General features: G+C 38.3%; 2 long non-coding RNA genes across 2 annotated transcripts; both read right to left on the bottom strand.

The window, feature by feature from the left end:
* Nucleotides 1-7,444: 7,444 nt before the first annotated feature.
* On the bottom strand, nucleotides 7,445-9,202 carry LOC125803982 (uncharacterized). The gene is made up of 7 exons (XR_007440462.1): nucleotides 8,963-9,202; nucleotides 8,698-8,784; nucleotides 8,520-8,594; nucleotides 8,374-8,421; nucleotides 7,993-8,034; nucleotides 7,835-7,900; nucleotides 7,445-7,741 (listed from the first exon to the last, which is right to left on the bottom strand). It is a non-coding gene; the product is annotated as an uncharacterized LOC125803982 (long non-coding RNA).
* A 37,723-nt stretch (nucleotides 9,203-46,925) lies between these two features.
* On the bottom strand, nucleotides 46,926-49,372 carry LOC125804013 (uncharacterized). Its single transcript, XR_007440533.1, has 2 exons — nucleotides 49,091-49,372; nucleotides 46,926-47,262 (listed from the first exon to the last, which is right to left on the bottom strand). It is a non-coding gene; the product is annotated as an uncharacterized LOC125804013 (long non-coding RNA).
* Between the last annotated feature and the right edge of the window lie 22,717 nt (nucleotides 49,373-72,089).

Raw genomic sequence — 72,089 nt, 5'->3', positions numbered from 1 at the left:
GAATGTACCAAGTCCGAATTAGATTTATTTACAGTGCCGTACACGCAGACTAGCGTCGAAAAGTATACTTACGTCGAAATCCCTCCTCTTTCGGCTCTGACTGATGATGGACCCTTGGAGTTTTACGTGGCAGGAAATGGTGAAGACTACCTAGATCTGAACAACACTTTTTTACACCTGAGATGTAAAATCACAAATTCTGACGGTACAGACTTGGCTAACGATTCAAAGGTGGGTGTAATAAACTATCCTATAGCATCTCTTTTTTCACAAGTAGACGTCATGCTGGGAGATCGACTCATCAGCCAGTCGAGTAATACCTACCCCTACAGGGCAATAATGGAATTGCTTCTTAACTATAGCAAACATACCTTGGATACACAATTCACCGAAGGATTATTTTACAAAGACTCGTACGGCCACATGGACGCGACCGATCGTCAAGGACGTAACAACGGCTTCAAAATCAGGTCTTCTTACAGCCAAGAAAGTAGAATCTTTGACTTAATAGGTCATATCCACTCCGATATATTTTTTCAAGAAAAACTTTTACTGAACGGAGTTGACTTGAAAATTAAGATGATTCGAAGTAAGGACGAATTTTGCATGATGAAAGAAGGAGCCAGGGATTACACACTTAAAATACTAACGGCTTCTCTGTACGTAAAAAAAGTCTCCGTTTCCCCGGCTGTCAAGATGGGGCATGCGCAGGCTTTACTTAACGCTACGGCTAAATACCCGCTTGAAAGAGTGTGTATGAAGACTTTTAGCCTACCTGTGGGGAGTCGCGTATGCACCCAAGAGAATTTATTCCTCGGACCTCTCCCTAAAACGGTTATAATTGGTATGATTGATAATGACGCATTTATCGGTGCATATGATAAAAATCCTTTTAACTTTAAACATAATGATGCAGAGTTTATTGCTTTGTACGTCGACGGTGTTCAGCACCCTGCAAAACCGTTTCAACCTAATTTTCAAAGCGGTAATGCCGTCCGCGAATTTCATTCGTTGGTTTTAGCTTCGGGGAAAAATCTAAAGGATCAAGCTTTGGCTATAAACCGCCAGGATTATTCTCAAGGATACACCCTTTTAGCTTTTAACCTGAGCCCGGATGATTGCGGACAACATCTATCTTTGATAAAGTCGGGAAATATGAGGTTGGAACTCAGATTCAGAAACCCTCTACCGAGAACGGTAAATCTAATTGTATACGCCAGCTTCGACTCTATGCTGGAAATCAATAATCGACGAAACGTCCTCATCGATTATCAGTAATTATGGACACCAGAGAACTTTCCGAGCTGATGAAAAGTTATCCTCCTGCGAAAAAGATATTCTACGGTGTGTTTCCTTGCGATGAACTACCCGAGAATAAGGTGGAACGCGCTCCGGCATTTTTCATCGTAAACACTCACCCCAGCTACATGCCCGGAGAACACTGGTTGGCCATATGTCTCAACGATGACGCCTCGGGAGAATTTTTTGATTCGTACGGAAATCCGCCAAACTCTGAACTCTTTCATGATTCTATTCATTCTTTTTTTTAAAAAGAACTGTTGTGAAATAAAACACAACTCAAAACAAGTCCAAAGGAGTGACTCGACTTACTGCGGGCAACACTGCGTATTCTTTTTGTGTCACAGAGCTAGAGGCTATTCTTTTAATCAAATTATGTCTATGTATACGGATGATTTGAAAAGAAACGATGATATGGTTAAAGCTTTTGTAAAAAATATTTATCCCAGAGTGAATAAAAAACAATTTGTGAAATGTGTTCAGTGCATAAACTAGAGTGTAGTGTGAAATAACGACTCTGTAGATGTAAAACATGTTAAAGTATATACATTTAATGAAATAAAGAATAACAAATATTTACATTGTATCATCATCATCATTTATAACATTTTTAAAGACATGCACGATTAAAAACTTATCCAAGGTGTTGAGGTAAAACGAGGAGACTTGAAAACAGGCTCAAGAGTGTCAATGCTAGAGTCAGAGTCATCGCTCTTAGAAGTTGAGCTTGGTGAGTACAAAGGATCGCCTCTTTTAATGTCCGATATCTTACGTCGAACGCCGACGTTAGGTATAGTTGAAAAGGGAATATTCAATCCGGCTACAGTTTTTAACATCTCGATCCACCCCAAAGGTCTGCGATCATCCGACACTTTTTGAGGGGCCGTGAGGTTTTTAATCAAATCCAATACGTGTGAACCCCTGATCGTCCTTCCTTTGAAAATGAATTCACCTTTATCATTCCAGGAAGCTACGTCGCCAGATTTGGATATTTTTTCCATGATGAAAGAAGCATTTTTTCTGTTTCTTGCCGGAATGTTTCCGATTACTTCTTTGACAATTACGTCTTCGGACGCACCGCGATCCACATCGGCCTCCGGTATTGTTTTATTGTTAGAGTCTACGGGCAGGGACAGAGTTAATTGAGCCGTTTCCTCATCTCCTTGTTTGACGATGTTTAGGAATCTTTGCAAGACCGAGGCATAAAGTTTGGCATTTTCGTAAGGCATCAAATCAGACCTTTTCAGAATATGTCTCATGGTAGCATCCAGATCATTTTCCACCATCTGTCTAACATTAGGTTTTCCGCTCGACACAGAATGAATCTTATCAAGTTGCTGCTGAGGTACCAGATACATTTTCACAGCGTTTTCCATGCTATTTCTGACAGGCCGCTATTAAGCTGCTGATGAAGGGTACCGCGACGCTTAGCAAAGGTAGAAGAAAACCTCCGGATTGATTAATAGTATTTCTTTTAACCTTTACAGATTTTCTTTTATCGGCAAAAAGTTTAATCGCTTTTTTCTGTCTTTTCAGTCGAGCGTACTGTTGAGCCGTTAAAGGAATGCGTCCTCTCAGTAGATTTAATGCTATTTCACAAATGGCTAGTACGAGGTCTGTGGGAGCTTGACGCAGTATAAGTTTCCTTTCTCGAGGTGATGCCTGATGTAGCGATTTCAAAACCTGATAATTTCTCTTTAACCGATCGGACATTATGTGAAAACCTTTTTCTTCGGTACGTACACCGCAGGAACCTCCTGTAAAAACAAACCCGATCTGAGTCTAAGATCTTCTGGCGTTGAAGCTTTCAAGTCTACTAATAAATACCCATAGGGTCTAGAGGTAGCATCTTGAAAGCATTCTAAAAAGTACTTGCTGTTACGGGGGTACATCTGACGCGCCAACACGTTGATCTGTAGCTTATCTCTAGGATTTTTAAAAAGCACCATGTAATTGGTATTTAAATTTATAGTTCTGCTACTTCTCCCTTGAAAAAACAAATTTTGAACCAAATAGATCACGCTGAGGTTTCTATGGTGGGTATATTTTGTAAAAGCCTTTTCTACTTCCTCACTCTTGCTAGCGGACTCCATCAAATCATCAATCACCAACAAGTTTGTTTTGTGCGGAGGGAAAAGTTCATCGTCGCACAATGATTCAGGTATACCTTGAACAAAATAAATGTTTAGTTTGTCCATCAACTCGTCGTAGAGGGGTTGCCAGCAAGTGTAACACCATACAATCGGTCCGGAATTTTAGACATTGAGTCCGTACAATTTTCAAGTAACATTTTGATGAAAAAAGATTTTCCGCTATTGCTGGGTCCACAAACTATACAAGAAAAAGGAAGTTGAAGTCTAGCATCGAACGAGTTAGGTACGGCCATTATTTTTTCAGCAAAGTAAATGTTTAATATCCGTAAGGAATTGTGGCGCTATCCGGTAATGGAACGCGTTTATCGTACACTACTCGGAAACGTTTAGTTTGTGATTTGTTTTTCAAGTGAAAACCTCTTTTATCTCTGACGATTTGATTGTTGGACGTCATAATTTCGTCGGTACAGTCGGGGCTTTTCACACTTTTGTCAACCAGATCTATCAAAGAGCTCAGATTCACAATTTTGGCGTTGGTATAGTTTAACGTTATACCCTTTACCTTCATTACAGTCTTCCCATAACGAGTTCGATAACCGTAGGACTTTGGTCCAGAGCTGACAAATTCCACAATATGATCTCCGTGATCCAATTCACTCGTTAACTCGCCTAAGTAATCGCCTAGGGGGGGCATCCAATCGCCATCTTTACTTTTGAAAATGACAGAGTCTGTATCCGTATAGAGACATCTTTGTTGCAGACCATCTATCAGCTTGTACAGCTCGAGTCTAGCGTAAGCGGTAGTGAATATTCCGATAAACACGTTAGCTTTACTCGGTTTGATGAATCTGGTGTCTGCGTAACGCCACTGAACCAGCGCCATCTGACGGTTCGGAAAAGAAAAGTGACTTACGTCGTACGTGTCCGAGAACATGAACTCTAGAAATTGGTTGGGATCGCTGATTAGACAAGTATTAATCCTATCAGACCTCTGACACATCTTACCCCACAAAGAATTCAACGCCAACTTTGCCACAGATCTCTTGGCCTGGTTAACCTCTATGCGAGACGGATCGAGTTCTATGCCTTCATTTTCCTTGTACCTTTTAACGTATTCTTTTTGATCAGATTCGTCCTTTACCCAAGACGGGTAACCTGAGCTCTCCTGTTTTGTCTTGAGAAACCTGTTGATGTATCCGGAAAACAAATCATGCGTCTGTTTAGGAAAGTGCCAGATTTCGAAAACTTTCAACACTCTGTAGCCTTTTTCGAGAGCCTTCATAACCTCCACGCTACACCAACTACCCGTAAGAGCCCTCTCCTCATCAGCATGTTTACAACATTGCTGCTGTTGTAACTCGGCACACACCCTACACAGAGGGAACAAAAGCTTGTTTTTCACCCTATAAGGGAGAACGGGGGCCCAAAGACCCCTAGGGGGTAAAATTTTTATTCTGAAGAGGCCGAAATAATTTTCCAACGGTTCAAAATCGCGGAAAATGATGGTTGGGTGACCTACGGGGTAGTTTTTTGTCTTGTTTACGTAGGGGTATAACGATGTAAAATCATAATAATCGATTCTCTCTCCGGGTTGAGCTACGTAATGTAAATGTAACGCGTTTGTACGGCCGCCAAAAAGAGCTTGTCTCGGTTTCAAACGCTCGGGAAAGTCAAAACGTTTGAGAACCGCTATTACGTCCTGATCTGTCCTTTTCATTTCGTTCCACGCGTGTTCCCAGATTGTTGTAACGTGCATATTGTAGATGTTTTGCAAATTCTTAATTTTTTGCAAAGAGTGTTGTTTAACATCTTCGAAGGTTTGTCCAATTTTACTTAGAGGGTGACGCGCGTTTGCAGGGAAACATTTATCACATCCGTGAAAAAAGCATCCTAAGAACTCGAAAGCATTTTGCGTGTGGCCGTCGGTAAAATAACCGTCTAAAAAATATTGACCCATTTGAACTTCACCTTCGTTGAGAGCGTGTCGAATCGGAATTTTCCCTCTGTCTGAGAGGTACTCGAGCCATTGAATAGCAGAGTTTGAGAACGACTTCTGTCTGCTGATATAATCATCATGCGGTGGTATAGCCAAGGTATTGTCCATCAGAAAATGTGTTCTAAAGATTTTCAAACAGACGCTGGCTATGGTGATGCATTTGAAAGGATCTACACCCGTACCGCTCATTATCTGCTCCCTGAATGCTAAACACCCCTTTCTGAGAATGTGAACGTCATTCACGCAATAATCGGCCAACTCTTTTCTGAGGTCAAACACCTTGGTATTGTACCATTCAAAAAACTCTTGTCTCTCTTTATCCATCATGGTGTCTACACCGTAATATTTGGCTGCCGGGTATGGGCCGATGTAATTCTGGTTTTCAAGAGTGTTCCAGAAATGAGGAAAATAACCCTTTTTTTCATTCTTGAATCCCATAGCCTTGGGAATCGCGCTCAGCTTCATAGGGAGAAAAGAGAGACTGTCTATGAATCTCTGTCTGAACTCGACATCTTCAAAGCACAATATTTTACCACCTTGCGCTATGATGTCGGGGTTGATCCCCTCTCGGACCAAATGATTCAATAAAATGTACGAATCGTAACTTCTAGCGTTGTGCGCCAAGAACGTGTAGCCTTTGTATTTCTTTCTACGGTACCGTTTAAAAAACGCTGAAACACAATCGGGTCCTTCAGCCGTCCAAACTTTACCCTTAAAAGTACTGCAACATATAAAATTTGCGATGTGATTTCCTGACTCTTGATTGGTTTCAAAATCGTAAAAAATGTACTTTTTGTTGTCCTTTTCCTTTTCTAGAGGCGTTATAAAACATTCGTGTTCAAATTCAGGGTTTACTTTAGCACCGCATTGACGGCATAGGTTTGCGCGACAACTGTGTTTGCTGGACCCTTTTCTACCATGCTGCACGGTGTTACACTGTGCACAGTAGAATCTAGTTTCACACAAAATTTTACCAGAGTCGTCTTTGACCTTGTGCTTTTCGTAACAATACGGTGTTCTACATAACCTCAAACAGTCTTGACATTGCACCGTATTTTTAGGAAGCTTTGGACAATCGTTATCCTGACAAACGTTGCATCTGTACTCGCATTTTTGATGATTCTCATCGTTATACCCCGCGTAGCAGTGAGAACAAACATACCCGGTACCCAGCACAGCCTTAAGGTTTTTAACACCGTAGTAATGGTTTTCATGCAGGAATAGGAACAATGTTTTTTCGTGAGGTATCGTACTGTTTTGGAAAAACGAGTACCCTTTTTTGACAGCATCCCTGTACATCACTACGATTTTACAATTGAGTAACTTTTCAAACAATGAAATGTCGGCAAAGCTAACGGCGTCATTTTCAGACATCACATAGTTGTAAAATTCATCGAAAGATTCAACGTTTCCCAATGAGGAAAAGTTTAGAGGCCGCCTAATTTCTGTGGTGTTGAATCTGTCTATCCTGTTTACATGTATATCCTGCGGTATTTCACCTTCTACACCATATCCTATCTGATCCTGTACATTCTCGTTATTGTGAACTGTTACACTGAAAGCTTGATTAGACCCAGATGACAAAGTGTGTGAATGTTGATTTTCATTATCCGCTTCATTCCGAAGTCTATCTAAACTTTGGTTTAGATTGTGAAACAAATCAACCATCGGCTCTTGGGCAACAATTTGAGCCGTTGTTACAGACTGTTCCGTAACATTATTGTGATCGGGCTAAACTTTCGTTAAGCCGATTAACAGCGTCTAATAGAGAAGGATTACATTCATTCCGAAGTCTATCTAAACTTTGGTTTAGATTGTGAAACAAATCTATGTTTGACTCTTGCGTTACATTTTGAGGCGTTGTTACAGACTGTTCCGTAACATTATTGAGGTCGGGCGTTAAAGCTAAAGTTTCGTTAAGCCGATTAACAGCGTCTATTACAGAAGGATTACATTCATTCCGTAGTCTATCTAAACTTTGGTTTAACTGATGGAAATGGTCATGCTGTAAGCTGAGTGTAAGTTCTGTATCTGATACACAATCACAAGTTAAATGATCGGATGTGATGGGGACATATTCAGATTCCTGTCTGATTTTACACCTCTTGGCTTCAACATTAAAACAATTATCACACCTTTTCCTAGACATGGTGTTTATTGAGTAGGGTAGTACATTGATTCATATAAAGGCTCACACGTTTCTTACACAATGCATGAACATGCTTACTTTGAACTCTTGACCCGTGTGTTTTCACGCGCATGAGTTTCTTGAACGTCAAAGACACAGACTTGTGAAGGTGGAGTAGATCGCGTAGATCGTCCCTCAGATCATCATTGGCGTTAACATCGGAATCTAAAACACACATAGATAACAATATATTACGTTTCATCACTAATGTGTTTTCACATACACGTATGTGCAAGTTTAATTATAAGACATATTTACCGGAAAGCGTGTCATTATGGCTGTACTGATAACCTTTCGCAGGGGATTGTTGATCAGATTCACGATCTATTCATTCAAACATTGAATAAGATAATTTACAATATTATATACGCACACAATATTTAAAAAATATAATAATGAGACAAAAAGTTTCTTACTAGGGATTGTTGGGGAGTAGGATGGAGAGTTCAGGATTACATCTAAAAATAAATAATATTATTGATTAAAATACTGTGTGTGTGTGTGTGAGCAGATCATGCTTGCGAGTGAGTAGGGGAGGGGTGTGTGTGTGTGTGTATGTGTGTGTGCGAGCAGATCATGCTTGCGAGTGAGTAGGGGAGGGGTGTGTGTGTGTGTGTGTGTGCGAGCAGATCATGCTTGCGAGTGAGTAGGGGAGGGGTGTGTGTGTGTGTGTGTGCGAGCAGATCATGCTTGCGAGTGAGTAGGGGAGAAGTGTGTGTGTGTGTGTGTGTGTGTGTGTGTGTGTGTGTGTGTGTATGTGTACAATATTTAGAAAAAAATTTAAATCTTCTGCTCACTGTATGGAGATTGATTACCGTTATTGGCATACGCAGGAGAATCACACCCTGTTCAAACAAACAGAAAATACACAGGTTTAATAAATGATAGATAATAACATATATATTTTGTATTACTTAAATATTGATAAAAATGTTTCACTTACCTGGAATTGTGGAGCTGTTGGGTGGAGTATTAGTGATGTAAGTGGGACTGCTGCTTCTTGTTTCAGCAGTCAGTTCTAAAATAATTAAATCATTACATACTTAGAACAGAGAATATAGAAAATAAAATGTGTGTGTGAATGTGTGTACAATAATTAGAAAAATATATATTTTTCTCACCGTATGGAGTTGGAGGTTTTTCGATATAATTGACCCCTGGTGTTTCGTTGCATTGATAGTTGCTGAATGTTGAATTATTACATAACTCTACAAAAAAAAAAAAAAATAATAATAATAATAATAATAATAATTAAATAAAATAATTTATTAATATTAAAAAAAGCATCATTTTCAGTATTACACCAATAGTATAAATTACACCAATAGTATAAAACATAACTTATCACATTATTTCTAAAAATTCATCATGATAAAAATTACTCACATTAAAAACATTTCTGAATGTTACCTATTTTAAAAGAATAGAACGAAACATTACTATAATATAATTTGGTTTAAAAACATTGTATTATATTTGACATTCTAATTACGTTCTAGCAACATTCTAAATAACCATACTATATTAACATCAGTATGAATAATAATAAAAATAATTATAATCAATCTAGACCAAAAGGAAACTTACCAGACTCCATTATCTTCCAACGAAAGAGATTCTTGAGCTCTGAAAATGTTTGTGTCCGTATGAACAAAATCCGTGTTTATATACATTGAGAAGCGCATGCAAGTCTTGAGTAAGAAATCACTTATTGGTCACGCAGCTGTCCTGGAAGATCAGAAACACAATACAGCAGGCCGTGGTACAAATCTTGCCGCTGACACAGACTCAAACACAGAGATACACTGCACTCTAAACTATTCAGTTTTTACTGATGATAACGCATTCAGAAGCTCAGAAATTCTGTATCAGATTTAATGTTTTTCAACGATGCTCTCAATGAACATACGGTCTATTATTGCAAAGTACGTCTGCATTGCGTTGAAGTCATCATTTTGTAATTCAATTTTACATTCCTGTTCAAAAAAATTGTTTTGTTTTAATAAACTTGTAACTTCGTGAACAATTGTAAGTCTGGCATTCAGGGCCGCTGCTAAGGTTTTGGAGGCCCTAAGCATAACTGGTCAGGGAGGCCCCCGCCCCCCCCAAAAAAAAAAAAAAAAAACACACACACACAAACACAAAAGGTTTACGCAAAATTTTACTATTTATTAAAATTACACATGTAACTGTGAATATTTACAACGTTATAAGTAAGGCCAATAACAGTGAAGAACAGCACAAGAGTACTATTTATAATGTATAAATAATAAATGAAACGATGCATGTCTATTTTAAGCAGTGGACACGTCATTTACACAAGCCAGCCTTAAAGGTTATGAAATTATCGTTTATATTCGTGGTGTATTTATATCAGCCTGTCAAAATCTATAGAGCTGTCTGATCCTGCTGTCATACAGACCATTTGGATAGTGCACTGACGGCATTAGTCAATAGGTAGGCTACTCTGTTTATTAATTTTTTATTAAAGTCACTAAAAATCTTCAAACTACACTACTACTATTTGCAAACGTGCCACGTGCCTTGCAATACCCAGATTAGTTTCTAGTTAAGCGTTTAAAGCTACCAAATCAGCAAAGCCAACGTAACTAGCTCAGGCAACACCACTGAACATGAAGTAATCAAAACTATTTAAACCTTTATCATCGAAGTTACTCACCAGAAAGGGATGCATGGGCCTCATCTTTCTGCTTCTTTTTCTTCTTCTCAGCTCCAGACTCAAACCGTCGCTTCATAGTTGAATTACCATTTAGTAGCAACTTCGCGCGGTGAACTTGTCTCCTGCCAAACTCAAGTAGCGTTGCTACTTTAGTTAGGACTAAGGTTGCCAGATAAGTTACGATTTTTCATCCTATTTGTTTATTTTATTTTAAGTTTTTAACTTACACAAATATTGCACTGGACAAGTTTTTGTATAGAATGGCCACATACACTTTAAAAATGGTTAAACATGCGCAAGATTTAGCGCCTCCATGCATTTTTTGATTATTTATTTGACTGGAAAATGTCACATCTGGCAACAACCAACAGAGCAAACCGAGCCATGCCATTTCAGGCAATAGGGGTGGGGGCATTATATTATGCACAAAAATAATAACGTGCCGCTTTTAAGTAGTAGAGTAGGTGCCCCATGCAATGTTTAAAGACAAAAAAGATGAGCGTATCATAAATAATTCACATTGGGTTTTAAATTTAATAATGTCATAATTTCATAAGGGTCATGTCATAAGGTTCATGTCATAAGGGTGTCCATGTTAAATTAAATTTCTCATGGTAATCCGGTTTACAGTAACAATTTCTGTAAATGAGATAGGTGTTAAAAACTGAACAATGTCTTGAGAAGCTATGCCATTCCTCTCCATTAAGAGTTATCAAAACGGTTGCATCCTCAAATCTTACTGTTGGACCGATACACAGAGTGACGCATTTTATATCATCGTGGAAACGAAATCCAAAGAATCGACCGTCTGATAGCGGCCATACATGATTCTTTTCAGACCCTGCGATTTCCTTTCTTGGTGCGTTCGTAAGAGCATCCATGTTTTCCGATCTTTTGCTAAGGAATAAATCAAATAAAACAATAATTATTTAATGATATAGTTTTATAAAATATATAAATTGAATTAAACAATATCTTATAAACTCTTACCCGTGTAACGTTAGAAACACCACCGCCTGTTGAATGTTTGGTAGAGTACCGTAACCTCTCTGCTTTTATTGAATAAAGGGCGTGGTTACATTACGTATGTACACGTATCTACACGTAATTATTCCTTATTGGTTGCTCGGATAAATAAAATAATTTTGTGTCTGAACATGTCTCACTGTGTGTGTGTGTGTGTGTGAACTCAAGAGACTGAATGTTTGGTAAAGGGGGGCTGGCGGGTGTGTGAGCAGGACCGTGACTGTGTGTGTGTGTTTGTGTCTGTGCGCGTGTACGTGCCTGTATGTGTGTGTGTGTGTGTGTGTGTGTGTGTGAGAGAGGGGCCTCCGAGCAGGTTTGGCTGTGGGTAAAAGTATTCTCATGCAGGAAAATATTCTCTTTTACACACTATTAATCATTATTCTTGATTGATTGATTATCTGGATATGGGGGGTCTGAACAGCTGGGAGGATGGGAAACTATCAGCCATACATTTTCCAAAAGAGCGGGAAAATATTCTCTTACACATAAACAATATTAATCATTATTCTTGATTGATTGATTATCAGAATATGGGGGTCTGAACAGCTGGGAGGATGGGAAACTATCAGCCATACAATTTGAAAAAGAGCGGGAAAATACTCTCTTACACATAAACAATATTAATCATTATTCTTGATTGATTGATTATCTGAATATGGGGGGGCCTGAACAGCTGGGAGGATGGGAAACTATCAGCCATACATTTTCAAAAAGAGCGGGAAAATATTCTCTTACACATAAACAATATGAATCATTATTCTTGATTGATTGATTGAACAGGTGTTTGGGGGGGGGGGGCGGGGTCAAATAAAGGTCAACCTGTCACTTTGATGGCTTGTGTCCTATACTATATATATATATATTAGCATCCTGTGCGGAGTTTCGTTTCGGGCTGGTATCCCCGGCTTCGGCCGCAGTTGGCCCTTTTCCTCCCGAAGGCTTAAAATATTTCGAAGACGTAGACATCATTCGAGCCGTAGAGATGTGAATAGTTGAATACTTCACAGTTTAATGTTTAAAATAGGAGAAGATGAAGGATTAGTTAGGATTTAAGGCGATGGGGCTCGGGACCACTTCTACCAAGCAGCCATACTTCTCGCCGCTCCCACGTGACTCTCAATATTACTATTGATAAAGTCAGAGAAATATTTCAAATCACTAATACTAGAAAAGCTGAAGGGCCAGACCAATGTAGTCCTTTTATCTTAAAAAAACTTTGCGGCTGAGCTGGCACCAGCTTGGCAACCAGTGTTCCAACTGTCAATTGACACACACACACTTCCAACAGTATGGAAAACTTCATATATAAAACCATTGTCTAAAACTCAAAATTCAAAAGAACATAAAGATTTTAGACCCATAGCTCTAACTTCAGTAATTGTGAAGGCTCTAGAGAGACTCCTGTTAAAACATGTACAAATAACTTTGACCAATGACAAACAGGATCCATTTCAGTTCGCATATAAAACAGGCTGTGGCACAGAAGATGCTGTTGCCACATTAATTCATATTATCACTAAACATCTAGATAAACCTCATAACTATTTAAGAGCTCTCTTTCTAGATTATTCATCTGCCTTTAATACAATACAACCCAATATTTTACTCTCTTGAGAGTGAACCCCTATTTGATTCACTGGTAAGCCTCTTTCCTTACAAAAAGGAAAAAAAATCATTTCTATTTTAAATAAAGGTAATTTAATGGATCACACTGTTCTTGTGTTGAATGAAGACGTAATATTTATATATACATTAGCAGTACTTTAATCTATCTGCTTTTTAAAAATAATATAATTTAAAGACCATTTCAGTTACCATCTGAAAGACCATCTGTTGTTTTAGGATTTATTTTATTTAATAATATATTTATTGTATATACACAATAATCCCATATATAATCCAATAACCCCCCCCCCCCCCCCCAACACACACACACACAAAATAAATAAATAAAAAAAGAACTTGTGGTATAAATTAATAGAGCTTTGTGCAGGATATATAGGAATATTACTGCTGTCCACACAAAAACATAGCGACATTTTTCCCCTGCAGTGATAATTTTTTCCCACTGCTTCTGTTTATATTATATACATATTTCTTTATGGTTAGACAAATACCAATCTATGTTAATTGTGTAAAATATGACACAATTTGACTACATTTTGTTTCACATTGTGATTGTATTTCCTTTTTTTCTGTAAACTAACTATTTTGGAGACATGTGGTTTTGTTTGGACAGTAGCAAAATTAAATACATAAACACATTAGATATGATTAAACATAAAATAGTGTACATAAAAACAGATGTATTGTTAGCATGCCAGCTTAAATATTGTAGTAGAGTTGGGAGTTCTCATAGAGTAATAGTCCAATAGTCCAAGTGCAAAGGATGCATCCATGAGGAAATTAAAATGAAGTAAGTGGAACACTTGTCCATGCATAGGTCGATGTAGTGTGAGTTAGCCTTTGCGAATACAGTTCATTTTGGGTATAATGAGTCACAGGAGAGCACCTGTTCCAGTTTAGACATCTGTTGTTGATTGTGGCATCAGCCTGGCTTAGTTGTCTAATTCACAGACTGGCTTAGTTGTCTCTGTGAAAGAGAAAGAACAAGAAGAAATGTGTGAGAAATAATAAATGTAGTGAGAAAAGATTATCTATGCAGAGAATTGTCTGTGTATTTTAAGTTACCTTATATGAGGAATGCTGCATGAATGATATCTTGGTGTGAGAGACTTAGGGGAATACAGCACACTCTGGGTATGATGAGTCCTCACCCAGACTACTGCAGTATTTCCAGTTTAAGCATCTTCTGTTGACTGGAGTCTCAACTTGGCTTAGCTGTCTAATTCACACACTGGCAATGTTGTCTCTGAGAATGAGAAGGGACAAGAAGACATGTGTGAGCAATATTAAATGTCATGAAACAATTTCTATGCAGAAAATTGGCTATGTATTTCACTTACCTTATATGGAGAATGCTGCAACTGCATAGTTGATATCTTGGTGTGAGATACTGAAGCTTTTGGGAATACAGCACACTCTGGGTATGATAAATTGTCATGCAAACTACTGCACCACTTCCAGTTTAAGCATCTTCTGTTGACTGGAGCCTCTACCTGGCTTAGTTGTCTCATTTTCAGACTGGCAAAGTTGTCTCTAAGAAAGAGAAAGAACAAGAAGAAATGTGTGAGAAATAATAAATGTCATGAGAAAAGATTATCTATACAGATAATTGTCCATATATTTGACTTACCTTATATGTAGAATGCTGCAACTGCATGGATAATATCTTGGTGTGAGATACTGAAACTTTGGTAACGCTTTATAATACAGCCCGCGTTTTAGAGGGTAAGTACCCATTACTTACGGTGTAAGTTCTCTGTATGTACCCTTTACTTATGGTGTAAGTTCTCTGTATGAACCAGGGTACATTCAACATACTTACCGGGTCCTACAGGTACTTAACTGTAAGTATAAATAAAGAACACAGAAAGAACCAGGAACAAGAGAGTAACAACTGGGTAACTTTCTGACACTTACCGTGTACTTTACCAAAACATATGGTATAACGTTTCTGTATTTATCAGTTTATTTAAAATACTTATGGGGTTCTCCTAGTACTTAAATGTAGGTACAAATTAATTACCAGGAACAACAGTATAAAAAACTGGATATGTCATTGCCTGCACTTTCCCTAAATTTCTGGTGCAATATTAATGTATGTATATATATGTGTGTCTTATTTAAACATTTTGTTCATGATAGTTATAAAGGTTTCATTCCAGTCATACCCAAGGGACTTATCATTCTAATATATTTTATTAGTTTGAATAAAAAGATAATGCTGAGATTTCAAAGGGAATTTATTTTTTAATACACAGAAAACACAAGGTTTTATTTTAATGGATAATGGTGGATAGGTTTCCATCTTCAGTCCTTTTCTGCTCGACTCTTCTCACCGTTGTTGCCTTTGTCTTGCTCCTGGAGTCCTGGTGCACACCTTGTCCTGTAAAGCTGCTTTTTATAACCCCTGTTCTAAAAAGAACTTTAAACCCACACTTCACCGAGTTCTACTGTTCTTACTCTGAAAGTATGCAGTACTTACTCTGTAAGTACTCAGAAACAACAGAGAGCGGGCTGTATTATGTAGTGTGCAGTGTTCTGCAGTTCTTACTCTGTAAGTACCCAGTAAGTACTCAGAAACAACAGAGAGCGGGCTGTATTATGTAGTGTGCAGTGTTCTGCAGTTCTTACTCTGTAAGTACCCAGTAAGTACTCAGAAACAACAGAGAGCGGGCTGTATTATGTAGTGTGCAGTGTTCTGCAGTTCTTACTCTGTAAGTACCCAGTAAGTACTCAGAAACAACAGAGAGCGGGCTGTATTATGTAGTGTGCAGTGTTCTACAGTTCTTACTCTGTAAGTACCCAGTAAGTACTCAGAAACAACAGAGAGCGGGCTGTATTATGTAGTGTGCAGTGTTCTGCAGTTCTTACTCTGTAAGTACCCAGTAAGTACTCAGAAACAACAGAGAGCAGGCTGTATTATGTAGTGTGCAGTGTTCTGCAGTTCTTACTCTGTAAGTACATACCACTGAGACCAATTTTTTGTTAAATCTTAATAAAAGCAAAAACAATCTGTACAACAATACATAACATTAAACTTATTTATTTATTTATTTACAATCATCATTGATTATATGTTTCTTTTAGGTAAAATGTTATATTTTTTGTTCTTCTTGATCTTCTTCTTCTTGTGCTTTTCCTTTTTTTCGTCTATCAGAAAGCAGGATGCGGAATCTTCTGCCCCTCTCCATCCTGCTTTTGTCCATAAGAAAAAAAAAATGAATAAGTTTACTTTTTAGATGCAATTATATGTATCATTAATTTCAAAGCATGTCACACAAGTTTTTAGCCTTTAGCAAATACTCATTGTGCATTTATAAAGATAATAAAGATGTGTAAAATAAAGAGCAGTGCATTTATAAAAAAGAGAAGCTCAAAAATGGTAATTTGTGTAATTTGATATTATGTTAAAAATCCATCAGGTCTAGTGCATTTCATATACTGTAATGTTACAAAACAATCCAAATAAGCCAATATTTAAAATAATAAACTGAATGAAGGAAAGGTTGAAATTAAATAATCCCTGATTATCTACACATAAATGAATTGCAAACCAAATTAACCAGCTGAGGATCTAACAATCATGGCTGGGTTTAAGATCATTAAGTCTGATGTTCTTAATGTTAAGATGCTTTTGGAAAACAGATCATTATAAGTTCTATATACCATAACTGTAAATATTAAAAAGAAAATCCTGCATAAACATGACCTAGACGTATTGTTAAACTATCAATTAATATGTAATTATTAAGTATTAATGAGTAGAGCAGACCATCATGGATCAATATTAATAATAATAATAATAATAATAATAATAATAATAATAATAATAATAATAATAATAATATTACTCTACTAACATTACTAACTATGAAACTTTTTAATGGATTCAAAGGGTGCATTTTCCGATCCTATGGCCGTCACAAAAAAAATAGCTTTATATTTTGCTTCTTGTTTGAGCAGACCGCTCTATTGGACATTCTCAGTACCACCTTAAATTGCGCAACATACTTTCTATTCCTGCAGCAATATTTAAGGTGGAATGGGGGAAAATGATGCGCCACTTAAGGTGTAACAGGGTATTTGAACAAAAAAAAAAAACTCACGACAGCCTTGTTATTTTCTTTGAAGTAATTTTGTTATGAACCCTATAGCTTCAGTTAACCTAGCTATCACTACAAATCCATGCTGTCGGGAGCAGAGCAAAAAACGTTGCTGAGGAGCTGTGTGTTGACCAGCTAGAGGATTTATAATTTAAACTAGTTAAGCTAAGATTGGTAACATCTATGTATGTTGACTTAAAATCAATAAACCCTATTATGCATATCAATATTAATGTATCATATCATATTCCACCTTACCTCGCTCCATGCTTAACAGCCAGTGTTGTAGTACAAACAGTTAACCAAGTGAACTAAGTTTAAATTCTCAGTACTCCACCTACTGGAAGGGAGGTTTAGCAATACTGCTAGCTTGTAATGCTTTCAAATTTTTTTGTCGCAAACCAATTCCAAGGTACCTATAACTAGTCTACAAAGTAAATAAAATAACAGTAAAACAGAAAAAAACATTTTCTAAATAAATAATTAGTAAAATAAATACAAAAAATGTTGACCCATCTTGACAATATCACTTAATTAAGTATTGGGTTTGATCATTTGAACAAGGCATAAAATGAAATTATATTAATAATAATATTATTACAGTAATCATAATAAAAACGTATTATTATTATTATTATTATTATTTTATATTTAACTATATATATATATATATTATTATATATTCAAATTTTGTTTTATTTAAAAGGGTATAAGTGCTTTGATATGCTATATTATTGTTATGTTTGTCACATTTAATCGTCTTAAAATTACAATAATATTGTTTTTCGTAATAATGTATTTGACAAAACATCGTCCACAAAAATGTTATTATGAAACACATATGCATGTATTACTTTTTGTTTGACAGCAACAAATTAAAAGAAAATATATTATGGCCAATTAGACATTTACGAGAGTAAATGTGAATGCAGCAGGAAATGACGTCAGGACCGCAGGAGTTGTTTGGAAAACTGAGTGGCACAAAGCGAGGGAGCCAGCAGCCGTGAAAAAAGGAGACACGAAAGGAAAAAGGTAAAATCAGTTTAGGTTAACTATCTATCATTGACATGAGTAAAGCGTTACTTACTGGAATTATATCGCGGTCACGCCATCTGCACTTAGAAAACGCTCGGTCGCGCTATCTACACCGAGAACTGGAGTGCGCGTCTAAGCCGTGTATTACGGTAGCCGCGTGCACAGCGCACCCGGAGGAGCAGAGACTGGCGCTTCTCGTGCAGAGACTTAAAATGGAACAGAGACTAGTTTTACACCCAAATAAACATGATTTAATGAGGGATAATCCACAAATATACACCAGAAAGACCACTGCTTATCTGTAGAGCAGTGTAACGTTTTGGAAAAAGAGCTATTAAATAAGCAAATCAAATTAATATCATATCACAGCACTAAATTCTTAGTGATCTTTTTCTCATATATCCCAGATAAATGTTTGAAGTGATATTACCGTATCATTTTGGAGTAATTTGATACCAAAAATGTCCATTCGTTTTTTTTTTAAAGATATTTCGGGGCTATAAAACCAAAAAAAAATCTAATTGTTATCATATTAGACAATGAAATCCGTGAAGAAGACATTCCATACTGTTAATGTTATTCATGTCAAGTGATATTACTGTAAAATTTTAGAGTAAAATATATTTAGAGAAAAATATCTAATCTAATCAAATTGTTATCCAATGCTACCAAGACAGCCTTAAAGAACACATTCCATACTAATAATGACATGAATAACAAAGAATATTACTGTATCATTTTGGAGTAATTGGATACCAAACTTAAGAAAAAATGTCCAATCGCTTTAGCATAAACCACATTTCAAAGTCCTATAAAACCAGCAAATCAAATGGTTATCCAATGCTACCAAGACAGCCTTAAAGAAAACATTCCATACTAATAATAGATTGAGTAACAAAGAATATTACTGTATCATTTTGGAGTAATTGGATACCCAACTTAGGAAAAATGTCTATTCGGTTGTACTTAAACCACATTTCGGAGTCCTATAAAACCAGCAAATCAAATGGTTATCCAATGACACTCAGACAGTCTTGAAGAACACATTCCATACATTCCATTAATGGCATGAGTAACAAAGAATATTACTGTATCATTTTGGAGTAATTGGATACCAAACTTAAGAAAAAATGTCCAATCGCTTTAGCATAAACCACATTTCAAAGTCCTATAAAACCAGCAAATCAAATGGTTATCCAATGCTACCAAGACAGCCTTAAAGAAAACATTCCATACTAATAATAGATTGAGTAACAAAGAATATTACTGTATCATTTTGGAGTAATTGAATACCAAACTTAGGAAAAATGTCTGTTCGCTTTTGCATAAACCACATTTCAAAGTCCTATAATACCAGCAAATCAAATTGTTATTCAAGGCACCAGAACAGTCTTGAAGAACACATTCCATGGAATGTGTTCTTTAAGACTGTCTTGGTGGTATTGGATAACATTTTGATTTTTTGGTTTTATAGGACTCCGAAATCCTTCCACTTCTGGATGATGCTCCCGACAGCAAAGACATAAAGGCCCAACTCATTGAAAGGGTTTTATAGCCCTTGCCAGCCTTGTGACCCTCCAGGGTTTTATCTGTGACAAGTGTTTTCCATGCTTACCATGTATGAGTGCTGTTCTTTTGTTTAGGGAGGGGCTTTTGTAGTCAGAAAAAAAATTAATCCAAGCATGTGAAGCTCATTTTTTGTAATAGCTCAAATACATTTTAAAACTTGAGGGAACCACACAGAATTCTGGTGGTTTGAATTGTTGGATAATAATTGACCATTTTTAACTTTTCAAAATGTTTCAAAATGAATTTAACAGAGAATATTTTTTTTGCTACAGTGTATTTAACATGTCCAGGGCCACGTATAGGCCATATTTCACGATTATATGTTAATTGTGACTGTTTAACTTGCAAAATCTGTAGGGGGTTGAATAGTACTCGGAGGTAGGGCCTTGCAATTTGATCAAACATTTCTATCCTGATGTAGGGCTGTCCTATTATCCCATTTCTATCCTATTAGCCTTGGTGCATCACCCAGGCAACAAAAAAATAAGTTGTATTTTGCAACGATATAGATGATAGACCTTAATACTAAACAATAGACATTTTTTATTGTCATAATGAAACATATCATCTTGTTGCACTGCCCTATTTGAGGCACTGTATATATTTTTGCCCCATCATCCAGGCATTTTACAAACAGTGATCCCCCCTCCCCCTTAAATGTGACTAACTGCATCTGTATAATTTATATGTAATTATAAATGAAACCATTTATTAAACTAAAGCAAACTTGATACATACATTAGGGGTGTGACTCTTTTATTAATCCATTAGCCTAAAACATTTTCTCAAGCAGCACAAGGTTTTACACTCTTAACATGTTGTACTTTCTTTTGTTTTTGTTTTTAGTTGAGGTGGCAAAGCTAAAGGTGGAAATCAAATTCCTACATGATGAATGCACAGTTTTGAAGGAACATGTGGACAAATTAACATCTGTTCCTGACATGGCTGCAGGTCCTTCAGGTGTGTGTGTGTCTCCGTGTGCATGTGTAAATTATTGTTTAAATCGTTTAAATTCTCTCTCACTTTCAGTTGCAGAAATACACAGATCAAGCATAACATTATCAACACCTTCCTAATCACAAGTCCTCTTTAGGTGCCCTGTGGTCTGGAGCAGTTTGTTTGTGGTCAGATTAATCTGATATATTAGCCAGATAATTACTACAGCTGTTAACTAATGCATCTTTGCTGCTGCTCCATGCTAAGCTGTTTCGCACTGAATGTGTATGTGCAGTGTTCACTGCTCACAAAAGGTGTGACGAGATACTCATCTCACAATATTGGGTTCAAGAGACAAGACGTAGTATATACATATATAAATTTATACCTCTGAGACGTGTCAACACATTGCCTTTGCGTGTGTCTGTGTGGTTGTAGTTTTGATCATTCTTGGCTGAAGTAGTAGATGTCGCTAAATTTGTTGGTTTCCTTGCACAGATACAACTTTTAAGCACAATACACGTTTCCTGTATGTTTGAGGCCAGAGTGTTAAAAAGTTGCCTTGCTTATTCCAGCAGTGTAGCTGATAGTTTTAGGTTCAGCCGCAGAATTCTGAGCTTTCCTACTCTCTTCATTTTCCCTTTACCTTTTTTAATGTATCTATTGCCAAAAAAAACTGCCAAAAAGCATGATGCTATTATAACTTTCCTATTGGCCAGTTGATTAATTAAATTATTTCTGATCCAGTGACAAAACTATCTTGCATAATTTTTGTGATCACTCATGTGTAAATCTGTATTTGCAAACATTTCCATGACATTTGTGTCCATGAGTGTATGTAAACTTCCAACTGTATGTTTATATATATATATATATATATATATATATATATATATATATATATATATATATATATATATATATATATATATATACAGTGAGTCCAAGAAGTATTTGATCCCTTGCTGATTTTCTTCGTTGGCCCACTAATAAAGACATGATCATTCTATACTTTTAATGGTAGATGTATTCTTACATGGAGAGACAGAATATTAAAAAGAAAATCCAGAAAAGAAATCTAAGGAATATATATTAATTGATTTGTATTTCATGGAGTGAAATAAGTATTTGATCCCTTAGTATTCATTAGCAGTTCTGGCTTTTACAGACCAGTTAGACACTCCCAATCAACTTGTTACCTGACCTGAAGCCACCTGTTCTCCCTAATCACTTGTGTGAAAAACACCTGTCCACAGAATCAGACAGATCACACAGATTTCAAGTCTCCAACATGGGTAAAACCAAAGAGCTGTCACAGGACCTCAGAGTCAGAATTGTTGACCTTCACAAAGCTGGAAAGGGCTACAAAAAGATTAGTAAGGTGTTGGATGTGAAAGTAACAACTATTGGTGCAATTATCAGAAAGTTTAAAGAGTATAACATGACAATCAACAGACCTCGGCCCGGTGCTCCAAAGAAGATTTCGCCTCGTGGGGTGGCAATGATGCTGAGAACGGTCGGGAATTGTCCTGCAACCACTCGGCAGGAGTTAGCAAATGACCTGAAGGCAGCTGGGACCACAGTTTGCAAGGAAACAATTGGCAACACTTTGCGCAACAATGGATTCACATCCTGCAGTGCCCGAAAGGTACCCCTGCTGAAGAGAGCACATGTGGAGGCGCGCCTCAAGTATGCCAATGATCATTTGAAAGATGAACCAAGTTATTTGGAGAAGGTTTTGTGGTCAGACGAGACCAAAATTGAACTTTTTGGCCTCAACTCCACCCGCCATGTGTGGAGGAAGAAAAATGCTGCCTATGACCCCAAGAACACTGTGCCCACCGTCAAGCATGGAGGTGGAAGCATAATGTTTTGGGGGTGTTTCTCTGCCAAGGGTACAGGGCTACTTCACCGCATCACTGGGAAGATGGATGGAGCCATGTACCGCACAATCCTGAGGGACAACCTCCTCCCCTCTGCCAGGGATCTGAAAATGGGCCGTGGTTGGGTCTTCCAACATGATAACGACCCTAAACATACAGCAAAGGCAACAAAGGATTGGCTCAAGAAAAATCACATTAAGGTCATGGAGTGGCCCAGCCAGTCGCCAGACCTCAATCCGATCGAAAATCTATGGAGGGAGCTGAAGGTCAGAGTTGCCAAGCGACAGCCCACCAACCTTCATGATTTAGAGAGGATCTGCAAAGAAGAGTGGGACAAAATTCCCCCTGGTGTGTGTGCTAAACTTGTGGTTAACTACAACAAACGTCTCACCGCTGTGCTTGCAAACAAAGGCTTTGCCACTAAGTATTGAGTGTGTTTGGCAAGAGGGATCAAATACTTATTTTCCTCATTGAAATACAAATTAATTAAAATATATTCTTTAAAATTATATTCTGGATTTTTGTCTTGATATTCTGTCTCTCCATGTTAGAATATATCTACTATTAAAAGTGCAGAAGGATAGTGTCTTTATTAGTGGGCCAACGAAGAAAATCAGCAAGGGATCAAATACTTCTTGGACTCACTGTATATATATATATATATATATATACTTTATAAATGCACAATGAGTATTTGCTAAAGGCTAAAAACTTGTGTGACATGCTTTGAAATTAATGATACATATAATTGCATCTAAAAAGTAAACTTATTCTTTTTTTTTTTCTTATGGACAAAAGCAGGATGGAGAGGGGCAGAAGATTCCGCATCCTGCTTTCTGATAGACGAAAAAAAGGAAAAGCACAAGAAGAAGAAGATCAAGAAGAACAAAAAATATAACATTTTACCTAAAAGAAACATATAATCAATGATGATTGTAAATAAATAAATAAATAAGTTTAATGTTATGTATTGTTGTACAGATTGTTTTTGCTTTTATTAAGATTTAACAAAAAATTGGTCTCAGTGGTATGTACTTACAGAGTAAGAACTGCAGAACACTGCACACTACATAATACAGCCTGCTCTCTGTTGTTTCTGAGTACTTACTGGGTACTTACAGAGTAAGAACTGCAGAACACTGCACACTACATAATACAGCCCGCTCTCTGTTGTTTCTGAGTACTTACTGGGTACTTACAGAGTAAGAACTGCAGAACACTGCACACTACATAATACAGCCCGCTCTCTGTTGTTTCTGAGTACTTACTGGGTACTTACAGAGTAAGAACTGCAGAACACTGCACACTACATAATACAGCCCGCTCTCTGTTGTTTCTGAGTACTTACTGGGTACTTACAGAGTAAGAACTGCAGAACACTGCACACTACATAATACAGCCCGCTCTCTGTTGTTTCTGAGTACTTACTGGGTACTTACAGAGTAAGAACTGCAGAACACTGCACACTACATAATACAGCCCGCTCTCTGTTGTTTCTGAGTACTTACTGGGTACTTACAGAGTAAGAACTGCAGAACACTGCACACTACATAATACAGCCCGCTCTCTGTTGTTTCTGAGTACTTACTGGGTACTTACAGAGTAAGAACAGCAGAACACTGCACACTACATAATACAGCCCGCTCTCTGTTGTTTCTGAGTACTTACAGAGTAAGTACTGCATACTTTCAGAGTAAGAACAGTAGAACTCGGTGAAGTGTGGGTTTAAAGTTCTTTTTAGAACAGGGGTTATAAAAAGCAGCTTTACAGGACAAGGTGTGCACCAGGACTCCAGGAGCAAGACAAAGGCAACAACGGTGAGAAGAGTCGAGCAGAAAAGGACTGAAGATGGAAACCTATCCACCATTATCCATTAAAATAAAACCTTGTGTTTTCTGTGTATTAAAAAATAAATTCCCTTTGAAATCTCAGCATTATCTTTTTATTCAAACTAATAAAATATATTAGAATGATAAGTCCCTTGGGTATGACTGGAATGAAACCTTTATAACTATCATGAACAAAATGTTTAAATAAGACACACATATATATACATACATTAATATTGCACCAGAAATTTAGGGAAAGTGCAGGCAATGACATATCCAGTTTTTTTATACTGTTGTTCCTGGTAATTAATTTGTACCTACATTTAAGTACTAGGAGAACCACATAAGTATTTTAAATAAACTGATAAATACAGAAACGTTATACCATATGTTTTGGTAAAGTACACGGTAAGTGTCAGAAAGTTACCCAGTTGTTACTCTCTTGTTCCTGGTTCTTTCTGTGTTCTTTATTTATACTTACAGTTAAGTACCTGTAGGACCCGGTAAGTATGTTGAATGTACCCTGGTTCATACAGAGAACTTACACCGTAAGTAAAGGGTACATACAGAGAACTTACACCGTAAGTAAAGGGTACATACAGAGAACTTACACCGTAAGTAATGGATACTTACCCTCTAAAACGCGGGCTGTATTATAAAGCGTTACCGAAACTTTGGTGAATACTGCACACTCTGGGTATGATGAATCATTGTCCAGACTACTGCACCACTTTCGGTTTGAGCCCCAACTTGGATTATGTGTCTCATTTTCAGACTGGCGACGCTGTCTCTGAGAATGGGAAGGGACAAGAAAACATGTGTGAGAACTATTAAATGTCATTAGAAAAGACTTTCTATGCAGAGAGTTGGCTATGTTACCTCATATGAAGAATGCTGCAACTGCATAGGTGCTTGGAGTCAGTGGACAGCTTTGTGATTGTTGCTGTAATGTTGGAGGTCTTGGATGATTTTTAACAAGTGCATATATATTACATAACATACATTTACATATTATAAACAAATACAATTTTAAGACATGCATAATTTGTAATATTAAATATATCTTGCACAAAGCTCTGTCTCAAAAAAAAAAAAGAAATAAAAACAAAATAGAGCTGAGGTGCCCTATAGTGATTGCCAGCAAATGATTTTTAGAAATCGACGCAGTACATACAATAACAATATACACATTCATAAGTTCAAGTAACCCTCTGCAAGTTTTAGGGCAAACTACATAATTAAAGTAATATTAAGTACCATATTTTTCGCACTATAAGGCGCACTTAAAATCCGGTGCTGCTTATGTATGAATTTTACCATTCAAGTATTAAGAAGCAGTGAAGCCATTCTGCTGAATACAGCATTATACAGGAGTTTCAGTTTAGTTATCCAGCAGTATTAGCATTAGGTGCTAACTGCGCTAAACTTTAGCTTTTTGGCCATTCAAAGGCGAGTATATTGGCCTGTAGCCAGAGCCTTTACAATGTTAAAACAAGCTACATGAGATGAACCGGTAGGTAATATCGCCCTGATCAAATGGAACAGGGTTTCTGAGGAAAGTCTGGAAATCTAAGTTTACTGTAAAAAAACAGAAGTGATTTACTCACCCAAATAAACAGTTTTCAGGGGAGAAATGTGTGTAGATTACACTTGTTTAACTTGTCTGAAAGTTTTGTTTGGTTAGCTTAGCTGCTCTGAATTAGAAGGAAAACATGGCGACACCCCTGTTTCTTACTAGTGTCACGTAATGCACTTTATAATCCGGTACACCTTAAGTTTGAAAATAGAACATTTGTTGAAAGTGCGCCTTATAGTGCGAAAAATATGGTATGCTGTAAACCAGTTAATAGGGCACCTCAGCTCTAGCCTATACCCACTTCCCACAGGGGCCGTCAGGCATTTTGTGTTACCCCTGCCCCCTCCCTCCCTCCCAACACCCCAGACAACTCCCCAATCACCCCCCCCCACCCCCCCCCCACCCCGGGTGGTGGACACATCTTATGGGACTGCTCTTCCTATAGCTGTGATCATACACCTTTAATACAAGCAATTTAATACAACACATTCATGATAGCTGAAAAAAGTAGGCATTACAGAAACACATATACTCTCAATTGCAATGTCTTTAATGTAGAGATGATCAATTAAAGTGCCATTTTCAGTGGTTGCATCTTTACAATTTGAGTGTAACCATCATGCTGCATCATTTCACTCACTGTATTGGACACAAAAAGGTTTTCATTGAAGTCACCCATAATAATTTTTCCTCCTGCAAACATGTCAATGACACTGATTACATTTGACAGCTTGTTAACAAATGCTTTTAAACTGTATGAAGGTGGTCTATACACAATTGCAGCTGTTGAGTTCAGGTGGGGAATAGCACTCTATGTTCATACAGGGTAAATCAACAAAACTACAGTTGATCTGTGTTTTGTAATGCACACCAACACCAACATGTTCTTTTTCTTTCAACTTAGCAAAGAGTTCCTCACTTTTGTCATATGAAACAGACCTTGGGCTGTTGCAGAATGAAAATCCAATTATTTGTAGATCATTTTCACTATGACTTGACTGTATCCATGTTTCTGTCATGCAAATAATATCAGCTTCCATATACCTTTTGTCTTGTTTTATGTCTTCCAGGTGACATGACAACCCTTGAACATTGTGCAGAAGTACTCAACAAATTAACATGATAATGATGACAGATGTGTTTCTCTAAGTGGCTCAACAAATGTGGGCATGGTTTGCATGAAACTGTCTATATCAGGTTTTGCATAAATAGCTGTTTCATTGAAATATTCTATAATGAGACCTTCCAGAGAAGTCACACGACTTAATGCCACATATGCTTGTCCAGGTGCAAATATCTTTTTAAGTGACACAACAGCTTTATCCACAGTTAGACCTTGTACTTTGTGAATAGTGCAAGCCCAAGATAATTTCAGGGGAAACTGTCGTCGTATGCCACCACTTCTTGTGACTCTCTCTTCTTCTGGTTCAATTGGTGTAGCCTTTTCCAGTCCTGGTTTTAAGGCTGGCCGTTTTGCTCGTAAGGCTCTACCAGCTCTTTCATTGTCAAATGTCACATATACTTTTGTTGGGAAATCTTCTCCAGGATTAAAAGGATTAAAAAAACATTGATGTTTCAGATGGACTTGTGAAGGGTGCTTTTGGTACAGTTAGTGATATATCACTTTTACTTTTTGAAAGTGTCCAGTTTTCGGGTCTCTCTCATAATCTTGTGTTCGAACAACTATAGTATCTTTGCATGTCTTGAGAAGCATTTCTCTATTATGGTCATCAACTTCATTATTTGTTGCATAAATATGCAAATTGGTAGTCATGTGTTCTTTACCAGTTTCACACTGTTTCAGAATACTTATATCTTTTTCCAACAATGGATGAGACTTCTGTCGTTTCCTTAATCGATTGAGCAACTGTGCGAATTCCACATCTTTCTGTCTCATTATCTGAATTAACTCAGCCAAAGCAAAATGGTCTTGCCATAGATTAATTCCCACATGATCAGCATATAAAGCTTTACCCTTAACTGGATTGGGCTGATAAAAGTCTCCAACTGTGATGATAGAAACCTTTCCAAAAGGTGAATAATCTCCAGTTTGTTTGATCTGCCTCAGTCTGCCATGAACATATGCAAGAAGTTTGTGATCAACCATTGAAATTTCATCAATAATTAATATATCGAGGTTTCCCAACTTTGATATAAACACATGAAAGGGTTCTGGAGTGTCACCACGTGCCTTTTTTAAACACCAGTGTCCGATTTTATAAAATATCTGGGACTGTGTCTCATTCATTGAACGTAGTAAAGCCATAGCTTCTTCCCTGGGCATGTTATGAGGATTATCCTGTAATGAATAGATTTCCTTGGGAAAAAGGTCAGGTATAATGTCACTGTTTTCAGTTATTTCTGGAATTTCCTTCTCTTTCTGCTCAATGCATTCTAAACGTTCACGTTCAGTCTCTGGACAAAGTTGTGCCCATGAATCTTCCATTGGACCATGTGCATCTAGGTCTTCCTGAGCTTTGTCTATGGAGTCACTCTCTTTTTCAAACATGGCCATGTTCATGTCCACTGTGACTTTAACTGAGACAAGTTTGTTATCAGAATATTTCACAAACCCAGTTTCATAAAAGTCCTGATATGTCTGGAAAATTGATGGTTTTAGTTGTGATTTTAGGTAGTGAGGCAAAAACAATTCTAAAATGCTTTCATAATATTTCTCTGGATTTTTTGTTGGTGAGAAACGAGGGATATCGAATCACAGCAGCTTCTGTTCGTGACCTTTTCTTAGCAAATCCTGATCCTTTCAAAAGTTTGATGCTGTCACTGGATGAATGCTCCGATTTTGACAATATTTTATATTCTGATGTAATCTTTGCCAGACACATTTCTTCAAATTCCTTGCCCTTTGGACAGTAATTCACAGATAATGCGTTCCGAAATGGTGATTCTTGTATGTTTAAAATGGAAACAAAGACAACACAATAAATTACAAAGAAATACAGTTCAGTCCACACCCCCTCTCTTTCGCCATGTGGCCATGCCGTGAACCGCAACGTGAGGAATTAAGGTGAAATTAAGTGTACAAGTGGGTTGTGAGCGAAGCCATGAAGCACCACTTGCTACAAAAAGAAAAAAAGAAGGAAGAGGCTAAACTAAAAACAGATGCTCTTCCAAAACTGATAAGCTTTTTTTAATCAATTAAATACTAAAAATATTTAAAATGAATAAAAAAGTAATTAATATAAAATAAAAACTCATTTAAAACACAATCAAAAGCTATCTAATAGTGCACAGAATAATATCAGTTTCAGTTAGTTTCAGTTTCAAATAATTGAAACAGCTCCCCAAAACCTCTACCTATCCTTTATATTTGACAATATTTGATGACTTTACAGGTCCTCACCCATCTTAATTTTAGTTGGTATATTATTTTTAGCCTCACGCTGAATTTAGCTCCGTGCTGCGGGAGGGAGGGAGGGAGGGGGAGAGAGAGAGCGCAGCGCAGCACATTTTGCCTGATTTCTCTTGATTAAATATCAATAAACATGTGAATTTTATACCTTTTAATAGCATATATTTTAATTCACTTGATAGGACCTTATTTATTAAAATGTTTTTTTTATCGCAATGCCGCGCGCGCTTTCCTTTTGACTGACGTGCACGTTCCTTATGACTGACCCTAAACTGTTTGATCCAGTTGTTATATTATATTATATTAATACCATTTTAATGTTTTTTGTTTCTATGTTTTGAAATTCGTTAGATTATATTTTGGGTTTATTTTCGTTTGTTATTTTTCTAATAAAAATAGAATTTACATCATTTATTTTCAAAGTACCGTGCCCAACACTGGCTGACAATGAGCAAGTTTCCTGGCACAACCAGCATGAATGACATGAAATGTTTAAAATAAATACAGACATGTAGAAAAACGAAGATGAAGACAAGCTGTAACCTAGATATAAATAATAATAGGATAATAATAATAGAATAATAATAGAATAATAATAAATAATAGAATAATATGCCAATTAGGCATATTTGTAGCAGTAGGGTATTTTAATTTTCATCCCTGACTCTAATTCATTGAAGTTATATACCTGATTTGATCTTTTTCTGTACAATCCCTGCTAAAGTTTTAGGTGAAGGAGACCCAAAGAAGGTCAGTGCATGCTGGAAAAAACAAAACAGTGGGTGTGGCATCGCGATGGTTACCATCCATTGCGATGTTGGGTCATAAATGAGGATGGATGATGATATCATCCATCGGCACAACCCTATTTCTCGCATATTAATGTTGATGGGCCCCCTAGCTAAATTCGCCTTGAGCCCCCAAATTGCTAAGTCCGCCACTGGTCACCAGTTGGAACAAATTGCACTTTGCGAGATGCCTGTTTTAATTTCACATTCGTAAGACGATACACACTTTCTTGAGCTGAAACTTCACGATTATGCAAGAAAACACTGCCAAGTTTGCGCATAGTTTGTTTAGCATCAAGATTACCTTGCTCTGATGCTTCTTTTTGTGCATGTGACAACAACAGCCCCATTTCTCTCTCTGCTTTTGATATGTATGAGATGATATAAACAATACAGGAATATGCATCAACTACAAACTGTATGTCCATATTTGCATTCCATGCTTTTAGAAGATCTCTGTTATACTGATTTACCCAAACATCACATGGTTTCCTCTTCAACACGACACTGGTTTTCTTGGACATTGTTTGATATGCTGCTTCAAAGATTTCTTGATTTATATCAAGTGAAGCAAATAAAGAGTCAACAGAGTCAAATGTGGCCTCAGTATTTAATAAAGCATTCCTGACTCCTTTTAATATTGTACTTGCTAATTCTACTTCCATCGTCTTTGTGGATTTGCTAGCTTTTTCATTTTCATCATTATTGTCATTTTTATGTTCCTCAGTCTTACATCGTGTAATAAATGTTCTGTTACTTGGAGGACGTGGAAAGTTAAATCTGCATGTAGTTCCCTTTTTCTTGCATGTTTTTGAGTGTCTCTTGCTGTGCATCTGAACTTGTGACACTATGTCATGCATTTCTTTGTCCTCATCTGAAGGCATTTCACATGTGACATATTGATTAATAAACTGACAAACACGAAGGTCATCATCTTTGTCTATCTGTGGAGCATCTTTTACCCAGAAAAGACAATGAGTGTGAGGCGATCCACGATTTTGGAACTCAACTCTCATGAAAAAATCTGTTATTTGTCCAATTGGTTTGGCTTCAGACATGATGACATCTTTTAGGAAACAGTGAAATCGATGGTCAAACATTCTAGCAGCAGTCACAGGGTTACTTTTCAGCAGGTGACATCTCTCTGACCAATCAAGCTCATCAGCTGATACATGTTTTCCTTCTTGTTTCAGAATTGTTTGCATGAGTTCTGGCCACCGGAGGTCAGCAGAGGAAAATGAAGCAAACCACGTTGGAATTCCTAGTTGTCTTACCATTGCAAACAAATCTTTCTGCAGGCTTTGCCAGAACACTAGAGTGCCTCTGATGGGTTTCAAGAATTTATAGCCTTTGTTTGTCAACATTTCCGAAGTAACTTCAGATTTCTGTGTGGAATGTCCTTTCCTCAATGCTATGGATACATTTGATACAACCTGATTTAGTTAAATACTGACCATAAAAGATAAAGTCAAATTTTTTTGCAAATCTTCCATATGCATTGAGTATTCTTGAATTCAAATATTGACATAATGTCAGCCTTTCTGGTCTTGTCTCATGAAAAGTACTTGTGCCTTTAGGAAACAGAACTGGGAAGCATTTGGCCTCATTTGACTCATCAGTTAATAGCCTGACTGGATTATTTCCTTCTGCAGGTGCTACAGACATGACCCCATCAAAATGCTGATCCAGAACCTCTTGTGCTACATCAACAGGTTGTAAACAAGTATCCATAAACATGCCATGTTGTTGTCGGTCAAGAAGAGTTTCATCCATGTTCTCATCCTCATTGGTATTGTCAGTGTCTTCCTCATTACCAGCTTGTTCACTTTGGTCATCACAGTCATCTGCTCCTGCAGTGTTGCTCATTGTATTAATCCAACCATTGTTGAATTTAACATCACTGTAGAATTTGTCATGCATCAGTGCATTTTTAATTTTCTCTGGGTGGACAAATTCATACTTATAATGTCCCTTGTATGTCAACTTTCTTTTCAATTTCACACGGATCATGAGATCAGCATTTTCTGATCTTGGTAAAAGCTCAGCTGCATCAGCTACATTTGATGGCACACAGGTTATTGGGCCTACGACAGAGCTCTGTGATCCTTTTGGAAGTGGCACAATCTTCATGAATGAAATGAAGCAGCAGCTTGAATTTCAACCTCTGTGGCCTATGTTCCAGTATATTTTATTCTGCTGCTACTGATATAATCAGAAAGAGAGCTGTACCCTTCCCTGAGATGATTAACATACTGAGCCTCATTTTTTTCCATGTGTCTCACAACAGCACGTCTGATTTGTAAGTGCTCGGTTTCACTCCCAGTGATTGAAAACGGCAGACATCGGAAGAAGCAGTTCCCATCACCTGTTATCCTCTGCGTTTCACAAGGTTCTCCTACTGAAACCAGTTCACTCAGTTGTTTCTGTGTGGATTCACTGTACACAACATTGAGCTTCAGACACATGCTCTTTTGTTTCTGTTATTGTTATTGGACTGAACTGAAACTTTTCACTTTGAGTCAAGCTCATAAACATGACATCAGAGTCACTTGTGACAACCTGATTGGCTAGTCACATGTTTAGCTTTTCTTTTGGCCGTAACTTGCGGTCTAGTATTTAAGTTCAAACTCTGTTGAATTGTGCAAACATCAAGTTTAGCTTTTACAGCTTTACTATGTAGCAGGCTGTTGCTTACAGTGCTGCTTGAAAATTCACCTTTCACTGTGTTCATTTTATCTGAAGTACCTTTCAGCTTGTTCCTCACATTTACACCCTCAGTTACCTGCATGTGTGATTCAGAAGTCTGCTGCCCCATGTCATTTGGAACAACTACAACACCAGTTACTTCAAACGGCTGACCTTCTGCTTGCAATGACAAACCCAGGATTGTGATGTGGTCGAGAACTGACTCCAAGTTAGCATGACAGGCTAGTAAACTTGAACCTGTACCATCCAGTGCACCGTGAGTGTTTCGTGCATGCGAGTCAATAATGGCATACCAAGAATCTTGTTTGATGATAGCACATGTATTCACTTTTATCGTAAATAGACAAGCATCAAACTGAGATAGCACTCTTAAAATAGCTTCATCATGTGACATGTAGACATTCTCCATTTCCCCATAATCAGTAACGCCAAACAGTAGAACAAACATGTCATCACTGCAATTCAATGCAAACCTGTGACCATTAAGTGTGTACTCCGTGGGCAAATCTCTAATAAACAGGTAACCTGAAGCATCATGAATCCTGCCTGCATCTCTTATGCTGTTATACAGTTTGTCACCATTCAGGAGGACATTATCCACATCTGTTGCAGTCCACGTTCTTCAGCTTGGACATCAGTATGGCTGTAACACTATTAGCACATTGCTTGTTACTGTTCCTACCAAACTGTGGATGCTGCTGGTTGAAGGAGCTACTCACGGTCAGTCTCTGGGAACTCTGAACACACACAGTTGAATTCATAGGCTTCTTACAAAAAGGTGTCTGGATTATGCCAATATTTTCATGACATTTTGAGCCAGAGGCAGGTTCATTAGGTTTGATGTGCAGAGCAAGCTTGTAAGACTTTGTGCCAGAGGCGGTTTGATTAGGGCATTGGTAGGACATCGGTAGGCATTGTTAGGAGGATTGTAATGCATTTGGTGCAGCTTCTTAATGGGAGAAGGCAAGTCAATGACCTTTTTTTCATGGGCAAAAGGCATAAACCCGTCAGTCAGAGCCTTTTGGGTTTGGGGATGAGGCATAACCCCGTCAGTCACTGATGAGTCACTTTTAACAGTGGCCTCAGAAACTGGTGTGCTGTGGTTCACAGGAACAGAGTCAGTCAGGACCTTTTGGTCAAGGGGCAAAGGCATAACCCCGTCAGTCGGGACCACAGCCATGCCAGCAGCTCGACCACGCGGGACCGCCATCCTCTCCTTCGCCGCTGACGACCGCCGTGAAGCCTTGGTACGGGGCATCTAGGGGAGAAAAACATTGTATTTTACTGATGTGTTAATAGCAATATGCAAAAATAGTTACTTTAATTTGTTTTTAACTTTTCCAATATCTTTTTTAAACACCTTAATATATTAAAGACTGTTTCAAACAACAGCAAAATCAACCTAATAAATAAAACATCACACAATGACAATTCATGCAAAAATAGTTACTTTTATTTGTTTTTAACTTTTCCAATATCTTTTTTAAACACCTTAATATATTAAAGACTGTTTCAAACAACAGCAAAATCAACCTAATAAATAAAACATCACACAATGACAATTCAGCAGTGTAGTCACTTCAGCAATGTGGAACTCTATATACATATGCAGAGATGAGTGTTTTAATAGCTGATTAAACTTTCACACTTCTGAAAACCAATTACAATGTCAAGTTGGTCCCGTCACACAGTATGCAGATTAAATATCAAAATTACTATCACATAAGAAGACACCCAGTAAACAAAATATTTTGGTAATAAATAAACCCTGCATATATCAGCTAAATAGTTCTACTCATCAGCTTCACTATTTGACAGTGTGTGTCTTCTGGGTTGTGTATGGAGCCTCCACAGTCTTCTTGCTACATGCATGGCAGAACAGCAGTTCAAAACGATGAGCGTTTGACCAACTATCACATGTTAAATTGTGATATGAGCTACTGGGTACTGTCAGCATCAGTTTTACACATAATTCCTGCTGAAACCCTACTTTTTGTCTTTTTTACGTCTTTTTAATTCTTGCTTAAACACTATACTACACTACACAGTTCAAACAATGAGCATTGTGAAAAATAATTTAACCTACAAACATTTCGTCCAAAAACATAATGCACAAAAATTAAAGCTTTGTCAATGTCTGCAAGATCATTCTGTATATTGCATGCTATAAAGGCAACATATAAAAAATCCTACACACAGCTACATAGTTAGTGTTAATTTATAACAGCTAACTAAAAACTAAAATACTTTACATAAAACATACCTTAAACAACTGGGGAAGTAATAGAAGTGCCCATCCACAGAAAACAAACACACAAAGAGAGGGGACAAAATGTTAATTCTATTCAGTTTATTTATAAATATATTTTCAAATAAGCAAGCACTGATCGTCATCTAGCTTTGCATTTCAAGTTTGAATAGACTTAATATTAAGCCAGATACCTGGCTTTCAGAAAACAAACATTTACATGCAAACCACCTTATGTTTATCTTAAAAAAACTGTATTTAGTTCAAGCTATAATTTGTATAAAATAAATTTGTAAAAAAAAATGAAGATTTAAATACTGTAGCATATTCACAGCTTGTGAATATGCTACAGTATTTCACACATTCCATGTCCATCAAACATGTACCTATTCATAGTTTACAAAATACTAAATAATTCGAAGTTATACAGAGTCCACAATACGTAACAACAGTTGACGTGTTGTCAGCAAACCCAGTAGCCACATGGGGCATATAATCAGTAGTCATTACCTAGTAGTCTTACCATAATAATTTCTCACTTAGCAATTTAACTTGTTAAGGCAATGCACTACTTACGTTCACTTCACTGTCTATAAAAATATGCTTGCAGTTTTCTAGTAGCCACATAATTTGTGTTTATAATCACATCAACCTTCACTACAAATTCTGATAAAAATAAGGCTAACCAGTGTTTATCACAACAGACTAACACACATTCAACAGGCCGTTCCCAGAAAACACACACACAAGACAGTTGTCAGCAGAGGGAAGCATGAAGTGCTGTAAGATTTTCTGGTAGAGTCTGCACTCATTTTGGACTTGACTCACTTTGGATAACACAGTGGACCAACACCAGCAGAAGACATGGATCTCCAAACCATCACTGACCATCAGTAAATGTTACATTTCATTTGTAAACCAAGGAAGCAGAGTCTGGAGGAAGTGGGAGAGACACACAGTCCAAACTGCTCAAGGTCTAGTGTGAAGTTTCCACCAATCAGTGATGGTTTGGAGAGACATGTCTTCTGCTGGTGGAAGTTAAAATAGATCACTCTTTGTGTAATAAAAATATAATATATAATATATGAGTATCATATTGTACTGAATTACTGAAATAAAGTTACTTTTCAATGGTATTCTATTTTTGGAGTATATGTGCAACTGAACAAGCAGTCATAGTCATGCAGCTTTGCATCTTACATTTGATTACATTCTAATTATACACATTTATAAATTCACAGTGAATATCTACTACCAAAAATAATCAGTATGTATACTTTTACAGAAGGAGAGTTACAAGAGTATGCTTTTTAAACTACTCCACCAGGAAAACCATCTATTAAATCTGGCTGCATTATAATTTTTGTCAAAATATATATACACTTACTACATACTGTCTCTGTATACAGTTTATTTAATATGTTTACAGTTGTGTATCCAGAACCAATGTTATGGAGGATCCTTTAAAATAAGTCAATCTGCAAAAAGTGTATCGCCTTTAAATCTTAAACCCCCCTTAAATCTAGCTGTATGTATTTAGTACATACTGAAGTTAGGGAATGGTTGTGTTGTGATCTCTCTAGACTCTACACCAAAATTAATGTAATTATTTACAAACTGATTACAATTACTTACAAAAATGATTAAACGCACTAAACGCATTAAAATCACTTCTTTTTCTAACACAGTAAAAACATTGTAAACTACTTTTTAATTGTTAATTTACAAAAACATCGCAATATCAAAACCATTCTATGCAGGAACAAACAGAACGTCTTACCTCTAATGAGTCAAAATGGAAAAGGAAATGGCAGACATTAGGCGGCGGAAACAAGGCCAGACAAAAAAAAAAAGTTAAAAAAAAGTTTGCTCTGCCAGGTCCTCAGACCATAAAACATTCTGCACTACTAGAAGAACAGAATATTGTTGTAATCAACCCAACTATTAAAATATTACAGTGTGTGATTCTCACAAGTCTTTTTTTTACTTAAATGTCAACTATTTATAAATATTAATTTTACTCTAAAAATTGTAGGTTTTACAATCTAAAACACGTAAAATCATCAAATAATGTTCTTATTACTTGAATAATACGTTTTCCCACACTCCCTCTCAACACTGAATCTTTTAATAACTTGGTGACAATTAAAAAGAGTAAATTAAGAGATTAAAAAAATTCAAGAGATCAAAAAATTTAAGAATAATTAACATAAAATAAATACATACATAAAAATAAATATCTTAATATATTAAACTGTGGATAAACTCAAATGTTAATTTCTTTATTAACATTGTATGATTTTTCTTTATTTCCATATTTCCATAACTATTTATTTCTGCATTCATTTTTTTCCTTATTTATTTTTTTCTGCTTTTCCTTGTCCTTATATGATAATGAAGGAGCTGTCCAGCAATGATGTAAAATGCCTAGCACTGTTAGCATCACCATCTGTGACGGTTGTATTCCTGAAGCTGAATTCAGCTACCATTAGGTAGCTGAGTGCTGCAGGTCGTGACTGAACCGAGATCACGTGAAATATACGCTTGGTCCACGATATGACTCATTTGGGTTTGGATCCAGGCTGGAGTTTGAGCACCCCTGTGCTAGCATAATGCTAATTTAGGTTCTATTTTACATGTATTTGCCTAGCGCTCGAGAAGAGTCCAAGAGCTGAAATGTCATGGTGAAGGTCGGTATCGGACCTGGTCAGAGAGGCAGCTGCTCGCCGCGATGAAATGGATCAGAGTTTTTATTACAACCTAAGTAATCTTTATATATCTCATTCAGTAAACAGCCACGTTCAGACCAAGTTCTCCAGCGCTAGGCAAACCTAACACCAGCTGAATTCAGCTTCAGGACTACGACCGTCACAGGTGATGATGCTAACAGTGCTAGGCCCAAACAAGCCTGTCCAATAGGAACGCTGCTAAGACACTGTGACACCATTGCTGGACAGCCCCTTCATTATCATATAAGGAAAAGGAAAAGCAGAAAAAAATAATGCAGAAATAAATAAATTGGGAAATAAATTCAGAAACAAATGAATGCAGAAAAAAATAGTTATGGAAATAAATAAACAAATGAATCAAAAGAAAAATCAAACAATGTTAAGAAATTAACATTTCAGTTTATCCACTGTTTTATATATTAAGATTTTTATTTTTATGTATATGCATTTATTTCAATATTAATTATCATTATTCTTTAAAATTTTAATCGCCATATTACTTTTATTGAGTCATTTACTTACGTTTTTATTTATGTATTTATTTATTTATTTTTAATTTTGGCAGTTTTGGTCCTCCATAGTGCAGCATACTTTTGTTCAGTGTTGAATTGTTGTTTGTACTGGAACTGTGCTTCCTGTAGTGCAATGAGTTATCATTTTAATATACAGAACTAGGCAAAATATTTGTTTAAGTAGATTATCAAAAAAATGTGCATTAAACAAGCGAACAGTAGAGAAATCAAGTGACAAACCTGCATACAGCATGTAAGAAACAATATAGCAGAAATTACATATATAGCCAAATATTTGTTGTAAGTATTTTTAAAAATTTTATTTGCTGAGGTAGAGGTATTAGTGCATTAGTCTGACCAAGTTTCTGCAAATACACAGCCCTACTGACTAACCAGTGATAAATCAATGGCACTTTGAAAAAAGGTGCAGTCTGGCACAACAACTAAATGTTCAATTATTGTATGTCCAACTACTCTGCAATGCTTTGTGGATCTTCTAAGAAATTAGTGAACTGGTGGAAACTTAAGAACATATGGATGTTATAGGTGAGTCCAAGGGTGCATGGGTCAATTTAGTGTTATACTTGGAAGCCAAGGTGTTGGAATGACTTACAGAGGCTGACTCTTATACTTGATAGCAACATATTGGAACAAACAGCTGATTATGTATAAACTGGGTGGTCATGGTGTTGGCAGACTGGTTCTAATGTGCACAGGCAACTTCTACCCTTTAACAATTGTATTTTGTTTCCTCAATATTTTAGGTATCACAGCATATGGAACATTTTTTTCTCCAGAACATAAATCATTTGTTTCTTAAATTGTGTTCATAATTTGATCAAGATCTGATCAAATTAAACCATTACTTCAAGTTAACAATATTGATTATGTTGTGGGAATGATGTAGATGCGTTTCCCTAAAACATAGTATGTTTGGAACTTTCATAGTCTGAAGAATAAAGTTGAATTAACAGAATATATCTGAAATATAGGCAACAGATATCAGATATATGTTTTTGCTAAGTCAATATTTTATTTAATAGCAAATCATTAAAAACATGTAAATTTAAAAAGTATGCTATATGTAAAAATTAATAAATATAAATACAATAAATGTAAAAATATATTTAAAAAGGTATGTGTAACTTTTTTGATGTCTAAAAAGAAAAGTTGGTACTGATTACAAACAAATATCAAAAGACAAATCAGTATTTTATTGAACATATTTTTATTCCTTGAGAGCTTATCAAAAGATAAGAACTGACAGAAAGGAGGCTGAACACTATGCTGTACACGAGACTGCTCATGTCTATACATCTAACCTAACGGGTTTATCCCACTGAGCCACAAAAGGACACTAACTCTAAGTATCAGCACTGGTATTCCTTATGGTGTTTAATTTATTTACTTTTATTTTTTAATATTTTATAAATAGTGACTATAAATGCATTAGAATTGCTTATATTTCTTTTTTTAATGAAAGCATTGGTGTCACGTCTGGTGCTGTTAGCTCCTCGGTCCCTTCCACACCCAGCTTTAACGGAGGCTCTTAGGTCAACAACTACACTACCCAGAATGCACCACCCGCTGACATCACGCACACACCTGATCACGTGACACCTCACCTGCTTCCTCCAGGAAGTCCCGAATACTGATTACTGGCACTATTTAAGAGCACACCACACACACACTCACGCCGCGTATTGTAGGTTCTCCTCTTTACAAAGCGTTTCTATATCTCTTGTCTCTGTTATTCTCGTGTATGACCTTGCCTTTGTTTTCTCGACGCCGATTATTGCCTCTGATATTGGATTTTCTGTGTATTACCTGGACTGTGTATCACTACTGCCTCTTGGATTACCTCTGCTACTGGATATCTCGTGTATGAACTCTGGACTGTTTCTCGGTTATGGTATGTTTTTTTCCTACGTTGCTCTTGTTTATGGTGATTGCCTGTTTTTCTGCATCGACCACGATTTACCTCTGTTTATTTTATAATAAACACTGTTTTATCAGTATCTGTACGTGTCTGCATTCTGTACAAACCATGACCGAATACGCGGTCGTTCAAAATCAGATAACAGATACTGAGGCTATTAGATCTGGTTTAGCCAACCAGGGTAGGCTACTCGGTCAGCACCAGCAAATGCTCGCGGGTGTGACCCAAGCTGTTTCTGAGCTAGCCCGCCAACAAGCTACACAGCAGCAACAGCTTTCTGAGCTGCTAGCTCACCTCAGAGGCTTAACTGAGCCTAGCCCTACCCCGTTAGCTGCCCCCAGTATGCCCAACGAAAAATCCTCTTTGTCTGTTTTTTTGTATCTAAACCGGAGTATTTTGATGGGGATCCGGAAAAATACAGCGGTTTCCTTTTGCAATGCTTTGTGTTTTTTAGTAATTCACCGCCCACAACCGATAATGCTAAGATCGGTTTTATTATCTCCCGACTTTCTGGTAAGGCACTAGAATGGGCTACAGCTATTTGGGAGGAAGTGTCTAGGGCTAGTTACGCTGATTTTTTGACCCTGTTTTCGATCATTCTCGCTATGGACAGTCAAATGGAGAACTTTTGCTGGCTCTCAATCAAGGTCAGAAGCCGGTGGCTTCCTACGCTTTGGAGTTCCGGACTCTTGCAGCTGGTAGTGGATGGAATAACGCAGCTCTGCTTAACGTATTCAGATAAGATAAGATAAGATAAGATAATCCTTTATTAATCCCACAATGGGGAAATTTACCATGTTACAGCAGTGCAGAGTAAAGGTAAACAGGTCAGGAAAAGGTAAATACAAATAATGATAAATCTATATATACAGAAAACCTATTGTAGGAAAATATATAAAGAGTTTAAAAAATTATATATAGTAAAAGAAAAAAATATATATACATCTAGTGCATAGAGATATGATTATGGTAGGGTGGACCAGTATTATTGCACAAGAGTAACAGTGAATAAATATCAAATAAATAATAGATAAAAACAAAAGTGAGAAAAAAAAATATTGCACATTAAATAAATTGCACAAATGATGATCACAGTACCCGTAGTGAGATGGATATTGCACACGGTAAGCATTACAGCTACACTGAGTAGTATGTAGGTTTGTATGAAGTCCTGAGATAGTAAACTAGTGTTTACTGGGAGCGCGGTGTGTTGTAAAGTCTGATGGCGTGTGGAACGAAGGACCTGCGGTATCTCTCCTTCACACAGCGTGGGTGCAGCAGCCGGGTACTGAAGGAGCTGCTCAGTGCTGTCAGAGAGTGATGCATGGGATGGGACAGGTTCTTCAGCATGTTGTTAAGCTTAGTCCTCATCCTCCTGTTTCCCACCACCTCCACTGGGTCCAGAGGACACCCCAGGACAGAGCTGGACTTCCTGATGATTCTGTCCAGTCTCTTCCTGTCAGCGGTGGAGATGCTGCTGCCCCAGCAGACCACTCCATAAAAGATGGCTGATGCCACCACGGCATCAAAGAAGGTCCTCAGTAGTGTCCCCCGCACGCCAAAGGACCGGAGTCTCCTCAGGAGATGCAGTCTGCTCTGACCTTTCCTGTAGAGAGCAGCCGTGTTGTCAGTCCAGTCCAGCTTGTTGTTAAGGTGGACACCTAGGTACTTGTAGGACCTCACTATCTCAATATCCGAGCCCTGGATGTTCACAGGCACCGGAGGAGAGTGTTTTGGTTTTTCCTGCGTTGATCTGCAGGCAGTTCCTCTGGCACCATTTCACAAAGTCCTGCGTCAGTTCTCTGTACTCCTTGTCATCTCCATCACTGATGAGTCCGACGATAGCAGAGTCGTCTGAGAACTTTTGCAGGTGGCAGCTGGCAGAGCTGTACTTGAAGTCTGCAGTGTAGAGGGTGAACAAGAAAGGAGCAAGAACTGTTCCCTGTGGAGCCCCCGTGCTGCAGATGACCATGTCAGACTGACAGCCCTGCGTCCTCACATACTGCAGTCTGTTAGTAAGATAGTCCAGAATCCAGGTGGTGAGGTGATGGTCCAATCCTGTGACCTCCAGCTTGTCCTTCAGGAGCATGGGTTGGATGGTATTGAAAGCACTGGAGAAATCAAAGAACATGATTCTCACAGTACTCCCAGCATTCTCCAGGTGGGACAGAGATCTGTGTAGCAGGTGGATGATGGCATCTTCCACTCCAATGCCAGGTTGATAGGCAAACTGAAGTGGGTCCATTGATGAATTCACCAGGGGGAGAAGGTGGATGAGGAGCAGTCTCTCCAGGGTCTTCATCAGGTGAGATGTAAGTGCCACTGGCCTGTAGCTGTTGAGGTCTTTTGGATGCGGGGTCTTTGGAATTGGTACCACACAGGATGTTTTCCACAGCTGTGGAACCCTCCCTAGCCTCAAGCTCAGGTTAAAAATGTACTGGGTCACAGTGCACAACTCGTTGGTCTTCAGAACGTTGGCACTTGGTCTTCAGAACTCTTGAGCTGATGCCATCTGGACCTGCAGCCTTTCTGACCTTGATCTTCTTGAGTGCACATCTCACCTGGGATGTTGTGAGTGTGAGGCTGGATTGTGGGGGCTGAGTGCTGGAGCTTGTGTCAGCAGAGGATCTGTCTGGTGGTGACTTTGGGTTGAGAGAGGGAGGGGTGGGTGTAGGGCAGCATGCTGGTAGTGCCAGATGGGGAGATTTCTGCAGTGATGTTTGTGCAGTGGGGGGAGTAGGTGCATGATCAAACCTGTTGAAAAACAGATTGAGTTCGTTTACCCATTTTTGATCCCCCACTGCCTGAGAGTCAGGTTTCCTGTGGCCTGAAATAGTTTTGAGGCTATTCCAGACTCTGCTGACATTATTGTGCTGCAGTTGGTCCTCCATCTTCCTCCTGTAACTGGCTTTACCATCCCAGATCTTTCGTCTTAACTCCCTCTGTGCAGATTTCATTCTGTCCTTGTCACCTGATTTAAAAGCCCTCTTTTTCTCCTTCAGGAGAGCTTTAATATCAGGGTTGATCCATGGTTTGTTGTTGGAGAAACACCGCACAGTTTTGGTGGGTACAGTGTTCTCCACACAAAAGTTGACTCAACTCAATGCGGACTCAACCCTGATATACAGAGGGAGTTAGCCTGCAGAGACGATTCACTTACCTTGGATCAACTAATTTCTCTCTCTATTCGGTTGGACCAACTTTTTTCACGCCGCCCCAAGACCAGCTCACTCACTCCACAAGCTCCTGTGACTTTGCCCCGCACTCCCACACCAGAGAAAGCTGCGCTGTCTGCCCCAGAGCCCATGGTCAGAAAACCCAGCTAACTCCAGAGGAGCGGCAGCGCCGGATCCGGCTTTATTTGTGCCTTTAATGCGGGGAGCCTGGTCATTTCAAGGCTGAGTGTGGTCTCCTGACCCGACCTGTGAAAGCTCCAGCCCTGGGACAGCGTGTGGAGTGCTCTCCACGCACTAACGTGGTACGTAAGCAAAACTCAATTCTTCGTTCTAAATGTTTCTCATTACAAGTAAATGTTATGTTACCTGATGGTATGCTCTCTGTCCCAGCGCTTGTAGATTCCGGGTCGGAAGGGAACTTCATCAGTCTGGACCTGGTTAAGGAGCATGGCGTACCCACCCGAGAACTTCTGCGTCCCCTATCCATTCATGCTGTGGACGGGAAGACGGTTCGCTCCAAGCCAGTTACTCTGCAGACGCTACCCATCACCCTACAAGCCAGCGCTCTTAATTTTGAGGAACTGCCACTATTCGTGCTTCCCAGCACCGAGCATCCAGTTATCCTGGGCATGCCATGGCTCAAGCCCACAATCCCACTGTCTCCTGGCGCGATGGGGATATCACAGTTTGGTCTTCACACTGTCATAAGAACTGTTTAGTTTTGGATAGCCTTATCATTCAGTCCACTTCTGTGGAAAGTCCCGAAGTTTCTGACCCCCCTGTTATTCCCACTGAATATTCAGGTTTTTTTTAAGTGTTTAGTAAAGATAACGCTACTAAATTACCTCCTCATCGCTCCTGTGACTGTGCTATCGACCTAGTGGAGGGTGCCACTTTACCCAAAGCTAGAGTTTACCCCCTCACTCTCGATGAGGAAAAGGCTATGACTGATTACGTCACCGAAGCTTTAGCTCAGGGTTTCATTCGCCCGCCGAAGTCTCCTGTCGGTTCGGGTTTCTTCTTTGTGAAGAAAAAGGACGGGGGACTGAGACCCTGTATAGATTACAGAGGTTTAAACGCTATTACTAAGAAGTTTGCGTACCCATTGCCCCTCATTCCATGCGCTCTTGAGCAGTTGCGTAACGCCACCTATGTACCTATGTATCTCATTCAGCAAAGTTTAGTTCAAACACCACCTCCGGAGGGCTGTCCTCCTCACAAGACTTATGTACCCGTACAGTTTTGCGACCGACTCATTGGCTGGGCACATTCTGCCCTTACTTCTGGTCACCCTGGGGTTACACGTACGCTACAGCTGATTTTAGCTCGCTATTGGTGGGAAACCATGCGAGCTGACTTACAATCATTCATCGTTTCATGTTCCGTTTGTGCACAATGCAAAACACCCAAAACCCTTCCAGCTGGTAAACTATGTCCTCTGCCTGTTCCTGAAAGACCATGGTCACACATTGCTGTAGATTTTGTTACAGATCTACCTGAATCAGATGGTTACACTACCATTCTCCCAGTCGTAGACAGATTTTCTAGGGGAGTTAAATTTATCCCTTTTCCTGCACTACCTAATGCTCTTCAGACAGCTCAAGCCATTTATACACACATTTTCAGACATTTTGGTGTCCCAGAGGACATTCTTTCTGATAGAGCCCACAATTTACCTCCAGAGTTTGGAAATCCTTCTTTGAACACTTAGGTGTCCACGTCAGTCTCACTTCTGGGTTTCATCCCACCAGTAATGGGCAATGTGAAAGGGTTAATCAGGAACTAGGCAAATTTCTGAGGCTGTATTGTTTTAAATATCCTACTGATTGGTCACAGCACCTCAGTTGGGCTGAGATAGCTCAGAACTCTCTCATCAACTCCACATCTGGTCTCACTCCTTTTCAGTGCATTCTGGGGTACCAGCCTCCGTTGGCTCCGTGGACAGCGTCGTCTACTGAGGTACCTGCTGTTGACGACTGGATGAAGCGGAGTGAGCAGGTGTGGGAGGAGACGCATCAACAAATTTCAGAGGTCTTACGCAAGTATAAGGAGCAGTCTGACAGACACCGAGGTACCACCCCCCAATACCAGCCCGGAGACAGGGTGTGGTTGTCGACCCGGGACTTGAGGTTTGAAGGGTCCTGTAAGCAACTTCTGCCTAGATATATTGGCCCATTTAAATTTTTGTCTTAAGTTAACGATGTAACTTATGAAATTGAGTTGCCTGCTCAGTACAGAGTGCATAACTCGTTCCATGTTTCTCTGCTCAAGCCCCTTGTCCCAGGTCCGCTTGCTGAGGGTGTTCCACATGACGTGCCGCCCGCGGCAGTGGAGGGGGAGGATTCGTCTACCTATGCGGTTCGAGAGGTGCTGGATTCACGCAGGCGTGGCGGTGTGCTCCAGTACCTTATAGCCTGGGAGGGTTACGGCCCTGAGGAGCGTTGCTGGGTTGCCGCCGGTGATGTGCTGGATCCTGCTCTTTTGGACGAATTTCATGCCCGTCACCCTGGTAAACCTGCTCCTAGACCCTGTGGGTGTCCCAAGCGCTCACTCTCTTCTTCAGTTTCGGTGCGTCGGGGTTCTCAGTCTCGCAACCCCCGCCTGTCCGGCACCTCTGTGGCAACTCCTGTTTCTCCCGCCGGTTCTCCCTGCCCGTCGGGTGGACGTCGTCGTGGTCGTCCCCGTTCCGTCTCCGTTCCGACTCCCTCGGGGGGAGGTACTGTCACGTCTGGTGCTGTTAGCTCCTCTGTCCCTTCCACACCCAGCTCTAACGGAGGCTCTCAGGTCATAAACTACACTACCCAGAATGCACCACCCGCTGACATCACGCACACAGCTGATCACGTGACACCTCACCTGCTTCCTCCAGGAAGTCCCGAATACTGATTACTGGCACTATTTAAGAGCACACCACACACACACTCACGCCGCGTATTGTAGGTTCTCCTCTTTACAAAGCGTTTCTATATCTCTTGTCTCTGTTTATCTCGTGTATGACCTTGCCTTTGTTTTCTCGACGCCGATTATTGCCTTTGCCTCTGATATTGGATTTTCTGTGTATTACCTGGACTGTGTATCACTACTGCCTCTTGGATTACCTCTGCTACTGGATATCTCGTGTATGAACTCTGGACTGTTTCTCGGTTATGGTATGTTTTTTTCCTACGTTGCTCTTGTTTATGGTGATTACCTTAGTTTCTGCATCGACCACGATTTACCTCTGTTTATTTTATAATAAAGATTGTTTTATCAGTATCTGTACGTGTCTGCATTCTGTACAAACCATGACAATTGGCTACGATTATTATTTTTTTATTGTGTTAATTTGTTAACGTTATTAAGGCTACTGTTGATGCGGAAACAGCCTAAATAATACATTAATTGTATCATTTCAGTTTTTTACATTATTATTAAATAAAATGTTGCAACAATATATATATGTTACATGCATATATTTCAGATAGCATATATGCAGATATCTGCATATATTTCAGATAGCAAAATCATTGCATTTTAAATAATGGAAGAACATTAACACATTTTTGTTGCTTTTTTAGGGTTCAAGCACCGAAGGTGCGTAGAACCCTATTGTTTTTGCTAAGATTTTTCTTCTTCTTCTTCTTATTATTAGGGTTCAAGCACCGAAGGTGCGTAGAACCCTATTGTTTTTGCTAAGATTTTTCTTCTTCTTCTTCTTATTATTATTATTATTATTCTTTTTCTCCTGTAAAAACAGTTGTGCAGCCTAAACCGTAAGTCATAGAGAAATGAAACTTGGTAGGTAGATGTAGGATCAGTGCATCTCGGTGGACAACAAAAATGGCACCGATTGGTCAAGTGGTGGCGCTATAAACAAGGAAATTCATTTTTCACAATTTTCTCAATAACTCAAAAACCATAAGACCTACATTCAAAATTCTTTTTTTGATGGATTCCTTGGGTCAATACCAACAACCTTCCAATTTGGACCATGCACTTCCGTCTATATAGATTTTGTGCTAATTTGCATAATATGCAAAACCTACTTTTGCAAACTAGTCCTAGGAATTTTGACCAATCCTGGCATGTTTGGTATCAAAACACTCGTGAGAGCATGCGCTTCAATATTCATTAAGAAAAAGTTGAAATATGTAAACAATATGGCCGCCATATGCAAATTAGTCCTTCCGGATATATGCCCCATTCACTTCAAGAGGTAAATTTGGAGCACTGTTTCTCAGCAACCGTGCAACCTAGCAAGTTGAAACTTTGCATGCAGAATCTATCATACAGCCTCTAAAGGATGTTCAAAGCGCAACTTAATCAATCAACATGGCTGAACACCATCAGCCAATCAGCATTCAGCAGACATTTTGGCAGGCTGAATGTTGCCCAATCTGGATGATATTTGGCAGTTATGTTCAGGTGGAGACACTGTAGTGACCTGCAAAGTGCTGAAACAATCCGCCCACTGGGGGGCGCTGTTCCAAAAAAACGAGTATATGTCAATCATGCTGTACTATTTTGACATCTAATTGTTTTTGCCATATTTAGTACAGTGGCTCTGACAAATTTCTCAATACAACTATGTTTAAAAAGTGCTTTGTTCATTCATAATTGCTAATTGTTTGAAAATAGCTATATTGAAACTACTCTCTGGATATTTGGCCTATCACCTCCATTTCAGTCTTGCTGCACACTGTAGAGTCTCTAGGTAAATGTTCATTAAAAACATTTGTGAAAATTTCACATACAATACTCTCCAGGCATCAAGCAATCTGTGCGTCCTTGGAATTTCTAACCTAAATTGCTGTAACTCTGCAGTATTTGCTGTAATCTCACAATGTTAAAGACCTCTGTACAATATCACTCTGATGAAGCGCCATTTAATACAGAACTAGATTAAGAATAACTTGACATTACATGTCATATCAGAACATTCACTCCTTTGTGCCTCTTCTCAACATTAATAACAGGTGAAAGACTTTTGATCATTTTAAATGTGACAGAATGTCTCCAATTGTGTTAGACCTTCTTACACATCACCATCCTATGCTCTAGTAGGCACCATTGTGCTAGTTGGTGCTTGATGAAGCGCCATTTAATTCAGAACTAGATTTATAATAACTTCGTAATTACATGTCATATCAGAACATTCACTCCTTTGTGTTAATTTAAACTTGTTTGGTCAAACATTTCAGCTTGTTCTGCAAAGGTTCAAAGGTCAATCTGAATACCACTTTGTGAACATTCTGGTTGAAGCCACCTGATCAATACCAATAACATGTAGACACCTTTTGACTAGTTCTAACTCACTTAATGAATATCCTACAAAGTTCACTAGATTTACATGTGAATTTAAGCACTGATCAGGTTGAAAGGCCTCTGCTCAACATTAATAACAGGTGAAAAACTTGATAATTTCTAAATGTGACAGGGCATCTCCAATCATATTAGACCTTCTTACACATCACCATTCAATGCTCCAGTAGGCACCATTGTGCAAGTTGGTGCTTGAACCCGATGATTGCCGCTTGCGGCTATATTTATTATTATTATTATTCTTTTTCTCCTGTAAAAACAGTTGTGCAGCCTAAACCGTAAGTCATAGAGAAATGAAACTTGGTAGGTAGATGTAGGATCAGTGCATCTCGGTGGATAACAAAAATGGCACCGATTGGTCAAGTGGTGGCGCTATAAACAAGGAAATTCATTTTTCACAATTTTCTCAATAACTCAAAAACCATAAGACCTACATTCAAAATTCTTTTTTTTGATGGATTCCTTGGGTTAATACCAACAACTTTCCAATTTGGACCATGCACTTCCGTCTATATAGATTTTGTGCTAATTTGCATAATATGCAAAACCTACTTTTGCAAACTAGTCCTAGGAATTTTGACCAATCCTGGCATGTTTGGTATCAAAACACTCGTGAGAGCATGCGCTTCAATATTCATTAAGAAAAAGTTGAAATATGTAAACAATATGGCCGCCATATGCAAATTAGTCCTTCCGGATATATGCCCCATTCACTTCAAGAGGTAAATTTGGAGCACTGTTTCTCAGCAACCGTGCAACCTAGCAAGTTGAAACTTTGCATGCAGAATCTATCATACAGCCTCTAAAGGATGTTCAAAGGGCAACTTAATCTATCAACATGGCTGAACACCATCAGCCAATCAGCATTCAGCAGACATTTTGGCAGGCTGAATGTTGCCCAATCTGGATGATATTTGGCAGTTATGTTCAGGTGGAGACACTGTAGTGACCTGCAAAGTGCTGAAACAATCCGCCCACTGGGGGGCGCTGTTCCAAAAAAACGAGTATATGTCAATCACGCTGTACTATTTTGACATCTAATTGTTTTTGCCATATTTAGTACAGTGGCTCTGACAAATTTCTCAATACAACTATGTTTAAAAAGTGCTTTGTTCATTCATAATTGCTAATTGTTTGAAAATAGCTATATTGAAACTACTCTCTGGATATTTGGCCTATCACCTCCATTTCAGTCTTGCTGCACACTGTAGAGTCTCTAGGTAAATGTTCATTAAAAACATTTGTGAAAATTTCACATACAATACTCTCCAGGCATCAAGCAATCTGTGCGTCCTTGGAATTTCTAACCTAAATTGCTGTAACTCTGCAGTATTTGCTGTTATCTCACAATGTTAAAGACCTCTGTACAATATCACTCTGATGAAGCGCCATTTAATACAGAACTAGATTAAGAATAACTTGACATTACATGTCATATCAGAACATTCACTCCTTTGTGCCTCTTCTCAACATTAATAACAGGTGAAAGACTTTTGATCATTTTAAATGTGACAGAATGTCTCCAATTGTGTTAGACCTTCTTACACATCACCATCCTATGCTCTAGTAGGCACCATTGTGCTAGTTGGTGCTTGATGAAGCGCCATTTAATTCAGAACTAGATTTATAATAACTTCGTAATTACATGTCATATCAGAACATTCACTCCTTTGTGTTAATTTAAACTTGTTTGGTCAAACATTTCAGCTTGTTCTGCAAAGGTTCAAAGGTCAATCTGAATACCACTTTGTGAACATTCTGGTTGAAGCCACCTGATCAATACCAATAACATGTAGTCACCTTTTGACTAGTTCTAACTCACTTAATGAATATCCTACAAAGTTCACTAGATTTACATGTGAATTTAAGCACTGATCAGGTTGAAAGGCCTCTGCTCAACATTAATAACAGGTGAAAAACTTGATAATTTCTAAATGTGACAGGGCATCTCCAATCATATTAGACCTTCTTACACATCACCATTCAATGCTCCAGTAGGCACCATTGTGCAAGTTGGTGCTTGAACCCGATGATTGCCGCTTGCGGCTATATTTATTATTATTATTATTCTTTTTCTCCTGTAAAAACAGTTGTGCAGCCTAAACCGTAAGTCATAGAGAAATGAAACTTGGTAGGTAGATGTAGGATCAGTGCATCTCGGTGGATAACAAAAATGGCACCGATTGGTCAAGTGGTGGCGCTATAAACAAGGAAATTCATTTTTCACAATTTTCTCAATAACTCAAAAACCATAAGACCTACATTCAAAATTCTTTTTTTTTGATGGATTCCTTGGGTTAATACCAACAACTTTCCAATTTGGACCATGCACTTCCGTCTATATAGATTTTGTGCTAATTTGCATAATATGCAAAACCTACTTTTGCAAACTAGTCCTAGGAATTTTGACCAATCCTGGCATGTTTGGTATCAAAACACTCGTGAGAGCATGCGCTTCAATATTCATTAAGAAAAAGTTGAAATATGTAAACAATATGGCCGCCATATGCAAATTAGTCCTTCCGGATATATGCCCCATTCACTTCAAGAGGTAAATTTGGAGCACTGTTTCTCAGCAACCGTGCAACCTAGCAAGTTGAAACTTTGCATGCAGAATCTATCATACAGCCTCTAAAGGATGTTCAAAGGGCAACTTAATCAATCAACATGGCTGAACACCATCAGCCAATCAGCATTCAGCAGACATTTTGGCAGGCTGAATGTTGCCCAATCTGGATGATATTTGGCAGTTATGTTCAGGTGGAGACACTGTAGTGACCTGCAAAGTGCTGAAACAATCCGCCCACTGGGGGGCGCTGTTCCAAAAAAACGAGTATATGTCAATCACGCTGTACTATTTTGACATCTAATTGTTTTTGCCATATTTAGTACAGTGGCTCTGACAAATTTCTCAATACAACTATGTTTAAAAAGTGCTTTGTTCATTCATAATTGCTAATTGTTTGAAAATAGCTATATTGAAACTACTCTCTGGATATTTGGCCTATCACCTCCATTTCAGTCTTGCTGCACACTGTAGAGTCTCTAGGTAAATGTTCATTAAAAACATTTGTGAAAATTTCACATACAATACTCTCCAGGCATCAAGCAATCTGTGCGTCCTTGGAATTTCTAACCTAAATTGCTGTAACTCTGCAGTATTTACTGTAATCTCACAATGTTAAAGACCTCTGTACAATATCACTCTGATGAAGCGCCATTTAATACAGAACTAGATTAAGAATAACTTGACATTACATGTCATATCAGAAAATTCACTCCTTTGTGCCTCTTCTCAACATTAATAACAGGTGAAAGACTTTTGATCATTTTAAATGTGACAGAATGTCTCCAATTGTGTTAGACCTTCTTACACATCACCATCCTATGCTCTAGTAGGCACCATTGTGCTAGTTGGTGCTTGATGAAGCGCCATTTAATTCAGAACTAGATTTATAATAACTTCGTAATTACATGTCATATCAGAACATTCACTCCTTTGTGTTAATTTAAACTTGTTTGGTCAAACATTTCAGCTTGTTCTGCAAAGGTTCAAAGGTCAATCTGAATACCACTTTGTGAACATTCTGGTTGAAGCCACCTGATCAATACCAATAACATGTAGACACCTTTTGACTAGTTCTAACTCACTTAATGAATATCCTACAAAGTTCACTAGATTTACATGTGAATTTAAGCACTGATCAGGTTGAAAGGCCTCTGCTCAACATTAATAACAGGTGAAAAACTTGATAATTTCTAAATGTGACAGGGCATCTCCAATCATATTAGACCTTCTTACACATCACCATTCAATGCTCCAGTAGGCACCATTGTGCAAGTTGGTGCTTGAACCCGATGATTGCCGCTTGCGGCTATATTTATTAGGGGTTCGAGCACGTAGTGCTAGAAACCCTATTGTAATTAGGGGTTCGAGCACGTAGTGCTAGAAACCCTATTGTAATTGTTCCGATTATTATTCTTATTCTTTTTCTGCCATAGAAGTGATCGGGCAGAAGAAACCGTAAGGCCTACAGGGCTGAGACTTGGTCATATGGTAGTACTTCTCACCGCTACTCAGATTCAAAAGATGAGCCCGATCGGCCTCAAGGGGGCGCTATGGCGAAGGTCAACGCGTTTGGCCCGGTAACTCCTACGACCTAATAGCTAGAGCAAAAATTCTTGCATTATATGATTCCTTGGTTAATGGCAAATCAAAAAGGTCAATAGAACCACTAAGCTCCGCCCACTTAGATTTTTTGCTATTTAGCATAATATGCAAAACCTACTTTTGAGAACTTGTCCTAGGGTCATTGACCAATCCTGTCATATTTGGTGTCAAACAACTCAGCAGAGTCCCAACCTCAATAATTATCGAAAAAATTGAGAACTTTTTAAACAGTATGGCCGCCATATGCAAATTAATCTTACCGTGGCACACCCAAATTTACTCTAACAGCTGTAACTTTTGAATGCTTAAACCTACACTAATGCCACTCTACATCTTTGATGCCAACATAATTCTGAGGTAGCCCGTCAATCTGTGTAGACATACGCCCCCAGGGGGCGGAGCCAAAGCTAAAAATCTGTTTCTCAGGAACCGTACAAGCTATGAAGCTCTCCTTTGGCATGTATCATCTATGGCCTATGTTCTAATGTTTTACAGAAGGAAAATTTGATATGCAAATTTTTGCGATCGTTATTAGCCAATCAGATTCCAGCAAGCTTTTGACAGGCTAAACAATGACCAATCAGGACGATACTTATACCCTACATGTATCTCAGGGCCTTCTATCATCCATTAAAATATGGCGTTGATTGGCCTCAAGGGGGCGCTATAGCAGAAAATCAGTTATATCTAAAGGTACAAGTGGCCTAGGCTTGTTATTCTTTTTAGTTGTATACTTTGCTATAGCCTTTACAACTTTGTAATTACATATGTTTACCAAAAATGCAAAGATTTTCATCAGTGGCCAAAAGAGTAAAACTTGCTCTTTTCGAACTTGTCTTTAAGTCCTTAATCAATCAAAACAAGTTTGGTCTTGATGCAATCTTGAGACCCTGTAGGTAAATAATTATCAAAAAAATCTTGACATTTTAACTATTTGAGGCCCATAAACCTTGATCAAACATGTACGTGAAAGCCTTTTCAGAGTTATTTGGCCAAAACTCTGTCAAAGTTTAAAACATGCCAAAACTGTTGAAGCTACTAATTAACAATGACATTTGAAGTACATGTGCCAAGTATGAGCCAAATAAGTCTTCAGTAGGCTCTACAGTGAAAAAATAACTATTTTCAATTTATTCTATTTATCGCTATTTTCCAACCTAAATGGACAGAAGACAGGAACCTTTCACCCTATCAACACACAAATTTATACACATATATAGACTGATAATCTGATCTTGATTCCAAATTTTCAGCCAAATCGGACATGTTTTGCCTCTACAACGGCTGGAAAACTACATCGATTTTGTAGGCCTCAAGCCTGTATTATCGCTTTTTTCAAATCTAAATGGACAGAAGTCAGGAACCTTTGACCCTGTTGACACAGAAATTGACATACATATATAGACTGATATTGTGATCCTGATTGCAAATTTTGAGCCAAATCAGATATTTTTTGCCTCTAATATGGCCAAAGAGCAACAGCCATTTTGTAGGCCATAAGCCTGTATTATCACTTTTTTCAAACCTAAATGGTCAGAAGTCAGGAACCTTTGACCCTATCAACACACAAATTTACATACATGTATATACAGACCACTTGATCATGAGTACCAATTTGGAGCCCAATCGGACTTTTCTTCTCTTTTTAATAAATAGAAACACACTGATAGGGAATGTTCTGTCTTTCTGATAGAGTGATAGATTTCCAGCAGGTTATATGTGGTCTCTTGCTGCGCTCTGGTGGTCATTTGGTGAAACAGCTACAGGTGAATTATTCTAAATTAAAGCTCTGCTGAACTTATTCAATCTTGCTTGTCTTGCTTAATTGAACATATTTATCCTTCTTGTTCATGCTGGTCAGCCGCCTGTGTCATTCTTGTTTATGCTCCACCCACTTAATTTTTTTTTAAATTTGCATAATATGCAAAACCTACTTTTGAGATCTTGTCCTTGGATCCTTGACCAATCATGACATGTTTGGTGTCAAACAGTTCAGCAGAGCTTACTCCTCAATAATTATTAAAAAAATCTTTACATTTATAAACAATATGGCCGCCATATGCAAATGAGTTCTACCATGGTGCAGTACAATGTCTTTAACACTTATAACTTTTGAATGCTTAACCTGACACTAATACCACTTCAGTCCTTTGATCATTACATGATTCTCAGATACCCTGTCAGTTTAAGTAGACATACACCCCCCCAGGGGGCGGGGCCAATGCTCGATAGCTGTTTCTCTAGAACCATACAAGCTATCAAGGTCATCCTAGCCAATTATCATCTATGGCCCATGCACTAATGGTACACCAAATGAAAATTTGATATGGACACTTTTGTGGTCACTATTAGCCAATCACATTCCAGCAAGCTTTTAACAGGCGGAATGTTAATCAGGTCAAAACTTATATACTATATACGGGTTATTTATATGCCCTTTTTATGCCTTGTGTTTTTTCAATTTAAGAACTGAATTTGTTTCACCAAATGCGCACTAGAGTGCAGTAAGACACCACATAAAACCTGATGAACACTACAGCTCAATTTATCAATGCTTTTCAACTAGTTTACTCACACCACTCATCTAGCATTGCCATTATGGTCTTTATGGTCACGCTGGTCACCCAGCTTGGTTATGCTGGCCATCCAGCTTGGTCATGCTGGCCATTCACATTGGTCATTATGGTCCTGCTGGTCATTCAGCTTTGTCCTCGTAGTAATGGTGGTCTTCCAGCTTGGTCATACTGGCCAACCACCTTTGCCATGCTGGTCATCCAGTTTGGTCATTATGGTCTTCCAGCTTGGTCAATATGGTCAACAAGTTTGTCATCCAGATTAGTCATGCTGGTAATCTAGCTTGGTCTTCACGGTCATGCTGGTCATCCTCATCCAGTTTGGCGATGCCGATCAACCGGCAACATGTTTTAAGCCTAACTGGCCTCCAGGGGTCTCTTTGCCTGTAACGCTCGAACCCCGTAAATCGCCGCTTGCGGCTATATTTGTTCTGATTATTATTATAGTTCTTATTCTTTTTCTGCCATAGAAGTGATTGCGCAGAAGAAACCATAAGGCCTACAGAGCTGAGACTTAATCATATGGTAGTACTTCTCACCGCTACTCAGATTCAAAAGATGAGCCCGATCGGCCTAAAGGGGGCGCTATGGCGAAGGTCAACGCGTTTGGCCTCGTAACTCCCACGCCCTGATAGCTAGAGCAAAAATTCTTGCATTATATGATTCCTTGGTTAATGGCAAATCAAAAAGGTCAATAGAACCACTAAGCTCCGCCCACTTAGATTTTTTGCTATTTAGCATAATATGCAAAACCTACTTTTGAGAACTTGTCCTAGGGTCATTGACCAATCCTGTCATATTTGGTGTCAAACAACTCAGCAGAGTCCCAACCTCAATAATTATCAAAAAAATTGTGAAATTTGTAAAGAATATGGCCGCCATATGCAAATTAATCTTACCGTGGCACACCCAAATTTACTCTAACAGCTGTAACTTTTGAATGCTTAAACCTACACTAATGCCACTTTAGACCTTTGATGGGAACATGATTCTGAGGTAGCCCGTCAATCTGTGTAGACATACGCCCCCAGGGGGCGGAGCCAAAGCTAAAAATCTGTTTCTCAGGAACCGTACAAGCTATGAAGCTCTCCTTTGGCATGTATCATCTATGGCATATGTCCTAATGTTTTACAGAAGGAAAATTTGATATGCAAATTTTTGCGATCGTTATTAGCCAATCAGATTCCAGCAAGCTTTTGACATGCTAAACAATGACCAATCAGGACGATACTTATACCCTACATGTATCTCAGGGCCTTCTATCATCCATTAAAATATGGCGTTGATTGGCCTCAAGGGGGCGCTGTAGCAGAAAATCAGTTATATCTAAAGGTACAAGTGGCCTAGGCTTGTTATTCTTTTTTAGTTGTATACTTTTCTGTAGTCTATACAACTTTGTAATTACATGTATTTACCAAAAATGCAAAGATTTTCATCAGTGGCCAATAGAGTAAAAATTGCTCTTTTCGAACTTGTCTTTAAGTCCTTAATCAATCAAAACAAATTTGGTCTTGATGCAATCTTGAGACTCTGTAGGTAAATAATTATCAAAAAAATCTTGACATTTTAACTATTTGAGGCCCATAAACCTTGATCAAACATGTACGTGAAAGCCTTTTCAGAGTTATTTGGCCAAAACTCTGTCAAAGTTTAAAACATGCCAAAACTGTTGAAGCTACTAATTAACAATGACATTTGAAGCACATTTGCCAAGTATGAGCCAAATAAGTCTTCAGTAGGCTCTACAGTGAAAAAATAACTATTTTCAGTTTATTCTATTTATCGCTATTTTCCAACCTAAATGGACAGAAGACAGGAACCTTTCACCGTATCAACACACAAATTTATACACATATATAGACTGATAATCTGATCTTGATTGCAAATTTTCAGCCAAATCGGACATGTTTTCCCTCTACAACGGCTGGAAAACTACAGCGATTTTGTAGGCCTCAAGCCTGTATTATCGCTTTTTTCAAATCTAAATGGACAGAAGTCAGGAACCTTTGACCCTATCGACACAGAAATTGACATACATATATAGACTGATATTGTGATCTTGATTGCAAATCTTGAGCCAAATCAGATATTTTTTGCCTCTAATATGGCCAAAGAGCAACAGCCATTTTTTAGGCCATAAGCCTGTATTATCACTTTTTTCAAACCTAAATGGTCAGAAGTCAGGAACCTTTGACCCTATCAACACACAAATTTACATACATGTGTATACAGACCACTTGATCATGAGTACCAATTTGGAGCCCAATCGGACTTTTCTTCTCTTTTTAATAAATAGAAACACACTGATAGGGAATGTTCTGTCTTTCTGATAGAGTGATAGATTTCCAGCAGGTTATATGTGGTCTCTTGCTGCGCTCTGGTGGTCATTTGGTGAAACAGCTACAGGTGAATTATTCTAAATTAAAGCTCTGCTGAACTTATTCAATCTTGCTTGTCTTGCTTAATTGAACATATTTATCCTTCTTGGTCATGTTGCTCAGCCACCTGGGTCATTCTTGTTTATGCTCCACACACTTAATTTTTTTTTAAATTTGCATAATATGCAAAACCTACTTTTGAGATCTTGTCCTTGGATCCTTGACCAATCATGACATGTTTGGTGTCAAACAGTTCAGCAGAGCTTACTCCTCAATAATTATTAAAAAAGTCTTTACATTTATAAACAATATGGCCGCCATATGCAAATGAGTTCTACCACGGTGCAGTAAAATGTCTTTAACACTTATAACTTTTGAATGCTTAACCTGACACTAATACCACTTCAGTCCTTTGATCATTACATGATTCTCAGATACCCTGTCAGTTTAAGTAGACATACACCCCCCCAGGGGGCGGGGCCAATGCTCGATAGCTGTTTCTCTAGAACCATACAAGCTATCAAGGTCATCCTAGCCAATTATCATCTATGGCCCATGCACTAATGGTACACCAAATGAAAATTTGATATGGACACTTTTGTGGTCACTATTAGCCAATCACATTCCAGCAAGCTTTTAACAGGCTGAATGTTAATCAGGTCAAAACTTATGTACTATTATTGATATTATTGGTTATTAATATGTGCCCTTGTCATGCCTCACTGCTAGGCTCTCCGAAGGCCCACTAGAGTGCAGCAAGAGACCACATAAAACCTGCTGAACACTACAGCTCAATTTATCAATGCATTTCAACTAGTTTACTCACACCACTCATCTAGCATTGTCATTATGGTCTTTATGGTCACGCTGGTCACCTAGCTTGGTTATGCTGCCCATCCAGCTAGGTCATTCTGGTCATTCACATTGGTCATTATGGTCCTGCTGGTCATTCAGCTATGTCATCATAGCAATGCTTGTCATCCAGCTTGGTCATACTGGCCAAACACCTTTGCCATGCTGGTCATCCAGTTTGGTGATGCCGGTCAACCGGCAACATGTTTTAAGCCTAACTGGCCTCCAGGGGCCTCTTTGTCTGTAACGCTCGAACCCCGTAAATCGCCGCTTGCGGCTATATTTAGGGGTTCGAGCACGTAGTGCTAGAAACCCTATTGTAATTGTTCTGATTATTAGGGGTTCGAGCACGTAGTGCTAGAAACCCTATTGTAATTGTTCTGATTATTATTATTAGGGGTTCGAGCACGTAGTGCTAGAAACCCTATTGTAATTGTTCTGATTATTAGGGGTTCGAGCACGTAGTGCTAGAAACCCTATTGTAATTGTTCTGATTATTAGGGGTTCGAGCACGTAGTGCTAGAAACCCTATTGTAATTGTTCTGATTATTATTATTATTATTATTATTATTATTATTATTATAGTTCTTATTCTTTTTCTGCCATAGAAGTGATTGGGCAGAAGAAACCGTAAGGCCTACAGGGCTGAGACTTGGTCATATGGTAGTACTTCTCACCGCTACTCAGATTCAAAAGATGAGCCCGATCGGCCTCAAGGGGGCGCTATGGCGAAGGTCAACGCGTTTGGCCTCGTAACTCCTACGCCCTGATAGCTAGAGCAAAAATTCTTGCATTATATGATTCCTTGGTTAATGACAAATCAAAAAGGTCAATAGAACCACTAAGCTCCGCCCACTTAGATTTTTTGCTATTTAGCATAATATGCAAAACCTACTTTTGAGAACTTGTCCTAGGGTCATTGACCAATCCTGTCATATTTGGTGTCAAACAACTCAGCAGAGTCCCAACCTCAATAATTATCAAAAAAATTGAGAAATTTTTAAACAATATGGCCGCCATATGCAAATTAATCTTACCGTGGCACACCCAAATTTACTCTAACAGCTGTAACTTTTGAATGCTTAAACCTACACTAATGCCACTTTACAACTTTGATGCCAACATGATTCTGAGGTAGCCCGTCAATCTGTGTAGACATACGCCCCCAGGGGGCGGAGCCAAAGCTAAAAATCTGTTTCTCAGGAACCGTACAAGCTATGAAGCTCTCCTTTGGCATGTATCATCTATGGCCTATGGCCTAATGTTTAACAGAAGGAAAATTTGATATGCAAATTTTTGCGATCGTTATTAGCCAATCAGTTTCCAGCAAGCTTTTGACAGGCTAAACAATGACCAATCAGGACGATACTTATACCCTACATGTATCTCAGGGCCTTCTATCATCCTTTAAAATATGGCGTTGATTGGCCTCAAGGGGGCGCTATAGCAGAAAATCAGTTATATCTAAAGGTACAAGTGGCCTAGGCTTGTTATTCTTTTTTAGTTGTATACTTTGCTGTAGCCTTTACAACTTTGTAATTACATGTGTTTACCAAAAATGCAAAGATTTTCATCAGTGGCCAAAAGAGTAAAAATTGCTCTTTTCGAACTTGTCTTTAAGTCCTTAATCAATCAAAACAAATTTGGTCTTGATGCAATCTTGAAACCCTGTAGGTAAATAATTATCAAAAAAATCTTGACATTTTAACTATTTGAGGCCCATAAACCTTGATCAAACATGTACGTGAAAGCCTTTTCAGACTTATTTGGCCAAAACTCTGTCAAAGTTTAAAACATGCCAAAACTGTTGAAGCTACTAATTAACAATGACATTTGAAGTACATGTGCAAAGTATGAGCCAAATAAGTCTTCAGTAGGCTCTACAGTGAAAAAATAACTATTTTCAATTTATTCTATTTATCGCTATTTTCCAACCTAAATGGACAGAAGACAGGAACCTTTCACCCTATCAACACACAAATTTATACACATATATAGACTGATAATCTGATCTTGATTGCAAATTTTCAGCCAAATCGGACATGTTTTGCCTCTACAACGGCTGGAAAACTAAAGCGATTTTGTGGGCCTCAAGCCTGTATTATCGCTTTTTTCAAATCTAAATGGACAGAAGTCAGGAACCTTTGACCCTATTGACACAGAAATTGACAAACATATATAGACTGATATTGTGATCCTGATTGCAAATTTTGACCCAAATCAGATATTTTTTGCCTCTAATATGGCCAAAGAGCAACAGCCATTTTGTAGGCCATAAGCCTGTATTATCACTTTTTTCAAACCTAAATGGTCAGAAGTCAGGAACCTTTGACCCTATCAACACACAAATTTACATACATGTATATACAGACCACTTGATCATGAGTACCAATTTGGAGCCCAATCGGACTTTTCTTCTCTTTTTAATAAATAGAAACACACTGATAGGGAATGTTCTGTCTTTCTGATAGAGTGATAGATTTCCAGCAGGTTATATGTGGTCTCTTGCTGCGCTCTGGTGGTCATTTGGTGAAACAGCTACAGGTGAATTATTCTCAATTAAAGCTCTGCTGAACTTATTTAATCTTCCTTGTCTTGCTTAATTAAACATATTTATCCTTCTTGGTCATGCTGCTCAGCCACCTGGGTAATTCTTGTTTATGCTCCACCCAATTAATTTTTTTTTATTTGCATAATATGCAAAACCTACTTTTGAGATCTTGTCTTTGCCTCCTTGACCAATCATGACATGTTTGGTGTCAAACAGTTCAGCAGAGCTTACTCCTCAATAATTATTAAAAAAATCTTTACATTTATAAAAAATATGGCCGCCATATGCAAATGAGTTCTACAATGGTGCAGTAAAATGTCTTTAACACTTATAACTTTTGAATGCTTAACCTGACACTAATACCACTTCAGTCCTTTGATCATTACATGATTCTCAGATACCCTGTCAGTTTAAGTAGACATACACCCCCCAAGGGGCGGGGCCAATGCTCGATAGCTGTTTCTCTAGAACCATACAAGCTATCAAGGTCATCCTAGCCAATTATCATCTCTGGCCCATGCACTAATGGTACACCAAATGAAAATTTGATATGGACACTTTTGTGGTCACTATTAGCCAATCACATTCCAGCAAGCTTTTAACAGGCGGAATGTTAATCAGGTCAAAACTTATATACTATATACGGGTTATTTATATGCCCTTTTTATGCCTTGTGTTTTTTCAATTTAAGAACTGAATTTGTTTCACCAAATGCGCACTAGAGTGCAGTAAGACACCACATAAAACCTGATGAACACTACAGCTCAATTTATCAATGCTTTTCAACTAGTTTACTCACACCACTCATCTAGCATTGCCATTATGGTCTTTATGGTCACGCTGGTCACCCAGCTTGGTTATGCTGGCCATCCAGCTTGGTCATGCTGGCCATTCACATTGGTCATTATGGTCCTGCTGGTCATTCAGCTTTGTCCTCATAGTAATGGTGGTCTTCCAGCTTGGTCATACTGGCCAACCACCTTTGCCATGCTGGTCATCCAGTTTGGTCATTATGGTCTTCCAGCTTGGTCAATATGGTCAACAAGTTTGTCATCCAGATTAGTCATGCTGGTAATCTAGCTTGGTCTTCACGGTCATGCTGGTCATCCTCATCCAGTTTGGCGATGCCGGTCAACCGGCAACATGTTTTAAGCCTAACTGGCCTCCAGGGGTCTCTTTGCCTGTAACGCTCGAACCCCGTAAATCGCCGCTTGCGGCTATATTTATTATTAGGGTTCAAGCACCGAAGGTGCGTAGAACCCTATTGTTTTTGCTAAGATTTTTCTTATTATTATTATTATTATTATTATTCTTTTTCTCCTGTAAAAACAGTTGTGCAGCATAAACCGTAAGTCATAGAGAAATGAAACTTGGTAGGTAGATGTAGGATCAGTGCATCTCGGTGGACAACAAAAATGGCCCCGATTGGTCAAGTGGTGGCGCTATAAACAAGGAAATTCATTTTTCACAATTTTCTCAATAACTCAAAAACCATAAGACCTACATTCAAAATTCTTTGTTTGATGGATTCCTTGGGTCAATACCTACAACTTTCCAATTTGGACCATGCACTTCCGTCTATATAGATTTTTTGCTAATTTGCATAATATGCAAAACATACTTTTGCGAACTAGTCCTAGGAATTTTGATCAATCCTGGCATGTTTGGTATCAAAACACTCGTGAGAGCATGGCCTTCAATATTCATTAAGAAAAAGTTGAAATTTGTAAACAATATGGCCACCATATGCAAATTAGTCCTTCCGGATATATGCCCCATTCACTTCAATTGTTAAATTTGGAACACTGTTTCTCAGCAACCGTGCAACCTAGCAAGCTGAAACTTTGCATGCAGAATCTGTCATACAGCCTCTAAAGGATGTTCAAAGGGCAACTTAATCAATCAACATGGCTGAACACCATCAGCCAATCAGCATTCAGCAGACATTTTGGCAGGCTGAATGTTGCCCAATCTGGATGATATTTGGCAGTTATGTTCAGGTGGAGACGCTGTAGTGACCTGCAAATTGCTGAAACAATCCGACCACTGGGGGGCGCTGTTCCAACAAATCGAATACATGTCAATCATACTATACTATTTTGACATCTAAATGTTTGTGCCATATTTAGTACAGTGGCTCTGACAAATTTGTCAATACAACTATGTTTAAAAAGTGCTTTGTTTATTCAGAACTGCTAATTGTTTGAAAATAGCAATATTGATACTAGTCTCTGGATATTTGGCCTATCACCGCCATTTCAGACTTGTTGCACACTGTAGAGTCTCTAGGTTAAGATTCAATAAAAACATTTGTGAAAATTTCACATACAATAGTGTCCAGGCATCAAGCAGTCTGAGCGTCCTTGAAATTTTCAACCTAAATTGCTGTAACTCTGCAGTATTTGCTGTAATCTCACAATGTCAAAGACCTCTGTACAATATCACTCTGATGAAGCGCCATTTAATACAGAACTAGATTTAGAATATATTTGTAATTACATGTCATATCAGAACATGCACTCCTTTGTGCCTCTTCTCAACATTAATAACAGGTGAAAGACTTTTGATAATTTCTCAATGTGACAGAGTGTCTCCAATTGTGTTACACCTTCTTACACATCACCATCCTATGCTCTAGTAGGCACCATTGTGCCAGTTGCTGTTTGATGAAGCGCCATTTAATTCAGAACTAGATTTAGAATAACTTTGTAATTACATGTCATGTCAGACAATGAACTCATTTGTGTTAATGTAAACTTGTTTGGTAAAACATTTCAGCTTGTTTTGCAAAGGTCAAAAGGTCAATCTGAACACCACTTTGTAAACATTCTGGTTGAAACCACCTGATCAATACCAATAACATGTAGACACATTTTGACTAGATCTAACTCACTTGATGAATATCCTACAAACTTCACTAGATTGACATTACAATTACAATTTACAATTTAAGCACTGATCACGTTGAAAGGCTTCTGCTCAACATTAATAACAGGTGAAAAATTTTTAATAATCTCTAAATGTGACAGGGCATCTCCAATCATATTAGCCCTTTTTACACATCACCATTCAGTTCTCTAGTATGCACCATTGTGCCAGTTGGTGCTTGAACCCGATGATTGCCGCTTGCGGCTATATTTATTATTATTCTTATTCTTTTTCTGCCATAGAAGTGATCGGGCAGAAGAAACCGTAAGGCCTACAGGGCTGAGACTTGGTCATATGGTAGTACTTCTCACCGCTACTCAGATTCAAAAGATGAGCCAAATCGGCCTCAAGGGGGCGCTATGGCGAAGGTCAACGCGTTTGGCCTCGTAACTGCTACGCCCTGATAGCTAGAGCAAAAATTCTTGCATTATATGATTCCTTGGTTAATGGCAAATCAAAAAGGTCAATAGAACCACTAAGCTCCGCCCACTTAGATTTTTTGCTATTTAGCATAATATGCAAAACTTACTTTTGAGAACTTGTCCTAGGGTCATTGACCAATCCTGTCATGTTTGGTGTCAAACAACTCAGCAGAGTCCCAACCTCAATAATTATCAAAAAAATTGTGAAATTTGTAAACAATATGGCCGCCATATGCAAATTAATCTTACCGTGGCACACCCAAATTTACTCTAACAGCTGTAACTTTTGAATGCTTAAACCGACACTAATGCCACTTTAGAACTTTGATACCAACATGATTCTGAGGTAGCCCGTCAATCTGTGTAGACATACGCCTCCAGGGGGCGGAGCCAAAGCTAAAAATCTGTTTCTCAGGAACCGTACAAGCTATGAAGCTCTCCTTTGGCATGTATCATCTATGGCCTATGTCCTAATGTTTAACAGAAGGAAAATTTGATATGCAAATTTTTGCGATCGTTATTAGCCAATCAGATTCCAGCAAGCTTTTGACATGCTAAACAATGACCAATCAGGACGATACTTATAACCTACATGTATCTCAGGGCCTTCTATCATCCTTAAAAATATGGCGTTGATTGGCCTCAAGGGGGCGCTATAGCAGAAAATCAGTTATATCTAAAGGTACAAGTGGCCTAGGCTTGTTATTCTTTTTTGGTTGTATACTTTGCTGTAGCCTTTACAACTTTGTAATTACATATGTTTACCAAAAATGCAAAGATTTTCATCAGTGGCCAAAAGAGTAAAAATTGCTCTTTTCGAACTTTTCTTTAAGTCCTTAATCAATCAAAACAAATTTGGTCTTTATGCAATCTTGAGACCCTTTAGGTAAATAATTATCAAAAAAATCTTGACATTTTAACTATTTGAGGCCCATAAACCTTGATCAAACATGTACGTGAAAGCCTTTTCAGAGTTATTTGGCCAAAACTCTGTCAAAGTTTAAAACATGCCAAAACTGTTGAAGTTACTAATTAACAATGACATTTGAAGCACATGTGCCAAGTATGAGCCAAATAAGTCTTCAGTAGGCTCTACAGTGAAAAAATAACTATTTTCAATTTATTCTATTTATCGCTATTTTCCAACCTAAATGGACAGAAGACAGGAACCTTTCACCCTATCAACACACAAATTTATACACATATATAGACTGATAATCTGATCTTGATTGCAAATTTTCAGCCAAATCGGACATGTTTTGCCTCTACAACGGCTGGAAAACTACAGCGATTTTGTAGGCCTCAAGCCTGTATTATCGCTTTTTTCAAATCTAAATGGACAGAAGTCAGGAACCTTTGACCGTATTGACACAGAAATTGACATACATATATAGACTGATATTGTGATCTTGATTGCAAATTTTGAGCCAAATCAGATATTTTTTGCCTCTAATATGGCCAAAGAGCAACAGCCATTTTGTAGGCCATAAGCCTGTATTATCGCTTTTTTCAAGCCTAAATGGACAGAAGTCAGGAACCTTTGACCCTATCAACACACAAATTTACAAACATATATATACAGACCACTTGATCATGAGTACCAATTTGGAGCCCAATCGGACTTTTCTTCTCTTTTTAATAAATAGAAACACACTGATAGGGAATGTTCTGTCTTACTTATAGAGTGGTAGATTTCCAGCAGGTTATATGTGGTCTCTTGCTGCGCTCTGGTGGTCATTTGGTGAAACAGTTACATTTGAATTATTCTAAATTAAAGCTCTGCTGAACTTATTCAATCTTGCTTGTCTTGCTTAATTGAACATATTTATCCTTCTTGTTCATGCTGGTCAGCCGCCTGGGTCATTCTTGTTTATGCTCCACCCACTTAATTTTTTTTTAAATTTGCATAATATGCAAAACCTACTTTTGAGATCTTGTCCTTGGATCCTTGACCAATCATGACATGTTTGGTGTCAAACAGTTCAGCAGAGCTTACTCCTCAATAATTATTTAAAAAATCTTTACATTTATAAACAATATGGCCGCCATATGCAAATGAGTTCTACCATGGTGCAGTAAAATGTCTTTAACACTTATAACTTTTGAATGCTTAACCTGACACTAATACCACTTCAGCCCTTTGATTATTACATGATTCTCAAATACCCTGTCAGTTTAAGTAGACATACACCCCCAGGGGGCGGGGCCAATGCTCAATAGCTGTTTCTCTAGAACCATACAAGCTATCAAGGTCATCCTAGCCAAGGTCACTATTAGCCAATCACATTCCAGCAAGCTTTTAACAGGCGGAATGTTAATCAGGTCAAAACTTATATACTATGTACGGGTTATTTATATGCCCTTTTTATGCCTTGTGTTTTTTCAATTTAAGAACTGAATTTGTTTCACCAAATGCCCACTAGAGTGCAGTAAGACACCACATAAAACCTGATGAACACTACAGCTCAATTTATCAATGCTTTTCAACTAGTTTACTCACACCACTCATCTAGCATTGCCATTATGGTCTTTATGGTCACGCTGGTCACCCAGCTTGGTTATGCTGGCCATCCAGCTTGGTCATGCTGGCCATTCTCATTGGTCATTATGGTCCTCCCGGTCATTCAGCTTTGTCCTCATAGTAATGGTGGTCTTCCAGCTTGGTCATACTGGCCAACCACCTTTGCCATGCTGGTCATCCAGTTTGGTCACTATGGTCTTCCAGCTTGGTCAATATGGTCAACAAGTTTGTCATCCAGATTAGTCATGCTGGTAATCTAGCTTGGTCTTCACGGTCATGCTGGTCATCCTCATCCAGTTTGGCGATGCCGGTCAACCGGCAACATGTTTTAAGCCTAACTGGCCTCCAGGGGTCTCTTTGCCTGTAACGCTCGAACCCCGTAAATCGCCGCTTGCGGCTATATTTAGGGGTTCGAGCATGTAGTGCTAGAAACCCTATTGTAATTGTTCTGATTATTATTATTATTAGGGGTTCGAGCACGTAGTGCTAGAAACCCTATTGTAATTGTTCTGATTATTATTATTAGGGGTTCGAGCACGTAGTGCTAGAAACCCTATTGTAATTGTTCTGATTATTATTCTTATTCTTTTTCTGCCATAGAAGTGATTGGGCAGAAGAAACCGTAAGGCCTACAGGGCTGAGACTTGGTCATATGGTAGTACTTCTCACCGCTACTCAGATTCAAAAGAGGAGCCCGATCGGCCTCAAGGGGGCGCTATGGCGAAGGTCAACGCGTTTGGCCCCGTAACTCCTACGCCCTGATAGCTAGAGCAAAAATTCTTGCATTATATGATTCCTTGGTTAATGTCAAATCAAAAAGGTCAATAGAACCACTAAGCTCCGCCCACTTAGATTTTTTGCTATTTAGCATAATATGCAAAACCTACTTTTGAGAACTTGTCCTAAACTCATTGACCAATCCTGACATGTTTGGTGTCAAACAACTCAGCAGAGTCCCATCCTCAATAATTATTAAAAAAATCTTGAAATTTGCAAAAAGTATGGCCGCCATATGCAAATTAATCTTACCGTGGCACACCCAAATTTACTTTAACAGCTGTAACTTTTGAATGCTTAAACCGACACTAATGCCACTTTAGAACTATGATGCCAACATGATTCTGAGGTAGCATGTCAATCTGTGTAGACATACGCCCCCAGGGGGCGGAGCCAAAGCTAAAAATCTGTTTCTCAGGAAGCGTACAAGCTATGAAGCTCTCCTTTGGCATGTATCATCTATGTCCTATGTCCTAATGTTTTACAGAAGGAAAATTTGATATGCAAATTTTTGCAATCGTTATTAGCCAATCAGTTTCCAGCAAGCTTTTGACAGGCTAAACAATGACCAATCAGGACGATACTTATACCCTACATGTATCTCAGGGCCTTCTATCATCCATTAAAATATGGCGTTGATTGGCCTCAAGGGGGCGCTATAGCAGAAAATCAGTTATATCTAAAGGTACAAGTGGCCTAAGCTTGTTATTCTTTTTTATTTGTATACATTGCTGTAGCCTTTACAACTTTGTAATTACATGTGTTTACCAAAAATGCATAGATTTTCATCAGTTGCCAAAAGAGTAAAAATTGCTCTTTTCGAACTTGTCTTTAAGTCCTTAATCAATCAAAACAAATTTGGTCTTGATGCAATCTTGAGACCCTGTAGTTAAATAATTATCAAACAAATCTTGACATTTTAACTATTTGAGGCCCATAAACCTTGATCAAACATGTACGTGAAAGCCTTTTCAGAGTTATTTGGCCAAAACTCTGTCAAAGTTTAAAACATGCCAAAACTGTTGAAGCTACTAATTAACAATGACATTTGAAGCACATGTGCCAAGTATGAGCCAAATAAGTCGTCAGTAGGCTCTACAGTGAAAAAATAACTATTTTCAATTTATTCTATTTATCACTATTTTCCAACCTAAATGGACAGAAGACAGGAACCTTTCACCCTATCAACACACAAATTTAGACACATATATAGACTGATAATCTAATCTTGATTGCAAATTTTCAGCCAAATCGGACATGTTTTCCCTCTACAACGGCTGGAAAACTACAGCGATTTTGTAGGCCTCAAGCCTGTATTATCGCTTTTTTCAAATCTAAATGGACAGAAGTCAGGAACCTTTGACCCTATTGACACAGAAATTGACATACATATATAGACTGATATTGTGATCCTGATTGCAGATATTTTTTGCCTCTAATATGGCCAAAGAGCAACAGCCATTTTGTAGGCCATAAGCCTGTATTATCACTTTATTCAAACCTAAATGGTCAGAAGTCAGGAACCTTTGACCCTATCAACACACAAATTTACACACATATATATGCAGACCACTTGATCATGTCTACCAATTTGGAGCCCAATCAGACTTTTCTTCTCTTTATAATAAATAGAAACACACTGATAGGGAATGTTCTGTCTTACTTATAGAGTGATAGATTTCCAGCAGGTTATATGTGGTCTCTTGCTGCGCTCTGGTGGTCATTTGGTGAAACAGCTACAGGTGAATTATTCTAAATTAAAGCTCTGCTGAACTTATTTAATCTTTTTTGTCTTGCTTAATTGAACATATTTATCCTTCTTGGTCATGCTGCTCAGCCACCTGGGTCATTCTTATTTATGCTTCACCCACTTTTTTTTATTTTATTTGCATAATATGCAAAACCTACTTTTGAGATCTTGTCTTTGCCTCCTTGACCAATCATGACATGTTTGGTGTCAAACAGTTCAGCAGAGCTTACTCCTCAATAATTATTAAAAAAAATCTTAACATTTATAAACAATATGGCTGCCATATGCAAATTAGTTTTACCATGGTGCAGTAAAATGTCTTCTAACACTTATAACTTTTGAATGCTTAACCTGACACTAATACCACTTCAGTCCTTTGATCATTACATGATTCTCAGATACCCTGTGAGTTTAAGTAGACATACACCCCCAGGGGGCAGAGCCAATGCTCGATAGCTGTTTCTCTACAACCATACAAGCTATCAAGGTCATCCTTGCCAATTATCATCTATGGCCCATGCACTAATGGTACACCAAATTAAAATTTTATATGGACACTTTTGTGGTCACTATTAGCCAATCACATTCCAGCAAGCTGTTGACAGGCAGAATGTTTATCAGGTCAAAACTTATACACTATATATGGGTTATTTATATGCCCTTTTTATGCCTTGTGTTTTTTGAATTTAAGAACTGAAGTTGTTTCACCAAATGCCCACTAGAGTGCAGCAAGACACCACATAAAACCTGATGAACACTACAGCTCAATTTATCAATGCTTTTCAACTAGTTTACTCACACCACTCATCTAGCATTGTTATTATGGTCTTTATGGTCACGCTGGTTACCCAGCTTGGTTATCCAGTTTGGTGATGACGGTCAACCAGCAACAGGTTTTAAGCCTAACTGGCCTCCAGGGGCCTCTTTGCCTGTGACGCTCGAACCCCGTAAATCGCCGCTTGCGGCTATATTTATTATTATTATTATTATTATTCTTATTCTTTTTCTGCCATAGAAGTGATTGGGCAGAAGAAACCGTAAGGCCTACAGGGCTGAGACTTGGTCATATGGTAGTACTTCTCACCGCTACTCAGATTCAAAAGATGAGCCCGATCGGCCTCAAGGGGGCGCTATGGCGAAGGTCAACGCGTTAGGCCTTGTAACTTCCACGCCCTGATAGCTAGAGCAAAAATTCTTGCACTGTATGATTCCTTGGTTAATGGCAAATCAAAAAGGTCAATAGAACCAGTAAGCTCCGCCCACTTAGATTTTTTGCTATTTAGCATAATATGCAAAACCTACTTTTGAGAACTTGTCCTAGGGTCATTGACCAATCCTGTCATATTTGGTGTCAAACAACTCAGCAGAGTCCCAACCTTAATAATTATCGAAAAAATTGTGAAATTTGTAAACAATATGGCCGCCATATGCAAATGAATCTTACCGTGGCGCACCCAAATTTACTCTAACAGCTGTAACTTTTGAATGCTTAAACCTACACTAATGCCACTTTACAACTTTGATGCCAACATGATTCTGAGGTAGCCCGTCAATCTGTGTAGACATACGCCTCCAGGGGGCGGAGCCAAAGCTAAAAATCTGTTTCTCAGGAACCGTACAAGCTACGAAGCTCTCCTTTGGCATGTATCATCTATGGCCTATGTTCTAATGTTTCACAGAAGGAAAATTTGATATGCAAATTTTTGCGATCGCTATTAGCCAATCAGATTCCAGCAAGCTTTTGACAGGCTAAACAATGACCAATCAGGACGATACTTATACCCTACATGTATATGAGGGCCTTCTATCATCCATTAAAATATGGCGTTGATTGGCCTCAAGGGGGCGCTATAGCAGAAAATCAGTTATATCTATAGGTACAAGTGGCCTAGGCTTGTTGTTCTTTTTTAATTGTATACTTTGCTGTAGCCTTTACAACTTTGTAATTACATGTATTTACCAAAAATGCAAAGATTTTCATCAGTGGCCAAAAGAGTAAAAATGGCTCTTTTCGAACTTGTCTATAAGTCTTCAATCAATCAAAACAAATTTGGTCTTGATGCAATCTTGAGACCCTGTAGGTAAATAATTATCAAAAAAATCTTGATATTTTAACTATTTGAGGCCCATAAACCTTGATCAAACATGTACGTGAAAGCCTTTTCAGAGTTATTTGGCCAAAACTCTGTCAAAGTTTAAAACATGCCAAAACTGTTGAAGCTACTAATTAACAATGACATTTGAAGCACATGTGCCAAGTATGAGCCAAATAAGTCTTCAGCAGGCTCTACAGTGAAAAAATAACTATTTTCAATTTATTCTATTTATCGCTATTTTCCAACCTAAATGGACAGAAGACAGGAACCTTTCACCCTATCAACACACAAATTCATACACATATGTAGACTGATAATCTGATCTTGATTGCAAATTTTCAGACAAATCGGACATGTTTTGCCTCTACAACGGCTGGAAAACTACAGCGATTTTGCAGGCCTCAAGCCTGTATTATCGCTTTTTTCAAATCTAAATGGACAGAAGTCAGGAACCTTTGACCC

Source organism: Astyanax mexicanus, chromosome 8 (genome assembly GCF_023375975.1).
Source record: "Astyanax mexicanus isolate ESR-SI-001 chromosome 8, AstMex3_surface, whole genome shotgun sequence".
Taxonomy (NCBI): Eukaryota; Metazoa; Chordata; class Actinopteri; order Characiformes; family Acestrorhamphidae; genus Astyanax; species Astyanax mexicanus.
The sequence above is the reverse complement of the archived record's forward strand: the minus strand, read 5'-3'. Positions and strand labels throughout refer to the sequence as shown.